Here is a 72,089-nt window from a genome sequence, read left to right as displayed (position 1 = left end):
GTGCCTTCATGAGCAGTTTTAAGAATTTGACATGCATCCTTAGCTACTTCACATGTATTCACCAATCTAAAGATGTTCTTGTCAATTCCGTTGAAGATAGCATTTAGGGCTTTAGAGTTTCCAATGGCAAGTTCATCATCTTCTTTGTCTCAGTGTTCCTCAGGCTTTAGCACATTCGTGGGTTGTTTATCTGCTCCCATAATAACAGAATGTTACCATTCTTCTAAAACGACCTTCCAAACCCGGCTATCTATGGAATTCAAGAAGGCCACCATGCGAGGTTTTCAGTAGTCGTAATTGCTTCCATCCAGAACAGGTGGTCTGTTTAGAAATCCGACTTCCTTGTCCATCGTACCGGAAAGTAACCTCCCTTGATATCACCCAGATGCAGAGCAGAGTGCCTGTAACACCCCTTTCTAATACCCCAAATATTTAAACATATAATCAGAGTAAATAAGTATGCATATAAACAAAGGGCGTCAAATCGATGTTTCCAAAAACTAAAAGCTTTCAAAAACCAACATAGTTCATCATCAAATATACAATTATACCTGGTCATCAAGGTAACACCTTTCACTTGTCATATATCATTAAGAATATGCATTCACAGCAGAAATAATAAATACTCATGTATTTCATAAATGATCATGTCCCATACCATAATCATATCTCAATAATAACCCACAAGATAATATAACGTCATATCCAAGATATTCGACACTATGACCTCTCATCAACAAATAACAAAACATACATGTTCACAAGATAATATCATAATACATATCCAAAACAAAACATAAGTTCAATATTACTAATACCAACCCAGTGTTACATGACCAGAGCATTGATTCACTACCTAATCACCCAACAAACGCGGACGCCCTCCAGCTAAACCTCGCACGAGCTACCAAGCGTTTGAACCTGCACGTTACCAACAAAGGGCAACATTCAAACAGAAGGGTTTGAATTTAAATCATTATGAAGGAAGTATAATAAAGTATAATGATTTAATTAACAATCATAGGAATTTATCACACTTCGCATAATCATTTAAATAGCATTATCCAATATATTTCACATGTTCAAGTATGCCACAAACGCAACGGTTTGATATTCAAAAGAATCCAATACTATTATTCCAAATATACACATAAACCATAATTATCACATATTCACATTTATCACCATATCATGTATCAAACATCACCAAATTAAATTATCACATCTCATACACACATACCAATCACATAAATGCATGTATTCAAACATCACATAACACCAATATGGCTCAATGCAAGACGTGTGACTATATGCATGTGGTACCAAATATGAACCCAACATTTCACCGCTTTCCGATTCAATATCTATAATTCAAGCCACGCTTCCGACCCGGACAAGTTCAAACCCAATACGCTTATCTACAATTAAGGATCACGTCTTCTACTCCTATTTCCATTCAAGGATCAACATCTCTTACCATATGAACCCACAGTTTCACCGCTTCCACCATAAAGTCGACCATGCTATGAATGTATGTACAAATACCAATAATATATGCAATTAAGATTATCTCATCAACATTAACTTACCGTATATCACGATAATCCAACTTTATGAATTATCCTCCAATTGTACACAACATTTACAACACATATATATCATTCACATATAAAGGCCAATAATCAATTACGGTCCACTAAATCTAAACAATGTTATTCCCATTAATCACCAATTTTCAACATACATATACACACAATTATAAGTCATTTACATTATCACGCCATTATTAAATCACTTATTTTCAACAAGACCACTTTTATTTAAAAGAATATCGTGCTAGTTTTCTAATACTTCAAACGGGGACTCAAACGGAGTTACGGTTTAAGAGATATGAATTGTTAAAGTTCCAACGAAAAAGCAAACACCGACATTATACACTGATAACTCTAAACATGTCAGAATTACTTAAAACAAACAAAAGTGTGACTCTTAATAATTCAAACAACCTTGACAACTTTACTGACAATTATAACAACTCTATTACAACTCTAACAACTCTATTGACAACTCTAACAGAATAGAAAACAACTAAAGTTAACTAAATGATCCCAATATTTATCTCTAACTCAAAACTTTTACAAATATTCTTATTAAATTAATTATACTAATGAAATTACTAAATATTAGTTATACTAATAAAATTATTGTATATTAGTAAAATTGGAAACATAATTAACGATACTCATTATGCAAGCCACAGTAGACAACAAATCTAATATCTATACACACATTCATAATTCAATATGGTACCTTTATTAATAACTATACTAATGAAATATATAAATATATATATATATATTTATATGCAAAATTAGTGATACCATGAAGTATATGTATGTAAACATAGCAATACAGTAACATGTTGCAAACATAGCGATATAGTGATATAGGAATCAACTATCAGATTATAATGGTTTCATTGTTTTCTAATCATAGGCCGATACAGTAACATGAGAATGAATTGACGCTACAATATTAAACCAAATTGCATTCTCAATTTAACTCATTGTAGTGACGCTATAGTATGCAATATACTAATTGTTTCTCAAGATGTCGCTATAGTATGCATTTTCAATCTCTCAGTTTCACAAATATATCAATTCCAAACACAATCAATCATCATATATTAAGGATTACCCATCAAAACCTAACAATTTCAAAACCATAAAATTAAGGATTTTAACCTAAACATGTTTCTACCCATTGACTCAATCATACTAACCCATAATAATAAGGATTCTCCCACTTACCTTGAATCAATCTCCTTCTATCTTTTAGTTTCTCCCCAAATCCTCTTCTCTTCTCCTCTTTCTCCTCTAGCCTCTTTTTTCTTCTTTTTCCCCCAAATGAGTTATAACCTCTAAAACCCTATTTTCCTTATTATCTCCATTTTTAATGGGCTTAACCCACAAATCAATTTCATATTTTATTTCTACTACTTAGGCCCAATTAGTTATATCTCTCTAATAGCTTAATTAACCCATTAAACCCAATAAACACAATTATACACAAAATTAATTAATTAGATTAATTATTATATCTCATAACAATTAAATAAATAATAAACACACAAATGGACCTAATAAAATATACCCCTTATTACTCAATGTCTCATATTTCCGGTCTAATCTTAATTACTCGAAAAATTCCCAAAACGCTAAATATTAACTCATTAACATTTCTAATACTAAAAATATTAAAATTTTCGATTAAGTATCGATCCGCTATCCCGAACTAATATCGACTAAATCGTCCTTAAACGCGAAAATTTCAATAAATATCACCAATGACTAAATTAAGGAAATAATTATTTTTTCGGGCATTACAACTCTCCCCCATTTAAAAGATTTTCGGCCTCAAAAATTACCTCATACAAACAACTCCGGATACAATTCCTTCATCTTATCCTCGAGTTCCACAGTGATATTTTCATCGGCAACTCCACTCCATATCACTTGCACTAAAGAAATCTCCTTACCACGAAGCTTTTTCACCTCTCGATCTTCAATTCGCATAGGTGATATTTCAACCGTGAAATTATCTCTTACTGGAACATCATCTAATTGAACAACATGTGATGGATCCGCAATGTACCTCCTCAATTGAGACACATGGAATACATCATGAAGATTAGAAAGTGACGGTGGCAGTATAATCCGATATGCCACTTCACATACCTTCTCCGAAATCTGATAAGGACCAATGAAACCCAGCGTCAACTTACGCGACATCAAAACTCTACCAACACCCGTTATTGGCGTAACTCGAAGAAACACATGATCATCCTCCACAAACTCAAGAGCCTTCCTCAAGAATCCTTTTTCTCAAATCCGCAACATCCGGAACACAAACTCGATCACGACACCTCATGACACCATTCTCATCCATAATGCCACACGTAAGCTTCAACATACCAAGTTTAACACATGAAGACGTCGTCTTACAAACCAAACTCAAATCTCTAAATTGCTCCAACAATTCCAACTTTCGATTCATCAACATAGACATATGCAATGATTTCCTACTCAATGCATCGGCTACAACATTCACTTTTCCAGGATGGTAATTCAAACCAAAATCATAATCTTTCAAGAATTCCAACCTATTCTTTGCCTCATATTCAACTCTTTCTGATCGAATAAGTATTTTAAACTCTTGTGATCACTATACACATCAAATCTCGATCCAACAAATAATGCCTCTAAAGCTTCAACACAAACACAACGGCGACCAACTCTAAATAATGCGTCGGATAATTCCTCTCATAAACTTTAAGTTGCCTTGAAGCATAAGCTACCCCTTGTCGATTCTGCATCAACACACCTCAGCTCGAAATTACATATCCAAAGAAACTCACTTCCTTCACTAAACTCACACTAAGAAAACTTAGCAAATAAATTATTCTCTTTCAACACCGATAACACGATCCTTAAATGCTCATCATGATCATCTTCATTCTTAGAATCAAGATATCCCCAAGAAACGTTACTTCATAGAACCTTCTTTCTTCTTAATCGGCAAAATAGACGCACCCTACGGCTAAACACTCCGACGAATGAACCTCTTCTCAAACAACTCCTCAAATTGACTCTTCAACTCCTCCCTAGCCGCTTTACACACTACCAAGTTAGTAAGACAAGTCTATCTCGTCCAATACAATCCCTTCTCCTATCTACAATAGATTAAGGGTGATCAGTTCCTTAATTTGTTAATAGTAGCCGACAACCATGATGAAACATAAACCTCCATTACTAAACTATAATAGTGTTCCTTCATAACTTGTACTCGAAATCACCTAAAGCATTAAGGCCCAAAATCTCTCTTAAGGTTACAGTTACTTGATTTAACTCCAAACAGTTCATACCAAGATTCTCATCAAATTGATCTAATGGAAAGCAAACTAAATCAATCCCAAAATCTCTACCAAAGATACTCAACAGACAATTCAGACACACATAAAAAGTAGAAACAGAACCCATAGCAGGTGTATCAATAACCATACTTCTACGCATATCATATAATACAAGATCCAATCTTATAGCGCAATCTAAAGAAATGAAAGGATGTGTTGCGCCGGTATCAATAATAGAAATCAAAGGTGTACCATTAATAAACCATGTACCTTGGATTAACCTATCATCGGTGGTGGCCTCCACACCAGACAATGCAAACACTTTTCCCTTTGCTTGCTCCTTCTTCGGCTTATCACACTTGGTACTAATGTGACCTTGCTCACCACAATTGTAACAAGTCACACTCGAACTAACTCCACACTTGTTTGCCTTGTGACCAACATTGCCACACTTGAAACATGACACAAAATTCTTACCATAATCAATAACACGATGACCTTCAATGCCACATTTGAAGCACTTAAGTGGAGTAGAAGTTCCTCCCCCACTTGGCTTCTTGCCGAAACCAGATTGTTTCCTCTTGTCATCATACGGTTTCCCACGATCTTGACTTTTTCCCTTCAAACTCTTGTAGAAAGAAGCACCCTCCCTACTATCCTCATCATAGATCCTACTCTTGTTAACCAACTCAGAGAAACAAGTAATCTATTGGTAGCCAATGGACTTCTTGATATCATGTCTCAAGCCATTAACAAACTTTAAGCATTTAGATCTCTCAGCATTAGCAGTATTGTAATAGGGACAATACTTGATAAGCTCTTGAAATCTAGCAGCATATTCAGCAACAATACCATTTCCTTGCTTCAATTCAAGGAACTCCACCTTTTTTTTCCCACGACAATCTTCCGGAAAATAGTTCTCCAAGAAGACATCACGGAAAAGGGCCCGAGTAACCTGAATGCCATCTTCTTCAAACCTCTGAAGAGTGTTATTGCACCAATCTTCAGCTTCCTTCTCAAGCATATGAGTACCAAATTCTACTCTCTGAGTATCCGTACAGTTCATGACTCTGAAGATCTTCTCAATCGCCTTCAACCAAGATTGAGCTTTATCAGGTTCATGCTCACCCTCAAAGACAGGAGGATTGTTCCTCTGGAACTTCCCCAAAGCACATAACTCATCATCATCACCATTCTGGTTACCAGCATTCAATTGAGGAGTCTAACCAATGGAGCCAGCCAACATCCTCCATGCCTTAGCAATGGCATCATCATTCCTGCCTGCGACCATCGTCCTAAACAGCCAAACAACCATACAAACAGTATCGATCATGTCAGATACACAATCAAATATAACAAGATTAGAAAACATTAACGACTATTGACCCACTTGTCGACCATGCTCTGCTACCACTAATGTAACACCCTTTCTAATACCCCAAATATTTAAACATATAATCAGAGTAAATAAGTATGCATATAAACAAAGGGCGTCACATCGACGTTTCTAAAACCTAAAAGCTTTCAAAAACCAACATCATTCATCATCAAATATACAATTACACCTGGTCATCAAGGTAACACCTTTCATTTGTTATAATTCATTAAGAATATGCATTCACAGCGGAAATAATAAATACTCATGTATTTCATAAATAATCATGTCGCATATCATAATCATATCTCAATAATAATCCACAAGACAATATAACGTCATATCCAAGATATTCAGCACTATGGCCTCTCAAAAACAAATAACAAAACATACATGTTCACAAGATAATATCATAATACATATCCAAAACAAAACATAAGTTCAATACTACTAATCCCAACCCAGTGTTACATGACCAGAGCATTGACTCACTACCTAATCACCCAACAAACGCGGACGCTCTCCGGCTAAACCTTGCAAGAGTTACTAAGCGTCTGAACCTGCACGTTACCAACAAAGGGCAACATTCAAACAGAAGGGTGAGAATTCAAATCATTATGAAGGACGTATAATAAAGTATAATGATTTAATTAACAATCATAGGAATTCATCACACTTTGCATAATCATGTAAATAACAATATCCAATATATTTCACATTTTCAAGTATATTACAAACTCAATGGTTTGATATTCAAAAGAATCCAATACTATTATTCCAATATCTATAATCCAAGCCACGCTTCCGATCCGGACAAGATCAAAGCCAATACGCCTATTTCCAATTAAGGATCACGTCTTCTACGCCTATTTCCATTCAAGGATCAACGTCTCTTACCATATGAACCCACAGTTTCACCGCTTCCACCATAAAGCCGACCATGCTATGAATGTATGTACAAATACCAATAATATATGCAATTAAGATTATCTCATCAACCTTAACTTACCGCATATCACGATAATCCAACTTTATGAATTATCCTCCAATTGTACACAACATTCACAACACATATATATCATTCACATATAAAGGCCAATAATCAATTATGATCCACTAAATCCAAACAATGTTATTCCCATTAATCACCAATTCTGAACATACATATACACACAATTACAAGTCATTTACATAATCACGCCATTATTAAATCACTTATTTTCAACAAGGCCACTTTTATTGAAAAGAATATTGCGCTAGTTTTCTAATACTTCAAACGGGGACTCAAACGGGGTTACAGTTTAAGAGATATGAATTGTTAAAGTTCCAACGAAAAAGCAAACACCGACATCATACACTGACAACTCTAAACATGTCAGAATTACTCAAAACAAACAAAAGTATGACTCTTAATAATTGAAACAACCTTGACAACTTTATTGACAATTCTAACAACTCTATTACAACTCTAACAACTCTATTGACAACTCTAACGGAAAAGAAAACAACTAAAGTTAACTAAATGATCCAAATATTTATCTCTAACTCAAAACTTTTACAAAAGTTCTTATTAAATTAATTATACTAATGAAATTATTAAATATTAGTTATACTAATAAAATTATTGTATGTTAGTAAAATTGGAAACATAGTTAACAATACTCTTTATGCAAGCCACAGTAGACAACAACTCTAATATCTATACACACATACATAATTCAATATGGTGCCTATTATTAATAACTATACTAATGAAATATTTAAATATATATTTATATGAAAAATTAATGATACCATGAAGTATATGTATGTAAACATAGCTGTCATACCCCAAAATTTGCCCATACATTTCCTCCTATTCAAAATCAGATCAATGCGCAAAACCCATAAGACACATTCTCCTATACAAAGGCTCTGAACTAGGGTTTGATTCTTTCAAAGGAAAATCACTGAATCAATGGCTCCATGGCATCTCATATGGCTCAATATATCTCACATCATCTCCATGACAAGTATCAAGTCTCATCCCAAAGAATTAGTCACTCAATTGTTCAGAAAATCAACAGTCGACTAGTTGACTTAAAAAGTCAACTGTGGTCAAAGTCAAAACTTCTGATTTTTTGTCAAGATCCTCATATTGAAGTATCATTCACCATTTGATCAAGAATTGATCATGGTTCATCAAGGAAAGATCAAAAAATCAACAAATCAAAAAGTTTCTAAATTAGGGTTTTGCATAGGAAAAGTCAACTGAACTTTGACCAGCCATAACTCTCACATGGAACATCAGAAATTTTCCATCTAAAGCTCATTTTAAAGGAAATTTGATTCTCTACAATATTGTGTCTCACATGCCAAGTCTAAAAATGCTTCATTTGAGAGATATGGACCAAAACATTATAGGTCCTTTTCAAAAAGTCAACAAAAAGACACTTTTTTCAAAAAGGCATAAAATGAGCATGGAAAATAATTTTGATATGAGACAAAAGACACTGGTTAGAGGACTCTTTAAGGTTTCTAAAAAGTCTTGGAACACTTCCATACCTCAAAAAATGAGAGAGATAGACCTTGCCAAAGTTGAGTTATTTTAGAGGAAAAAATGTGAAAGACTTTGAATATTTTTGCAAATAGGCCTAAGTTATTTTGATTCAATCTTGATCCATAAGTCATCTAAAGCCTCAAACCTAATTCCCACGAAATTTTGGCTTTTATTTGATTTTATATGAATTTTTTATCATTTAAATATGATAATTAACTTATATAAATCATGGAAAATCAAATATTCAATTAAAAATTTCAATTCCAATCAAATCCAATCACAATTATATCTCAATATCACCTCCAAATTCGTGCAAATCAAATTGATCACAAAAAATTGAAATTGAACCTAAATATGGAAACTTCCATGAATCAAATTTTTGAGATTGCCAATTAGTGATTCTTGAAGATTCAAGTCAGAATAACAACCCTAATCCTTTCTCTTATATAAGCACATTATTCTCAGATGATAAGGGTTACAAAATTTCTGCAGCAAGAGCTTAAAATCGAGTCCCAAAATTCGAAGAAAACTCAATTTCGAATTCTGAATTAGAGGACAATTCAAGTGATTTTGTTGATTGCAACGTGTTCCAAGATCCTTAAGGAAGCTTTCCCAATCGTTTTCGAGTCACAAAGCCATACGAATCGAGCACTGTAAGTCACTCTTAACTGATTCTTAAATTGCTTCGATTCTACAAATTCATGCATTCATTCTCGAATCCAATTGTATATTTGTGTTTCTTATATTGTGCTGATTAATTCTGGAAAGTTTTGGACATTATGATGTTGTTATATGCGTGTTGCCATGTTAGGGTTCGCAACTCCAATTTGGGGGTTTTTGCTCAAGGTAAAATTAGGGTATGTGATTGCTATGGTTAGATTCGTGAGGTCAAGACGAGTTCAACCCTGCTATCGCGAAAAATTTCTAGATGTGTTTGGGCCTGTTCGCTATTTTTTGCAGGTACGAAAAGTTGGCATTTTACAGCGCTTCTGAGATAAGCGCTGTTAAAGGCTAGGGCAAGAGGTTGAAGAAGAAGCGTGTCGTCCTCCCATTGGTCGGTTTCGCGCGCGTGTTTTATTTTCAAACAGAAGTGTTAGAACAAGATTTGTTCTTATCAATTATCTTAGTTTTGATGATAACAATAATATGAATTTTGCTTAAGATAATATGGTACTCTAATCCAATGCAATTTCCCTTTCAGGAAATATATAAAGAGTACGCATAATTCAGCGCTCAGAAGATGTGTCTCAAATGGTTCAGCATGCAACATCAGAACATGGTCTGGCAAGACATCAGAAGATGGTCGAAGCAGAATCAGAACATGGGTCTATGGAAGCATCAGAAGAACATGAGATCAGAAGCACTGAAGATCAGAAGATGGTATCACGCTCAGAAGCACTTCAAGGTCAGAAGATCAGAAGATGCTGTGCACCAAGCTGTTTGACTCTGATGATATTCAAACGTAGTATTCACAAACATCAGATCAGAAGGAAGTACACGTGGCAGACTACGCTGACTGACAAAAGGAACGTTAAAGCTACTAAAGGCTACGTCAGTAGACACAGCGTGAACAAGGCTCGAGGTAGTTGACAAAAGCGTATAACATTAAATGCAAAGCTGTACGGAACACGCAAAGCATTAAATGCATTCAACGGTCATCTTCTCAACGCCTATAAATATGAAGTTCTGATGAGAAGCAAGGTTAACGATTCTGCACCAAAACAACTCATATCAAACTTGCTGAAACGCTGTTCAAATCTAAACTCAGAATCTTCATCTTCATCGAAGCTCACTACATTGCTGTTGTAATATCTTAGTGAGATTAAGCTTAAATTGTAAGAGAAATATCACAGTTGTGATTATCGCTTTTAAGAAGCATTTGTAAACTCTTGAATAGATTACATTAAGTTGTAAGGAACTAGAGTGATCAGTTGATCAGTATACTCTAGGAAGTCTTGGCAGTTGGCTGAGCAGGAAGTCTTGGCAGTTGGCTGAGCAGGAAGTCTTGGCAGTTGGCTGAGCAGAAAGTCTTAGGAGTGAACTAAGCCTAGAGTGATCGTGTTGATCAGTAGACTCTAGAAAAGTCTTAGGAGTGAACTAAGCAGTTGTTCCTGGAGTGATCAGGTTGTGATCAGAAGACTCTGGAAGACTTAGTTGCGGCTAAGTGGAAAACCATTGTAATCCGTGCGATTAGTGGATTAAATCCTCAGTTGAGGTAAATCATCTCTGCGGGGGTGGACTGGAGTAGCTTCGTTAACAGCGAACCAGGATAAAAATAATTGTGCATTTTATTTTTATCGCTCAAGATTTTAAGTTACACTTATTCAATCCCCCCCCTTTCTAAGTGTTTTTCTATCCTTCAATTGGCATCAGAGCGCCGGTTCTAAGGTGCAAGCACTTAACCGTGTTTAGAAAAAGATTCAGGAAGAGAAAAACGCTTCATTTAAAAGATGGTTGATGAAAGTGAAAGGACTATACCTACACCTGCATCTACATCTGGCTCTGCTGAGCAATACAACGGTAACAATGGTTATACTAGACCGCCGGTATTTGATGGTGAAAACTTTGAATACTGGAAAGATAAACTGGAAAGTTACTTTCTGGGTCTAGATGGTGATCTATGGGATCTTCTGATGGATGGTTACAAACATCCAGTAAATGCCAGAGGCGTGAAGCTGTCAAGGCAAGAAATGAATGATGACCAAAAGAAGCTTTTCAGGAATCATCATAAATGTAGAACTGTTTTGCTGAATGCTATCTCTCATGCTGAGTATGAGAAGATATCTAACAGGGAAACGGCCTATGACATATATGAGTCCTTGAAAATGACTCATGAAGGAAATGCTCAAGTCAAGGAGACAAAAGCTCTTGCCTTAATCCAGAAGTATGAAGCCTTCAAGATGGAGGATGATGAAGACATTGAAAAGATGTTTTCGAGATTTCAAACTCTTACTGCTGGATTGAGAGTTCTTGACAAAGGATACACCAAGGCTGATCATGTAAAGAAGATCATCAGAAGCTTACCCAGAAGATGGGGTCCTATGGTGACTGCATTCAAGATTGCAAAGAATCTGAATGAAGTTTCTCTGGAAGAGCTTATCAGCGCCTTGAGAAGTCATGAAATAGAGCTGGACGCAAATGAGCCTCAAAAGAAAGGTAAGTCTATTGCATTAAAATCAAATATCAAGAAATGCACTAACGCTTTTCAGGCCAGAGAAGAAGATCCTGAAGAATCAGAATCTGAAGAAGAAGATGAACTGTCCATGATTTCCAGAAGGCTAAATCAACTCTGGAAGACCAAGCAAAGGAAGTTCAGAGGCTTCAGAAGCTCAAGGAAATTTGAACGTGGAGAATCTTCTGATGAAAGAAGATTTGACAAGAAGAAGGTCATGTGCTATGAATGCAATGAGCCTGGACACTACAAGAATGAATGTCCAAATCTTCAGAAGGAAAGTCCCAAGAAAAAGTTTCATAAGAAGAAAGGTCTTATGGCAACCTAGGATGAGTCAGAAGATGATTCAGAAGATGAGCAGGCCAACTGTGCGCTGATGGCGACAGAAGATGACGGATCAGAATCTACATCAGAATCAGATTCTGAAGAGGTATTTTCTGAACTTACTAGAGATGAGTTAGTTTCCGGATTAACTGAACTTCTGGAATCCAAGTCTCAGATTTGTATTAAATACAAAAAGCTGAAAAAGCTATTTGAATTTGAAACAAAGAGGCTTGAATTGGAAAATTCTGAATTGAAAGATAAATTTTTAAAACTATCCAATAATGTTGGATCTCCTTCTGATTCAGAAAAATCCACTCCCAGTCTAAACCATATTCTGAAGGAATATGATTTAAGTTTCAGGAAGTTCCTATCTAGAAGTATTGGCAGAAGTCAACTAGCTTCTATGATATATGCTGTATCTGGAAACAAAAGAGTTGGCATTGGTTATGAGGGTGAAACCCCATACAAACTTGAACCTGTTGATGAAATGAAAATTACATACAAGCCATTGTATGATCAGTTCAAGTATGGCCACTCTCATGATATTAGGCACACCTCACATGCACAAAGTTTTCACATAACACACACTAAGAAGCATGTGACACAACCTAGGAAATATCATGAAACTCACATTAAGAATTATCATGCTGTTCCTCCTATTGCTTATAATGTTAAACCCAAGTTCAATCAGAACTTGAGAAAATCTAACAAGAAAGGACCCAAAAAGATGTGGGTACCTAAGGATAAGATTATTCCTATTGCAGATATCCTTGGCTGCAAGAAGGACAAAGCACAACATGTCATGGTACTTGGACTCTGGATGCTCGCGACACATGACAGGAAGAAGGTCTATGTTCCAAGACCTGGTGCTTAAGTCTGGAGGAGAAGTCAAGTTCGGAGGAGATCAGAAGGGCAAGATAATTGGCTCTGGAACTATAAAATCTGGTAACTCTCCTTCCATCTCTAATGTACTTCTTGTAGAAGGATTAACACATAACCTTTTATCTATCAGTCAATTAAGTGACAATGGTTATGATATAATCTTTAATCAAGAGTCTTGCAAGGCTGTAAATCAGAAGGATGGCTCAATCCTATTTACAGGCAAGAGGAAGAACAACATTTATAAGACAGATCTGCAAGATCTTATGAGTCAGAAGGTGACTTGTCTTATGTCTGTTTCTGAAGAGCAGTGGGTCTGGCACAGGAGGTTAGGTCATGCTAGTTTGAGAAAGATCTCTCAGATTAACAAACTGAATCTTGTCAGAGGACTCCCTAATCTGAAATTCCAATCAGATGCTCTTTGTGAAGCATGTCAGAAGGGTAAGTACTCCAAACCTGCATTCAAGTCTAAGAATGTTGTTTCTACCTCAAGGCCATTAGAACTCTTGCACATTGATCTGTTTGGACCAGTCAAAACAGCATCTGTCAGAGGAAAGAAATATGGATTAGTCATCGTAGATGATTATAGCCGCTGGACATGGGTAAAATTCTTAAAACACAAGGATGAGACTCATTCAGTGTTCTTTGATTTCTGCATTCAGATTCAATCTGAAAAAGAGTGTAAAATCATAAAGGTCAGAAGTGATCATGGTGGTGAATTTGAGAACAGATCCTTTGAAGAATTCTTCAAAGAAAATGGTATTGCCCATGATTTCTCTTGTCCTAGAACTCCACAGCAAAATGGGGTTGTAGAACGAAAGAATAGGACTCTTCAAGAAATGGCCAGAACCATGATCAATGAAACCAATATGGCTAAGCATTTCTGGGCAGAAGCAATAAACACTGCATGCTATATTCAGAATAGAATCTCTATCAGACCTATTCTAAATAAGACTCCCTATGAATTGTGGAAGAATAGAAAGCCTAACATTTCATATTTCCATCCTTTTGGATGTGTATGCTTTATTCTGAACACTAAAGATCATCTTGGTAAGTTTGATTCCAAAGCTCAAAAATGTTTTCTTCTTGGATATTCTGAACGCTCAAAAGGCTACAGAGTATACAATACTGAAACATTGGTTGTAGAAGAATCAATCAATATCAGGTTTGATGATAAGCTTGGTTCTGAAAAACCAAAGCAAGTTGATAATTTTGCAGGTTGTGATATTGACATATCAGAAGTTGTTGAGCCAAGAAGCAACGCATCAGAAGCAGAGCTCCTCATAAGCAAAGAACCAGAAGATCAAGTATCAGCTTCTCTGGAGGATCTAAGTATTTCTGAAGAACCATCTGTCAGAAGATCATCCAGACTCATCTCTGGTCATTCAGAAGATGTCATTCTTGGAAAGAAGGATGATCCAATCAGAACAAGAGCATTCCTTAGAAACAATGCAGACTGTCAATTAGGTCTTGTATCTTTGATCGAGCCAACTTCTGTTGATCATGCTCTAGAAGATCCAGACTGGATAATTGCTATGCAAGAAGAACTAAATCAGTTTACAAGGAATGATGTTTGGGATCTTGTTCCTAGACCAGATGGATTCAATATAATCGGCACAAAATGGGTCTTCAGAAACAAGCTCAGTGAGAAAGGTGAAGTGGTAAGGAACAAAGCCAGACTGGTGGCTCAGGGTTATAGTCAGCAAGAAGGGATTGACTACACAGAAACCTTTGCACCAGTGGCCAGGTTAGAGTCTATTCGTCTATTAATTTCTTTTGCCACTCAACATAACATCACTCTCTATCAGATGGATGTTAAGAGTGCCTTCTTAAATGGTTATATAGATGAAGAAGTTTATGTCCATCAACCTCCTGGTTTTGAAGACTCTATGTCTCCTAATCATGTTTTTAAACTAAAGAAATCATTGTATGGATTGAAACAGGCTCCCAGAGCTTGGTACGAACGCTTAAGTTCTTTCCTTCTAGATAATGGTTTCACTAGAGGAAAAGTGGACACTACTCTCTTCTGTAAAACCTTTGAAAAGGATATTTTAATTTGTCAAATATATGTGGATGATATTATTTTTGGAACATCTAATGCTACACTTGGAAAGGAGTTTGCTAAGTCTATGCAGGCTGAGTTTGAAATGAGCATGATGGGAGAACTCAAGTATTTCCTTGGAATACAAATAAATCAAACATCAGAAGGAACATATGTTCACCAAACCAAGTATGTGAAGGAACTTCTGAAGAAGTTTAATCTTCTGGACTGCAAAAAAGCCAAAACCCCTATGCATCCAACATGCATCCTAGGTAAGGATGAGGTAAGTAAGAAGGTAGATCAGAAGTTATACAGAGGTATGATTGGATCTCTTCTATATCTGACTGCTTCTAGACCTGACATTCTGTTCAGTGTTTGTTTGTGTGCTAGATTCCAATCAGATCCTAGAGAATCTCATTTAACTGCTGTTAAGAGGATTCTAAGGTATCTGAAAGGTACTACTAATGTTGGTTTAGTTTACAGAAAATCTAAAGAATACAACTTAGTAGGATTCTGCGATGCTGATTATGCTGGAGACAGAATTGAAAGAAAAAGTACTTCAGGAAGTTGCCAATTTCTTGGAAGTCACTTAATCTCCTGGTACAGCAAGAAGCAAGCAACCATTGCTCTATCAACCACAGAAGCAGAATATGTCGCAGCTGCTGGTTGTAGTACACAGATGCTCTGGATGAAAAGTCAGTTAGAAGATTATCAGATATTTGAGAGTAACATTCCTATATTCTGTGATAATACTTCTGCTATATGTTTATCTAAGAATCCTATTCTTCATTCAAAAGCTAAACATATTGAGATAAAACATCATTTCATAAGGGACTATGTTCAGAAGGGTGTTATTTCTTTAAACTTTGTTGATACAGACCATCAATGGGCTGATATCTTTACAAAACCCCTAGCTGAAGATAGGTTTAAGTTCATTCTGAAGAACATCAGTATGGATTTATGCCCAGAATGAGAAGATGAGAAGTTCTCATGTATGAGTATCTTCTGAAATGAATGTGGAACATTTTTTTTAATCAGAAGTTCTGATTGAATTCTTTTAGAAATTATGATTCGGTTATTACTAACGTTTCATTGTCTAAGTTGATTCAGAACCTCTTTTAAAGCAAAACAGCTGTTACGCTTTATCTCGGGATGGTAAACCTGTCGTTACTATTCATGGATATGCGCGCGTGCAGTTGAAGGGACACCGACCATAGGTAACTGTGCTAGTCACCTCATTCGTCTTTATTATCTCTCCTCGCGTCACGTAACATTAAATGCTTTTCATCATTCGTTTCATTTTATTTTCCTTTAAATACTCTTCAAAATGGTTTTTGGTTTCCTATCTCCTTGTTCTTCATCTTAAAATTTTTTTTCTCTCTCTCTCTCTCTCGGTTTTCCTTTCTTCTCTCAAAACCTAGCGTTCACCTCAAGCCTGTTGAAGCTCCATGACTCAAAGGCGACAGATCTCTGTGCATCTCGGGATGGCTCTTCTAATACCGCTCAAGTCAGACTCTTCTTTGATGTTGTTATCAACTTTCATCCAAAGACAGAAGACTTTCTTGAGTTGTGGGAAGATAGGCTCAACGTCTATGTTGAGGGAAAGCCCGTTTGCAACATTAGCTCTCTGTCTGTGAACTGTCCCTCACTTCCTCCTTGGTTCTGGGATCTCTCCTACAGTGGAGGTTTCAGTCTGGAAGACAAGAAGTCCTCCGGGATTCTTGATGGGTTGACACAGAGCGTGTCCAGCTAGGGCTCTGTTTTTAATTTTTGTAGTGATTTCCTTTTTGGAAATCCTTTTTTGTATTTGCTAGGAATGTTTCTCATCTTGTTAAACATAGGAACCTTTTGTAATATCTTTTGATTATCAATGAAAAGTTTCCTTGTGTTTTACATTCCAGTAAATGTTTTCTTTTGTCGTTTTATACATCTGGATTTTTTTTTTTTTTTTTTTTTTAAATATTCTTTTTGATGTTATGACAAAAAGGGGGAGAAAGATAAATGATAAATGATTTGATTAAATCTATCAGTTGCTGGGTAAAGGCTCCCACACATTCACTAACAAGAACTGCAAGTTCTATATGGTTTAAGTGTTTTGCAGGTACAGAGAAGTGAAGTGAATCTTCAAAGCAAACACCAGAAGCAAAACCATGGAAACTGAAGCAAGCTGAGTGCTGTCAAGCTTCAGAGATCAGAAGCAAGAAAGAAGAATGAATCAGAAGCACTGATAATAGAATTTGAATATCATTGTCTATCCTGTTATGACAAAATTCTATTTGATCTGATACACATAATGTTATGGCTCTGATACATTATTTGCTCTGATACATGTTTTTAGCCTAAATGCTCTGATATATTTGGCTCTGATACATATCATGTATTTGAATATACATTTTATGTTCTAACTCGTTCATGCTGACTTTTGTCGTTTAGTTTTTGTTCTGTAACATTTCAGGATGTAGAGATGCTCAGATGATGCTCTGGTACATTCAACAATGTTCTGATACAAATCTAGCATGAAGTGATGTTGGTAGACATTCAAAGTTCTGAAGCTATCCGAGGGAAGCAAAAATCAGAAGATGTGAATGTTCTAAAAGATCCAGAAATTCAAGTTCTGAAGCTGTCCTGAATGGAAGCAGAAGTTAGAAGCTGTGAATGTTCTGAAGATCAAAGAAATTCAAGATCTGAAGCTGTCCTGAATGGAAGCAGAAGTCAGAAGCTGTGAATGTTCTGAGGATCTAAAGAAATTCAAGTTCTGAAGCTGTCCAATGGAAGCAGAAGTCAGAAGCTATGAATTCTCTGAAGGCAGAAGCTTATATGATCGTCTCTACCGAAATAATCAGGGAAGTCTTTTATCAAAGTTCTTCGAGTATTTATTTCAGGGGGAGATTATTTATCTCAGGGGGAGATTGTTAATCTCAGGGGGAGACATATTCATATGCTTATGCTATAGCTGTGTAATTTGTCTTTTGCCGTCTACTCTTTCTGATCGCAAATTCATATCATTTATATATGTTTTTGTCATCATCAAAAAGGGGGAGATTGTTAGAACAAGATTTGTTCTTATCAATTATCTTAGTTTTGATGATAACAATAATATGAATTTTGCTTAAGATAATATGGTACTCTAATCCAATGCAATTTCCCTTTCAGGAAATATATAAAGAGTACGCATAATTCAGCGCTCAGAAGATGTGTCTCAAATGGTTCAGCATGCAACATCAGAACATGGTCTGGCAAGACATCAGAAGATGGTCGAAGCAGAATCAGAACATGGGTCTATGGAAGCATCAGAAGAACATGAGATCAGAAGCACTGAAGATCAGAAGATGGTATCACGCTCAGAAGCACTTCAAGGTCAGAAGATCAGAAGATGCTGTGCACCAAGCTGTTTGACTCTGATGATATTCAAACGTAGTATTCACAAACATCAGATCAGAAGGAAGTACACGTGGCAGACTACGCTGACTGACAAAAGGAACGTTAAAGCTACTAAAGGCTACGTCAGTAGACACAGCGTGAACAAGGCTCGAGGTAGTTGACAAAAGCGTATAACATTAAATGCAAAGCTGTACGGAACACGCAAAGCATTAAATGCATTCAACGGTCATCTTCTCAACGCCTATAAATATGAAGTTCTGATGAGAAGCAAGGTTAACGATTCTGCACCAAAACAACTCATATCAAACTTGCTGAAACGCTGTTCAAATCTAAACTCAGAATCTTCATCTTCATCGAAGCTCACTACATTGCTGTTGTAATATCTTAGTGAGATTAAGCTTAAATTGTAAGAGAAATATCACAGTTGTGATTATCGCTTTTAAGAAGCATTTGTAAACTCTTGAATAGATTACATTAAGTTGTAAGGAACTAGAGTGATCAGTTGATCAGTATACTCTAGGAAGTCTTGGCAGTTGGCTGAGCAGGAAGTCTTGGCAGTTGGCTGAGCAGGAAGTCTTGGCAGTTGGCTGAGCAGAAAGTCTTAGGAGTGAACTAAGCCTAGAGTGATCGTGTTGATCAGTAGACTCTAGAAAAGTCTTAGGAGTGAACTAAGCAGTTGTTCCTGGAGTGATCAGGTTGTGATCAGAAGACTCTGGAAGACTTAGTTGCGGCTAAGTGGAAAACCATTGTAATCCGTGCGATTAGTGGATTAAATCCTCAGTTGAGGTAAATCATCTCTGCGGGGGTGGACTGGAGTAGCTTCGTTAACAGCGAACCAGGATAAAAATAATTGTGCATTTTATTTTTATCGCTCAAGATTTTAAGTTACACTTATTCAATCCCCCCCTTTCTAAGTGTTTTTCTATCCTTCAAGAAGGATCCGGTGCGTTAAGACATACGCGTTGCCATGGTCCTTCACCATCTCAACCATCAGTTCCATCCGCGCGCAGATCCAACGAGCTATAGCTGCAGGTGCGCCATGAACAGCCATACATGCGCCACACCGGATCGACCTGCTAAGTTTCTAATTTTTTTTTATTTTTAATTGCATAACTCTTTATTTATATTTATATATATATATATATATTTTGTTTTGTTTTGTTTTTATTTATTAATAAAACTTTATTTAGTTTTCTAAAAACCATTTTTTTCTTTTTTATCATAATAATAATAATAATAATAATAAATATTTTATTTTAAAGTTATTTCATTTAGATTATTTTTAATTTACATTTAAATTACTTAATTACTTTAAAAATCCATATTTATTTTATTTTAATCCCAAAATTATGAAAATTATTTTTACACTCGATTTTATTTTTCTATCCTGATTTAATTAATTAGGTCGCGAGACCAATAATTAATTAAAATCATATTCCCTTCGAATCCTGATTAGGGTTCACAAGAAATAACCCTACACTGAGTATTTTTGTTTTGTGTCTTCTTTTCAGGGTTATCAACATGGTTCACTCCGATAACGCGCCCGATCAAAAACCCAAAGCTAAGTACCTTATCTTTAAAGCATATTTTATTTTCTTTTAAAATCAGGGGTTTGTCTTGCCTTCACTGTTTCTGCCTTGCCTTTTTCAGGGTTACCCCGAGGCTTCCCGCCAACCATATCAGATCAAATTCGAAGCTAAGTGTCCTTTCTCTATTTTACTTTTAATTTCATTATTCTTTTTACTTTTATGGTTAATAAAGTTCGCCTTCGAACCGATAATGCACTCACTCTCTGTTTTCTGTCTCTTCTTTTTCCTTTTCAGGGTTTGTCAAATGCCAAAGTTACGTCGTTGGTAACCCTAAACCCTATTTTATTTTATGGCTTTTAATTATTACTTATGTCAAACCCTATTAAGGGATCCGCTGGTTACAATTTCCCTCCCCCATATCTGTTTTGGTTATATTATTTAAATGCGTGGTTAGTAATCCTAGGGAGTGCAACCTTTGAATTGAACATAGAATCACTAATTTTACAAGATAATATATTCGAATATGATCACGTGATTGATGCACACACGCACACTTTTGGGTAACCTCTCTATTTCCTTGTTGCCTGTTGCCTTGTTGCCTTGTATTTTGTGCAGAATAGCCATTCCCTCGAATACGAGGATACCTCAGCCATGTTGCCTCGATTAAAGGTCATGGTCCCTAATGATGCTGCCTTCGATACACTAACATGACCTCGACCCTCGGAAGTTGCCTACGGAAAAGGCTGAGGTATCTTCTGGTTGCCTACGAAAGGCTATTCTGATCCTTCCCCTTAGACTACCTGCCTCTCTATGGCATGGGTCAGTCTTTGAGCGAATGATAATTCGATGACCCTTCTACCTCCAAACGAAAGGCTTCCTGCCCTCTTATGGCAAGGACTGACCCTTTCATTCTGAAAGGCTAAAAAGAGACCTATCATCTGAGTTTAAGGTAATTGCCCCTAATTGCCTTGCCATGCTCTATTTTCTATATTCTTTCTCAAAATTCTTCAAAAAACTGGCTACGCTCATTTTACGAGCTAAAGTCCATTTTTTCCTCTTTCATCTACATTTTCTGAAAACGAGCAAGCAAAGCAATTAAGAGCCCATGGAAAACCATGGATGCAAAGGGTGCCTTACACCTTCCCTTTGCATAAATTACCCCCCGAACTTAGATTTCTTTAAAAGGTTTTTTTCTGTTTCTTTTAGCCTTTCTGAATTTGTTTGGATAAAATAAAAGTCGGTGGCGACTCATGCTTAACCGCGACATTTCGATCGATAAAAAGTCAGTTCACCGTATTACAATAGCAATACAGTAACATGTTGCAAACATAGCGATATAATGATATAGGAATCAACTATCATATTATAATGGTTTCATTGTTTTCTAATCATAGGCCGATACAGTAACATGAGAATGAATTGACGCTACAGTATTAAACCAAATTGCATTCTCAATTTAACTCATTGTAGTGACGCTATAGTATGCAATATAATAATTGTTTCTCAAGATGTCGCTATAGTATGCATTTTCAATCTCTCAATTTCACAAATATATCAATTCCAAACACAATCAATCATCATATATTAAGGATTACCCATCAAAACCTAACAATTTCAAAACCATAAAATTAAGGATTTTAACCTAAACATGTTTCTACCCATTGACTCAATCATACTAACCCATAATAATAAGGATTCTCCCACTTACCTTGAATCAATCTCCTTCTATCTTCTAGTTTCTCCCCAAATCCTCTTCTCTTCTCCTCTAGCCACTTTTTTCTTCTTTTTCCCCCAAATGAGTTATAACCTCTGAAACCCTATTTTCCTTATTATCTCCATTTTTAATGGGCTTAACCCACAAATCAATTTGATATTTTATTTCTACTACTTAGGCCCAATTAGTTATATCTCTCTAATAGCTTAATTAACCCATTAAACCCAATAAACACAATTATACACAAAATTAATTAATTCGATTAATTATTATATCTCATAACAATTAAATAAATAATAAACACACAAATGGACCTAATAAAATATACCCCTTATTACTCAATGTCTCATATTTCCGGTCTAATCTTAATTACTCGGAAAATTCCCAAAACGCTAAATATTAACTCATTAACATTTCTAATACTAAAAATATTAAAATTTTCGATTAAGTATCGATCCGCTATCCCGAACTAATATCGACTAAATCGTCCCAAAACGCAAAAATTTCAATAAATATCACCAATGATTAAATTAAGCAAATAATTATTTTTCGGGCATTACAACTCTCCCCCATTTAAAAGATTTTCGGCCTCGAAAATTACCTCATACAAACAACTCTGGATACAATTCCTTCATCTTATCCTCGAGTTCCACAGTGATATTTTCATCGGAAACTCCACTCCATATCACTTGCACTAAAGCAATCTCCTTACAACGAAGCTTTTTCACCTCTCGATCTTCAATTCGCATAGGTGATATTTCAACCGTCAAATTATCTCTTACTGGAACATCATCTAATTGAACAACATGTGATGGATCCGCAATGTACCTCCTCAATTGAGACACATGGAATACATCATGAATATTAGAAAGTGACGGTGGCAATATAATCCGATATGCCACTTCACCTACCCTCTCCGAAATCTGATAAAGACCAATGAAACCCAGCGTCAACTTACGCGACATCAAAACTCTACCAACACCCGTTATTGGCGTAACTCGAAGAAACACGTGATCATCCTCCACAAACTCAAGAGCCTTCCTCAAGAATCCTTTTTCTCAAATCCGCAACATCTAGAACACAAACTCGATCACGACACCTCATGACACCATTCTCATCCATAATGCCACACGTAAGCTTCAAAATACCAAGTTTAACACATGAAGACGTCGTCTTACAAACCAAACTCAAATCTCTAAATTGCTCCAACAATTCCAACTTTCGATTCATCAACATAGACATATGCAATGATTTCCTACTCAATGCATCGGCTACAACATTCACTTTTCCAGGATGGTAATTCAAACCAAAATCATAATCTTTCAAGAATTCCAACCTATTCTTTGCCTCATATTCAACTCTTTCTGATCGAACAAGTATTTTAAACTCTTGTGATCACTATACACATCAAATCTCGATCCAACAAATAATGCCTCTAAAGCTTCAACACAAACACAACGGCGACCAACTCTAAATCATGCGTCGGATAATTCCTCTCATAAACTTTAAGTTGCCTTGAAGCATAAGCTACCCCTTGTCGGTTCTGCATCAAGACACCTCAGCTCGAAATTACATATCCAAGGAAACTCACTTCCTTCACTAAACTCACACTTAGAACACTTAGCAAATAACTTCTTCTCTTTCAACACCGATAACACGATCCTTAAATGCTCATCATGATCATCTTCACTCTTAGAATCAAGATATCCCCAAGAAATGTTACTTCATAGAACCTTCTTTCTTCTTCATCGGCAAAATAGACGCACCCTACGGCTAAACACTCCGACGAATGAACCTCTTCTCAAACAACTCCTCAAATTGACTCTTCAACTCCTCCCTAGCCGCTTTACACACTACCAAGTTAGTAAGACAAGTCTATCTCGTCCAATACAATCCCTTCTCCTATCTACAATAGATTAAGGGTGATCAGTTCCTTAATTTGTTAATAGTAGCCGACAACCATGATGAAACATAAACCTCCATTACTAAACTATAATAGTGTTCCTTCATAACTTGTACTCGAAATCACCTAAAGCATTAAGGCCCAAAATCTCTCTTAAGGTTACAGTTACTTGATTTAACTCCAAACAGTTCATACTAAGATTCTCATCAAATTGATCTAATGGAAAGCAAACTAAATCAATCCCAAAATCTCTACCAAAGATACTCAACGGACAATTTAGACACACATAAGAAGTAGAAACAAAACCCATAGCAGGTGTATCAATAACCATACTTCTACGCATATCAGATAATACAAGATCCAATCTTATAGCGCAATCTAAAGAAATGAAAGAATGTGTTGCGCCGGTATCAATAATAGAAATCAAAGGTGTACCATTAATAAACCACGTACCTTGGATTAACCTATCATCGGTGGTGGCCTCCACACCAGACAATGCAAACACTTTTCCCTTTGCTTGCTCCTTCTTCGGCTTATCACATTTGGTACTAATGTGACCTTGCTCACCATAATTGTAACAAGTCACACTCGAACTAACTCCACACTTGTTTGCCTTGTGACCAATATTGCCACACTTGAAACATGTCACAAAATTCTTACCATAATCAACAGCACGATGACCTTCAACGCCACATTTGAAGCACTTAAGTGGAGTAGAAGTTCCTCCCCCACTTGGCTTCTTGCCAAAACCAGATTGTTTCCTCTTGTCATCATACGGTTTCCCACGATCTTGACTTTTTCCCTTCAAACTCTTGTAGAAAGAAGCACCCCCCTACTATCCTCATCATAGATCCTACTCTTGTTAACCAACTCAGAGAAACAGGTAATCTATTGGTAGCCAATGGACTTCTTGATATCATGTCTCAAGCCATTAACAAACTTTAAGCATTTAGATCTCTCAGCATTAGCAGTATTGTAATAGGGACAATACTTGATAAGCTCTTGAAATCTAGCAGCATATTCAGCAACAATACCATTTCCTTGCTTCAATTCAAGGAACTCCACCTTTTTTTTTCCCACGACAATCTTCCGGAAAATAGTTCTCCAAGAAGACATCACGGAAAAGGGCCCGAGTAACCTGAATGCCATCTTCTTCATATCTCATGTATTTCATAATAATAAATACTCATGTATTTCATAAATGATCATGTCGCATATCATAATCATATCTCAATAATAATCCACAAGACAATATAACGTCATATCCAAGATATTCAGCACTATGGCCTCTCAAAAACAAATAACAAAACATACATGTTCACAAGATAATATCATAATACATATCCAAAACAAAACATAAGTTCAACAAACGCGAACGCTCTCCGGCTAAACCTTGCAAGAGTTACTAAGCGTCTGAACCTGGACGTTACCAACAAAGGGCAACATTCAAACAGAAGGGTGAGAATTCAAATCATTATGAAGGACGTATAATAAAGTATAATGATTTAATTAACAATCATAGGAATTCATCATACTTTGCATAATCATGTAAATAACATTATCCAATATATTTCACATTTTCAAGTATATTACAAACTCAATGGTTTGATATTCAAAAGAATCCAATACTATTATTCCAATATCTATAATCCAAGCCACGCTTCCGATCCGGACAAGATCAAAGCCAATACGCCTATTTCCAATTAAGGATCACGTCTTCTACGCCTATTTCCATTCAAGGATCAACGTCTCTTACTATATGAACCCACAGTTTCACCGCTTCCACCATAAAGCCGACCATGCTATGAATGTATGTACAAATACCAATAATATATGCAATTAAGATTATCTCATCAACCTTAACTTACCGCATATCACGATAATCCAACTTTATGAATTATCCTCCAATTGTACACAACATTCACAACACATATATATTATTCACATATAAAGGCCAATAATCAATTACGATCCACTAAATCCAAACAATGTTATTCCCATTAATCACCAATTCTGAACATACATATACTCACAATTGCAAGTCATTTACATAATCACGCCATTATTAAATCACTTATTTTCAACAAGGCCACTTTTATTGAAAAGAATATTGCGCTAGTTTTCTAATACTTCAAACGGGGACTCAAACGGGGTTACAATTTAAGAGATATGAATTGTTAAAGTTCCAACGAAAAAGTAAACACCGACATCATACACTGACAACTCTAAACATGTCAGAATTACTCAAAACAAACAAAAGTATGACTCTTAATAATTCAAACAACCATGACAACTTTATTGACAATTCTAATAACTCTATTACAACTCTAACAACTCTATTGACAACTCTAACGGAAAAGAAAACAACTAAAGTTAACTAAATGATCCAAATATTTATCTCTAACTCAAAACTTTTACAAAAGTTCTTATTAAATTAATTATACTAATGAAATTATTAAATATTAGTTATACTAATAAAATTATTGTATGTTAGTAAAATTGGAAACATAATTAACGATACTCTTTATGCAAGCCACAGTAGACAACAACTCTAATATCTATACACACATACATAAATCAATATGGTGCCTATTATTAATAACTATACTAATGAAATATTTAAATATATATTTATATGAAAAATTAATGATACCATGAAGTATATGTATGTAAACATAGCAATACAGTAACATGTTGCAAACATAGCGATATAGTGATATAGGAATCAACTATCAGATTATAATGGTTTCATTGTTTTCTAATCATAGGCCGATACAGTAACATGAGAATGAATTGACGCTACAGTATTAAACCAAATTGCATTCTCAATTTAACTCATTGTAGTGACGCTATAGTATGCAATATACTAATTGTTTCTCAAGATGTCGCTATAGTATGCATTTTCAATCTCTCAATTTCACAAATATATCAATTCCAAACACAATCAATCATCATATATTAAGGATTAGCCATCAAAACCTAACAATTTCAAAACCATAAAATTAAGGATTTTAACCTAAACATGTTTCTACCCATTGACTCAATCATACTAACCCATAATAATAAGGATTCTCCCACTTACCTTGAATCAATCTCCTTCTATCTTCTAGTTTCTCCCCAAATCCTCTTCTCTTCTCCTCCTTCTCCTCTAGCCTCTTTTTTCTTCTTTTTCCCCCAAATGAGTTATAACCTCTAAAAACCCTATTTTCCTTACTATCTCCATTTTTAATGGGCTTAACCCACAAATCAATTTCATATTTTATTTCTACTACTTAGACCCAATTAGTTATATCTCTCTAATAACTTAATTAACCCATTAAACCAAAAAACACAATTATACACAAAATTAATTAATTCGATTAATTATTATATTACATAACAATTAAATAAATAATTAACACACAAATGGGCCTAATAAAGTATATTCCTTATTACTCAATGTCTCATATTTCCGGTCTAATCTTAATTACTTGGAAAATTACCAAAATGCTAAATATTAACTCATTAATATTTCTAATACAAATAATATTAAAAATTTCTATTAAATATCGATCCGCTATCCCGAACTAATACCGACTAAATCGTCCCAAAACGCAAAAATTTCAATAAACATTACAAATACTAAATTAAGCAAATAATTATTTTTCCGGGCGTTACAGTGCTTGCTCTGATACTAATTGAAATTCTGGTTTTAGATATGTGATGTCGAATAAGATGTCACAACACAATATCTGAGCACTTTCACAGTTACAAACAAGTTGATATCAGCGACAATAATAATGCAAAAAGTAAAGTACACATCGATATGTTTACCCAGTTCGGAATAATCCTTCCTACTCTAAGGGCTACCAAGCCAGGGATGAAACTAATATACGATAGTATCGATTCGAAGCTAAACATTCCTAGTTTACACTACTTACTTAATCACTACCCTTCCTAAGACTTCTACCTAAGACTCACCTAGGTATGAGGCCCTCCTCAAATCCCCTCAATCACAACGCCCTATGACAAAATAATAGAAATAAGAAAATCAGAAGACACTCTTCCAAGACACACATTCCTCGATGCTTAAAAGCTTACGAGGATGAAATACTCTCCTCGCTTAACAGCTTCGGAGATCACACAACATTCAACACCTACAGGTTTGTGAATGTACACATATGGACCTTACAGAGAAAGAAGGCTTCCTTAGTTACACGCCGCGCACCATGATTAGGATTAGCCGAACTCTTATAGATCAGTAAACGCCATCAGGAATGGGCTTGGGTCAATGTTCTAGAACATTCAATAAAACTATCAGGTAAAGATTACAATCCATCAGGCACATGAAAAAAACAAAACCCTAAAATAGAAATGGTCACTCTGTTTAGTTTCAGAAAGTGATGTTAAGGCATCTGCTTAGACATCTAAGCAAGAGAAATATGTTTTACCAAAATTATTGCCAACACAAACCAACATACATTTTCGATTTCTAGTTTTATATATTATGAATTTGTACTAAGTTAATTATAATATGAGGTATCAATTCTATTTATATATTATAAATTTGTAATAAGTTAATTATAAGATGAAGTATCAGATTTATTTATATATTATGAATTTGTAATAAATAAGTTATAAGATGTTCTATTTACTACTAAAATATTGTTGCTTATAAAATAATAGTTTAAAACTACATTTTTAATATTGATTTGAATTTTTTATGAGAAGATATTATTTTAAAATTTTTTCATATAACTATTGTTTAAATATTTTATAAATAAAATAAATTTAAAAGAAATGTGTAATCGAACACCATCAATTAAAAAATTTGATGTGTAAATAAAAATTCAAAATAAAATAGAATACACATAAATTAATATAATTTATTCGAGATTAAAAAATAACTCAAAAATTAGTTATTATGTAAAAAACAAGATAATTAATTACAAATTTACTAAAAAAATTTATTCTAATTCTTTTAATAATTTTAAATGTTTACAATCAATATACATATTATAGATTTAATTTTACAACGACCATGCCCTTCGAGGGGGTTTTGACACAGATATTGACTGTGTCTGAGTTCCATTTCTTTGAAAAGATTTTGGCCTATCTGATCAATAATAAAATGAAGACGGCTTTAGAGGCCGGAGTAAAAGACATGGCTGTCAAAGCCATAAGTGAATAATTACATACAAAAGGGCCTGGGGCACATTTCAAACCAAAGCCCCCTGACACTATTTATGATGATGAGCTTCTGGGATTCAAAAAGGATCCAATCACATCAAATTCAAAGATGTTGGCATAGGACCCCTAACTTTGAGTATTTCGTCCTATATTATTCATACTAGAGCCAGACCCTTGTATTGGCGAAAAAGTTGTCATTGTAGGCTGCGTATATGTGGAAGGTTGGGCTTGGGTTACTACATATGACAAAATAGGCCCAGTTTGTGCATTTGACGGTATGTCCACTATGCTCGAGGAATGGGGCACGGTCGTTGAACTGTTCGTGGCCATAGAACCTGTAGATGCATGTATGGCCTGTGAACTAGGGATTGTAATTGTTGCATCAGTCAAACGTGCAACAACCGTGCCTGATCCCCGTCTGTGGGGAGTTTTGTTCCCCACCATGGCTAGTTGTGTTAACCATCCTTCTTGTGTATTTTATTTTGGGTATTGGTTGGTTACTGTTAGCTATTTTACCACTTCTAAGTTTCATACAACAGTAACAAAGGTACACTCAAAAGATTCACGACGAAAGATAGTTATTCACACAAAAAATGTAAGTTGAAAACTTTAACACAGTCCCACTAGACGTGCCAATTTGTTTACCCTAATATCTGGTAAACAACCGCTAGTCTTCCAAATTAAATATTTTGATAATTTACACGATCGACTAGATTGATCCTAGGACATGTGTCTATGTTTTTATAATTATGCTTACAATGAAACTCATGTTTTGACAAAATACTTCTTTAATGAAGATATTAAAGCTTTTCTTGAAGACAATAACTTAAAGCCAATAAATAACAAAAATACAAAGGTAAAGTAATTCGATTAAAGAAAGTAAATGACTGGAATATCAAAGACTTCGACTAGAATGTACAAGAAATATAAGGGATATGTAAAAGATTTGTATTACTAAAATAAATGACTTTGAAATAAAAGACTTGGTGTTTCTATACGTACATTCTCTACAACTCTTTTCTCTAACACTGGTACTTTGAGTATTTTGATTAATTTGTACAAAATGAACACCCTGAATCCTAACGCTAAGATTCTAATTTATACTAATTTAACCCTAACGATCTTTCTTCAGAAACATGCCACGTTCGACATTTGCATGACTCCTTCGAATATCATACTTCCATGTGTCTTTATGGATAAGACCATCCATTTCGAATTCAAATCCTTCCTTATTCGCAAGCGCCAAGTCATCGATGTATTTTAATCAAACGACTTTGAATTTTAAATCTGTTAATGAATATAGCTTTATTCGAATCTTTTGATCTTAAAATGTTTTGCCAATTTATAACCTTACTTAATTGAAGCCCAAAGCATAAAAATACTTCGTTCACTTCGACCCCAACTCATGTCGAAATTACCAGTTAATAGAGTGCGTCCCAAAAATGCATTTTTAATTTTTAGAGGTATTTTTGAAATTTTGTGTAGTACTCTAAAAAAATATGGGCTGGGTTAAAAAATCTCCATATTTTTTCAGTTTCAACATACACCCATCAAACTTTTCCCGAATCTTCTTTTGTTGTTGTTATGGGCTTGTTTCTTTATCTCTTGTTTACTAAACTTTATTCCTAATTTTTTCTACACGCACCTCTCTTTGTAACATGTTTTTTCTCCTTTTCAAAATGGTTTTAGATAGACTTAGAGGATAGAGATAGGTTCTATATTAGATGGTAGATGATATAGTATGTAATTTATTATATCTAAGTAAATAAATTAGAAATTTAAATTTGATGTAAATTCAATTTTTGTTAAACTCTTACTTTCTATGTTATTAATTGTACTTTATTAACTTTTAGACATTTTAATTTATTATGTAATATTAATACTATATAGTCTTTTTAAGAAATTTGAAATAAGCCTATCAATAAAAAAATGTTTATTTTTTCATATTAGTTAATTATTCTCTTCTTTTTCTTAAATTTTTATAATTTAACAAAATAGTTCATATCAATTAGAATTTTCATTAAAACTTAGGTCACATAAAATGGTATCTACAGATTGTATATTAAGAAATTCTACTGAATAATGATAATAATGATAAAATACTCGAATTTCCTGCTGAAATTATTCTGCAGGTATACCTGCGGATTTTCCTGAGGCCTTATAAAATAAAATAAATTTCCTGCAGATTGAGCTTTTGCAGCAAATTCCGCAGGAATACCTGCGGATTTTGCTGCGAAATATATATTTTAAACAAAATACCTAACAAAAATATAAAATCCGCAGGTAATTTCGCAGGAAACTTTCCTGCGGATTTTCCTGCGAATACTTATTTTTAAAATACAAAATCCGCAGGTAATTCCGCAGGAAAATTTTCAGCAAAGTTACCCTCACATTTAACATATTTCAATATTGTAATTTATAAAAAAAAAATTACTCATTATTTTTTCTATTTTATTAATTATTTTTATCATATTTTTTATTTAGTTTAATTTTTAATCCTAATTTTTTCTATGTTATAAATTATTTTTATGATAAATTTTAATTAATTTTGACTTTTTATTTGAATCTTAGTTTTTAATAACATAAACATTTTGATATATATATATATATATATATATATATATATATATATATATATATATATATATATATATATTTAATTCTTCAACTTATATTTTAATAATAGATATGAAAGGTTTGAAAACTAAAATTAAATGACTATAAAAAATTGGAAAAAAAATCTACTAAAAATCAAAATTAAAATATGTATAAAAAGTTAAAATTAACTATAAAATATTTATGTTTGAATATGTTAATATAAAAATGTGTTTCACTAATTTTTTTTATCTAATTAAGTTTTAATGTTTATATAAAATTTGTTAATATAAAAAGGGTTAATGAACTTTTTAGTCCCTCTAAATATTGCTGATTTCGTTTTTAGTCCTTCAAAAATTTTCCTTTAAGAAATCGTCCCTTCAAAATTTTTCATCTAAATTATTGGTCCCTAACGTCAAATTCGCTAGAGATTAGCTACGACTTTAGCCACCGATTAGCTACGAAATTTGACGTTAGGGACCAATAGTTCGGAAGAAAAATTTTGAAGGGACGATTTCTTGAAGGAAAATTTTGGAGGGACTAAAAACGAAATTTGAAATATTTAAAGGGACGAAAAAGTTCATTAACCCATATAAAAATGAGGATAAAAAAAATATTATTTATTAAATGAAAAGCGATTAATTTTATGTGTTACTATTAAATTTTAACAAAGAAAAAGTAATCAAAGGACAACAACAATAACGCATAAGCGCTTTTCCCAAAAGCTCCAAGGGAAAGCTATTTTTTTCTCTCATCAACCTAACAACAACAACAACAACAATACGCTCAAACTCTTAATCTAATTTTTCAGAAAAATCGATAGAACAAACAACCAACAATCGGACTCAGTTCTGTTTTGGTTCTAGTTTGGAGGTTTCGACTCAATGCAGAGTTTGGATTCGAGCAGAGCTTTTTCACGGTTAAGATTTTGCATTCGAGCCAAGTTTTCGGTACAGGTTTGTTTCGATTTCGAATCGAGTTTTGTTTCATTTCAGAATTTGATTTACGTTGTTCTGTTCAGAATTGATTGCGTTTTGGAATTCTTGTATTTTACAACTCAATTACGGGTTCTACTACAGTTTGATTCTGATTCGATTTCGGTGCAGATTTTGATTTGAATTAAAATTAAAGCGAGTATGCAACATCATAAAGCTAAATTGGATGAGAGCTTAGCGGTTGAGATGAAGAAAAATGCAGATTTCGTCCTCACCCGCAAGGTGTTCGATGAAATGTCCCAACCGGATTCTTTATTCTTTTTGCTTCAGTTTTGATTTTTCTTATACTGTGATGTTGTGTTGTTGGTGATTATGTTCAAATCGCAGATTGTGAGTTTGTTATGATGTTGTTGTTATTGCCATCTTGGATTTCAAATAACAATGTATTTATCATTACATGTTTTTACATGTTGTTAGGAAATAATGATAGGAAAGATGAAGCAAAAACTTATTAGGTGGAGTTGTTTCATACGTAATGGTATATAGGTGAAAGTACTTAAGAAATTGAGGGAGTAATTTGATTTATTCATGAAGTACTTCTTGTTTCTTCATGGAGTTAAATAATAAGATAACTACGTTTTTGGTTGCAGGTATCTCCATCTAAAAAGTTTCAGCCTTCAAAGAATGTTATTGGCTTTTGTACTTTTTATATGCACTCACATTTAGTAATCTGAATTTTAAGGTTGCTGTCATTCTCATTCTATGAAAGCTCTGAATCTTTTTATGCAGACAGCATTTGAGGCGAATCTACACCGCGAGATTTCTCAAATTTTGGCGTCGTGATTGGAAATACTGGCGGCACAGCGGCGGGAGGTTTTTCAATTTTACTTTTAGATATAAACTCCATAATTTGTTTTTACGTTATCTATATACTTGTACTGAAAATTTGTTTTAGTTAACATTTGTTTTTCTACTTTACTCTTAGATATATTTTGATTCATGTTATGTTATAGTTAAAATAAAATATCAACATAAAATTTGATGGGATTATATAATTTGAAATATTAAGAGTAAATAAATGTCCGAGGAACCATATTATCATTTTTCATGTTCCTTTGATGCTATGAACTATGCACATTGAAACCGTTATACCGAAAATGATAGTGAAATGGATAACACATCATCCAAGAGTAGCTCATCTTTGCAAAAGCAGTTAATGGTGGGTTTACTACATCCCAAGGCATACAAGCCATCAGGGTATGTAAAAGTGAAGGGAGATATAACATTCTATTATAACTGCTGTTAAGAATTTGTAAATTCACTATTTCTGACAGTAGTTTCAGTGCCTCTTCACACACCGACACTGAGGTTTGTTAAATTGGATATTTAATTTTTTTTATTAATTTAATTAATTGTATTTGATGTTAATTAATTGATTAATGAGATTAGTTTAATTACGGTGCATAGGTTAATTAGTGAACAATATAGCGGAAATATTGAGTTACAACAACCGAGTCCCGTATCAGTTCTTGAATTGTCGTTTTACAAAGACGACTCGCCGTGTTCACCATCTCCAGTAATGAAAAGATGCTTTGAATATAAAGGTCAGTAGTTTTGTTTTGTTCTTACTTCTTACATACATAAGTCGTAATCATTGCTTCCTCGACGTTAATACCATTTTTATTTAGCATTTAGTCTAATACATTTCACTCTTATTTCCAGCTACAAAGACTAATCCATTTAATGCTGGAAAGCCTATCATCATTATTTGAGTCCTCGGCCACGGGTGATCTGAATTTGCTTGAGTTCTCTGCAGAGTTTCTTGAAGATCTTATTCCATCTTTATGTAAAATCCGCAAACTATCAGACATGTTTTATCATCTTAATTATTTATGCAAGTACTGAGGTATCATTTATCAATGTAATGAGTGATCTTTATTGTATACTGATAACAGTGTTTTGGACTATGATGTGCTTAACTTGGAAATGCCAACACTTCCTGTTGTTGGAATAATGATAAAAGCTGGAATTAAGATCGTAATTTATAGGTACCTAAAAACTTATAACCTTATCTTGTATGTATCATATCCTCATAGCTTGTGTAGTTATGACCTTTAATTGATAATTTTGTAACTGCTATTCGCAGCACAATTCACAATGTTATTTCACGTTCTTCATGCTTTCCTTCTCTCAACCTAAATTCATATAAATTCGAACTAGGTTATGCTATTCGCTTACTCATTACTTTTCAAACTTGTTCAGTTCAATTATATTCACTTGTTTGAGATGGAAATGTCTGGTTCATTGGCTGCAGGTGGAGGTCAGGGAAGTCGTGGAGGAGTACCTGAACCCTTTTTGATTCCTCATTTGTTTATTTGGCCTCATGGAGGAACAGCTGTGTTTTTGTCTGGTTCTTTCACCGGGTAAAAACTTCAATTATTTCATCTTTGTGGTAGTTTTTTGTTATTATTTTTTGTTTATTGCATGCTTGAGTTAGCTTAATTATGTTATTTGTGTATCGCTAGTTATGTAGCACCAATACCTCTGAAAAAAGGCGTGTCCGTATCGATGTTGGACACTTGTCCCGACACTTGTGATTATGTTTAATTTATTCATTTTTTTTAATTATTACCGGTGTCACCGTGTAAGTACCTCACACTAATTGACACAGAACCAATCAATTGTATGCAGCCTGAGTTTGTTCGAAGCGGTGGCCACCGTACTCCTCTGCCGTAGAGTCCTCGAGTTCCTATGGAGTTTCTGTCAAGGCCATCGTGTGCTTCAGCTCTTGAAGTCACAAAGGCTATTGCACCAGCTCATTCTCAACCACCTATTTCATCATGCATGCCATCAAATGGTTCTATTCCTGAAGAAAACAGTATCTACTCTATCTCTGAGGAACTCTCAATTGTGTCTAAGAATCAGTTTTCCTTCGCTTCTTCTGCTACTTCACAGCTTGTCCTTGAACGCATTATGTCACACTCTGCTAGAGGTGTTCACTCTTTACTAATACTATCAACAAACACATACATATCTCAACCATGAATATTGTCTTGATTCATGTTTACTTGCTATAGCTTACTAAACTGTTTCTTCGCTTCTCAGGCGGTGTTGTTATGTTTACTAGAGCACTTCGTTTATACCAACGTCAAGGAAATCAATGTGCTTTGCCCTGAGTCAAAGGTGGATCCTAAGTTCCTTAATATGATGGGGGGCTTTATACCTATGGAAACAGTGGTGAAAGGTAAGTCTGCATATCTTTTTGTTATTTGGTGTGCCTTGGAAAAATAGTGCTAAGCGTTTGTACTTTCTAGACTCTTAAATCCCTGAGTTAATAATTTAGTGATTGGTCTATACTTCTTATCATGTATACATAAATTTTAATGTGAAAATATTTTAACCTCTCGAAGGGGATTTTGAGTTCATCATGGATGAAAGTAAAGCGGTGATTGCCTATGGATTATTATAGAAAGTACCTGCGGAATTTCCTGCGGAACTTCCTGCCGTGGGGACCTAAAACCGCAGGAAAAACCGTAGGAAATGTGTTTCATGCGGAAATTTAACTCAAATCTGCAGGAAAATAGAGTATTTCTAGTAGTGAGAGTAAAAAGTGAAAAGATATTATATCCAATCAAGATCAAATAGAGTGAAAATCGTTGTGGACGTGGACTCTTAATAAATGATTTTAATTAGATAAAAGCACTCAATTTAATATTTAAATCATAAACTTTTACCTTTGAAGAATCATACCATATATAAATAAACAAACACAAATACGTATCAAAATAAATAATTATGAACAAGTTTCTATAAGTTATCTTTATAAAATAAATTTTAAATGATTTTTATATATAGGTTAAAAATATAATAAGTGTGAGAAATAATCTTATAAGAACGTGGTTGCTTAAGCATTTATAAGTGAGAGAATCTACTCAACTATCACCTTAAAATTTTAGGTACAAAAATTATGTGTCTTCTACAAAGATATATTACTCAAAAGAAATTCACAAAAGTAATAATGCTTCTCGCTTTCTCGCTCGACTATCTCCAATTATTGTGTCAACAATATATACTAAGTTATTTTCAAAAATTATAAAAATAAATTCAAAAGTTTTAAAAAATATCATAAATTAGTTTGATAAGAACTATTAAACAGTATGACAAAATTTATGTTAGTAGATAAGTTTAATAAACCAATCAAAACATACCTTTAGTCTTTTGAGATGAGTTAATGTGATTAAATCCGAAAGATTGAATCGAACTATTTTCAATTTTTGTAAAGAAACGTCTAAACGAAGCTTGAATATTTTAATTATCTACAATATAAGAAAGTTAAATGCTCTGGAAAAGACCGAACTGCCCATTTGCTTTGTTATTAAGCCACATGGCTACCTTCTTTGCATTCCTTTGCTTCTTACATTTCCTATCTGTCTTCAACGTCTCAATCTCTGCTTTTTTGAAACTTTACTTTTTGGAACAAACCAAAATCTTTTCTCATTGCTATCTTTCTTGAAAACACAACTATGTTGTTTCCTTTACTCAACATGTCTAATCATTTCATTACCTAAAATCTCAAACAACTATCTTTCTCTATTATCTTCATCTTCCACCTTCCTCCCTCCTCCTTCCTCTAATATCTTCGCCTTCCACCTTCCTCCCTCCTCAATACGGTGTTGTCTTTCATTTTGAATATCTTCGTCTTCCACTTACCTCCCTCCTGCTTCCTCTAATATCTTCGCCTTCCACCTTCCTCACTCCTCAATACGTTGTTGTCTTTCGTTTTGAACGCACCTGCTATACATGGCTCGACCGATGGAGAAAGTTATGGACATCAACGACACCAAGAATCTTTGGAAAGTGGCTATCAGAGTTATCCATAAATGGAAGGTAGTCTCCAACAACAAGGAGCACTTTGAGATGATCTTTCAAGACAAAGAGGTAAATGAAAATTTCTGTTAACCCTTTCCATTTGTGTTTCAAAATAGCTTTACATCTAGCCTTTTTGTTGTTTTGTTGTGTTATATATTTTGGTTATAAGTTTTTTTATTTGGGTTTTTAAGTTTGTCAGTTGTTGTGTTGTTGTTCGTATGGTTTGTCATCTCCGTTGAATGCTCTTTGTTTAACCCACGTTCCTTTTTTATTACATTGAGCCTAATATGTTGTTTCAGGTGTTCCTTTATTTACGTTCCTGAAGTGATCCTGTTTTTGGGTTATTGAATCATGTCTTTCTAAAATGTTGTCCTCGTGTTTCATTATTTGTGATATGAATGTTTAACATGTTTTGGTGCTAACCATCACTTTTGTATTTGTGATATGTATGTTCAGGGGTGTAATATTCATGTAGTTGTACCAACTACGTGCATGGCCGCGTACAATGAGAAGTTTGAGGTGGACCACACATACACTGTCTCCAACTTTTCAGTGCAGCCAAATAACTTGGTTGTTAAACCAAGCACTCACAAGTTCTTGGTGAAATTCACTGGAGGAACTTCTGTGAATGATGACAACAAACACGACATACCCCCCATACAACGCAACTTCACCAGTTTCTCTGATATTATGACCGACAACTTTAAGAAGGATGTCCTGATCGGTAAGACTACACGTCGTGTTGTTTATAGTTAGGCTTTTATGATGTTGTTCATTTTCTTATGTTTATCGTTTTCATTCTGCACTTAGACGTTATTGGCGTGATCGATGCTATTGGGTATCAACAAACTCAAAGTGGTGGAAAAAAATTGCAAGTCAATTTTGTACTCAGGGATGCAGCGTATGTCGTCTATAATTTTTCTTGATTTTTACACATTTCTAATTCGCGTCTTTTAACCATAATGTTGTCCGTTTATCAGCAACAACACAATGAACTACACCCTCTGGGAGGACTATGCCAAACAGTTTTTCAAGTTTAGCAAGGAAAATTCGTCAACATCTGGACCAACTGTTGTTTTGCTTAACTATGCAAAAGTTAAAGAAGAGGGTAAGATGTTTTGTTTATTTTTTTTTTGTATTTGCGATGTTTTGGCGATTTTTTGACACATTTCTTTTTTATGTAGGCAAATACCCGCTTTCAGTTACAAATACATTCCATGTTACCAAGCTCCACATCAATCCAAATTTGCCTTCAGTAAAAGACTTCATTAATAGGTATATTCCATGACGATTATGTTCTCCCATTCATTCAGTTTTTCTTGCCATGATATGATTGCTTATTTCATTTATCTTATCTCTTGATGCAGTTTCTCAAAGGAAGCTTTGCGTTCCGTTTCAAGCTAGCTCATCTCCCACTCTCAATAATACTCGCGCAACTCGACTTCTGACAATGGGAGACAGAGTGACACTTAAAAATTGCTTAAAGGGGCTGTTGCTCTGCCTATGAGTCAGATTAAACAACTGTGCAGGTTATTTTACTGATTTTGACAATGATTAATTTGAAGCAATTCAATGAAGCAGATGATTTGTTATAACCCATATTTATGCGTTGTTGCAGGATACTTTCTGTGCTACGGTTTCAAAGACAAGAAAGCTTATCGCTTCTTCCTATGGATGGTACTACCGGTGCTGCCATGCATGCACCAAAGCTGCGCGTGGTGATATACCTCCATATGAATGTGATAATCGCCATTTGATTGAAGCGGAAATCTATAAGTATGAATGTTTTAGTACGTTTATATTTGAACGATCCAACGTCATACTGATTTTATAGTTATTTAACAATTAATTGTTATCCAACAACAGGTATAAGATTGAAGTTGAAGCTTTCCATCTTGACACGTCTTGCAAATTGATTTTCTAGGACAGGGAATGCAACCAAATCTTAGGTATTTCAGCTGCTCAAATGTGCGACACAATGATACAGGTTTAAAGCTTATTCAACTTTTTTAATTACTGATAGTTACTGTCGCGCTATGAAATCCTTAACATAGTCTTTTTATTTTATAGGATGGTATCACAGATCCGTTGGAATTTCCATTAAATCTTGATGCAATGTTAGACTTGGATCTGGCTTTAAGAGTTAGATGGCAGCCCAGTTGGGACAGCTGCTCTGTTATTATGTTTGTAGATGACAAACCGTTTGTTAAACAGTTCGGCACTCCTTGGGAGCCTACATAAGTAACACTTGACCAACAACTCCAACTTCCTTACTATTTACATCCTCCTCCTCTTATGCTGAATGTATTTATCTCTAAAAGGCTAACGTCACGATTTCTGAACCCTCCGGAACAAAGCTGCCAGTCCAGGTCATCTCAGTTATAAATACATTATAGTTCAATAACGCTTTAAACTTCAGCTGGATTATTGGTCTGAATGATTATAATACGAGCACATGTGTTTATGTTTCGCAGATAAAAGAGAGCGTTGATGAAGCTAATACTGTTGCTGCTGATGATTGTGACATTATTACGGTACGAATCATCTAATACGCTCTTCATCTATTCAAAACACTCGCGACAGTTTCATAATTGTTGATTCTTTCTTTGGATTATGTGATTGCAGAATCTAGAGATAACATCCAGACATAACCCCGATCCGCAAACATCCACTGCAAAAAGGCAAAACCACGATGGCTCAAGCGAATCGACGACCGTGTGTGATGGAGAACTTTCTTCGACAAAACTTAAAAAGATCATTAAGTTGGAGAAGAACAAATAGTTGTATTCCTGTACTGACACATCTTTTTGTATTGGCATGTACTATTTTGATACCGTGTTATATGCTGCTATTTGCGAAGCCTATTTAGTATTAAATGATAGGATTATACTCACTGTGTAATTCGTATTTTGGGAAGCTTAAAACTCTATCTTAATTGCTAATCATCTTAAGTCATTTCTTTTACATTATATATTGGTCTGCTTATGTTTAGATTTCTTTGCTTATCATGTCTCTATATTCCAATCTACCCACATTATGTCACTTTCAGAAATGGAGGTTTATGATATCAGTTTGGTTAAATATTATATATCTTTAGGTATTATCTACCCAATCTACCCACAATTCTCTGCTTATCAAATATCTATATTACCATCTATATTCATAAGATTTAACATAACTATGACTGCTTATCATATCTCTATATTACCATCTATATTCATCATGTGGAACAGAACTATGAATAGTTATTTCACCAATAAGCATTCGCAACAGTAGATAACCTTGAATTATAATTTCATTTTCTTACTCAAAAACAAAATTCACAAAAATATCAAATAAATGCTTTTTTTTCTTTAACATGTATTTACTAAAATAATATCTTACTCAAGTGGATATATTAAACTACCGTACGATGCTGTCCCACACCTTCTCAACTCACTCTCCCAATACAGTTTTTAATTGAACCTTATGTAACCACTACAAGGCTTATCTTACATTATGACGTTTTGAAGGATATGATGTGTACAGTTTTTAATTGAACCTTATGTAACCACTACAAGGCTTATCTTACATTAAGACCTTTTGAAGGATATGATGTGTACATACAGTAATTCAAAGGAAATCTTTGGTGGAAAGGTGGTAGTATTCGGTGGCGATTTTAGACAGATTTTGCCCGTTGTTCCTAGAGGTAGTTGTTCTGATATCGTACACTCTGCGATAAATGCTTCTTACATATGGCGGTCGGTTGAAGTTTTGACTTTGAACACATAACATGCGACTACAATCCGACCCAAATAAACATGAAAAGAAGGAAATCGCAGACTTCTCAAAGTGGTTGTTGGAAATTGGTGAAGGTAAACTTTCTGAGCCAAATGATGGATTTGCCGACATTGAGTTGCCACCTGAACTTTTGATAATGGATTACAGCGATCCAATCGTTGCCATCGTCAATGGTACTTACCCAGATTTCATACAAAATTACCAATCTAACGACTATCTTAAAAGTCGCGCGATACTTGCTTCAACATTAGAAGTTGGTGATCAAATCAATCGTCACGTCCTTGATTTATTGCCAGGTGTTCATTTAATTTCCGCACCTTCTATGTCCATATTTTAATCATTAAACTCACTATATTTCACATTTTTTTCATTTAGGTGAGATCAAGGATTACTACAGCTCAAACACTGTCGACAGGTCCGAAATTCATGACACCAATGTAGTCGATATCCTCACACCAGAGTTTCTCAGTTCCCTAACTACTTCGGGGTTACCTACCCACCATATTAGCTTGAAGATAGGAACGCCTATTATGCTTATGCGTAACATAGATCAGTCGTAGGGTTTGTGTAATGGAACAAGGGTGATGATAACTAAGATGGCCAACCATGTTAAAGAGGCAAAAATCATGGCCGGAAAGGGTTGTGGAAACTTGGCATACATCCCAAGAATGGACATGTCTCCCTCTCAGTTCCCTTGGCCTTTCAAACTTAAACGACGTCAATTCCCAATAGTTGTTTCGTATGCAATGACGATCAAAAAATCTCAAGGACAATCCCTGGATACCGTCGGACTTTACTTTCCAAGGGACGTATTTACTCATGGACAAATCTACGTAGCACTATCAAGGGTCACAACGAAGCAAGGAATCAAAATATTGATATATGATCAAAATGACAAGTTAAAGTCAACTACTACCAACGTGGTGTATAAAGAGGTTTTCAACAATATATATAGATGGGTCTTATCTAAGGTATATACTTTCGTCACTTCAACTCTGAGGTAATATTTCTGCTTATGCTGAGATGATTTGCTAACTGTTATTAAATAAATGTCATGTGCAGCCTTGGAACTCTACATCGTAGCCTGTGTAAACATGCCTCAAGCAGCATATGAATAAAACTGCAACTCATGACAGTACACACTTCATTTTTTTGGTTTATGCACTCCAGCATTTTAGACTTTAGGCAACGAAAGTATAGGCAACGGTGGTAAATCCGTTGCCTGAAGGTTACTAGACAACGGTTTTTTACGCGTTGTCATGTTTGTAAAATTATATTGCTATAGCGAGGAAATCCGTCGCCTATTCTTCTTTGGCTACGGTTTTAAATGGTGGCCATAGAATAACCGTAGCCTATTCTCTATTGATGTATAAACCACATTTATAACCATACTCTTTGCATATTCAGATTTTAATACCATATTTATTTTTCCTTCCTACTTATTTGATCAATTAATATTTATTTATTGAGGGTTAATGGAAACAAACTTATTAATGTTTTTTAAAATAAAATTAAAAACGTTAGCTTAATATTTTAAACATGATTAAGTATGTGGATTTGTTTACTTTAATAAAATACTTTTTTTATGGCAATATACTATTCTTTTCTCTTATGAAAAGAATACTAATTTGATTGATTATTCTTTCAAAATGAAAAACTATATAGAGAAGGCCAAATATTTTTATTACTGATTTTAAAAAGATAAATTTTATTTTATCAAACAAGTGATACTCTTATATTATTTTAGAAAAAAAATGAAAAACATAACAAAATAATTTTAACAATGAGACAATGAAAAGTTCATTTAATCTCAAATTTTACAATTTAAATGCAACTGAATTAAAAATGATATTATTTTAATTAGTTTAATAACAAATTAACATTTAAACTCGTGTAAAATTATTTTGTTACATACTTTAATTATAGAATATATAGAATATAAATTTAAAATATATTTTTTTAATAAATTTAATTTATTTTATTAGTTGACGATAAGAGTATGAGTTTTTTAATAAATAAAATAACCATTAAATTCAAAATTTATTGCAAAGTAAAAAGTTGCTAAAGACTTGTTGTAATCTGCTAATTATTAAAGGAAATAATTTAAAATCAAAATATAAATAAACTAGTAAATAGTAAATACTACATGATTTTAAATGGGCCATAAACAAAACAAAAAAACCCTACTTTCTTATTGCAGAGGTGTTTAGCGCCTCCTCCCATTCTTTGTTTCAAGTTTATCTTCACTCATTTCCAATTACTTTAGGCCTCATATGAAAAAACAAAGACCAGATCTCAGCTCTTCTCACCACTCTCTTCTCTTTCACGTGATTAAAATTGCAAAATAAGTTGTTTGAAAAATGGGTCTGGTATAGGTTTTTCATTTTAGAGCTACATTGAGGTTTTAGTTGTTAAGGTTTGTTCTTTGTCTACATTGAGCTCATTTTTTGATATCAAAAAACCGTGGTTAGATATCAAAAAACCGTAGCGTATATCTAACTACGGTTTTTGATTGTTGCCTAAGCTCATTTTTGTTGTAGTGATGTATTCTAATATATTCATCATTGATATTCTAAGGCCTACGGGAGACAAAACTCTAACGCAGTAAGAGTTCTGAGTGCAATTCTTTTTGTTTTTCATTATATACCAATGACCATAATAACTTAATATATTTATATGGGTTAGAATATTATATATATATATATATATATATATATATATATATATATATATATATATATATATATATATATATATATATATATCATTTAGAAAACCTGTTAACATAAACTCTCCATTAAAAGTTAAATGATACCATTTTTTTTTGCGTAATTTCTTACACTTGTGAAAGTAAATACAAATAACATGTTTTGGCCAAAGAAGTAACATCTAACCTAAATCGAATTCTATCTCCGCATTTGAAGTTGTTGGACTTGCAGAAGTCGTCCCATCCATATCCTAATTTTGTGCGGCGGGGGTTTGAAAGGTTTAATGGCGACATGAATTTATGCTTTCCCTTGTCACCGCACAACACAATAAATTCATATCCATACTCTCTTAGAAAAGAAGCGAAATCCTCCTGCAATTTCTACAAAATAAGGAAATTTTAGTTTTTATTTTTTCATGTTGGTGACGCACAAATTGTAAAAAAGTGTATAATGAGCACTCAACTAATTTAGGAAGATCTACACTGAAAGGGAAGACATCCATATCAAAAAATAAAATCTTCGGCTTTAACAGGTATCTACTATGAAAAGGTGATAAATCTTCGGGTGTCACCACCTCCTTAAATGATAAAATTCCAAAATTGCTGTTGCCATAATACCCAACTGAAACAACTACATAAGTTATAATAGGATTCCATACAAGGCCATCCACTAATAACGAGAGGATGAATCTCTTTTTGGTTATATATTAGATCATGGTGGACACTTTGGTTGTTCATCACAATCCAACACTTGGAAAGTTCGTCTTTGTTTCTTTCAACAAAAGATGGTTGAATCTCTAGATAGGGCTGAAATAATGAATGATACATATTTTAGCATTTGAACAAAAATTTAACCCATAACATGAAGATAAACACCATGAATTTAACAATAAAATAAAAGTTAACCTGTGATGCTATCTTTGCGATGTCAAAATAATATATCAGCTCAGAGTGTTTTAGATCACCACAAAGCTCCATGTTGAAGGAACAGCCTGGGTTTGAAATAGTATTATTGGAGAAGTGATGAAAGTTCAACTTATGAAATATTTGTTTGCAATATGGAACTGAAGAATTGCATTCTATTTATTGCTCAAAAAGTGGAATGCATCACATGCTGGCTTCACGTTTTGCCACAGCTTATGCACAATTTCTGTCAAGAAAACTTTGTCATTATCTATGCAAACAAATATATTGCTCACATGGGTACAACTTTTTTCCTTGGCCCCAAACGTTACTTCTTCTACAATCACGTTGAAGGATAGAAAAACACTTAGAAAGGGGGGTTTGAATAAGTGTAGTCTAAAAACTTGAACGATAAAAACAAATTGCACAGTTATTTTTATCCTGGTTCGTTGTTAACTAAACTACTCCAGTCCACCCCCACAGAGTGATTTACCTCACCTGAGGATTTAATCCACTAATCGCAACAGATTACAATGGTTTTCCACTTAGCCCACGACTAAGTCTTCTAGAGTATCCTGATCACAACCTGATCACTCTAGTAACAAATGCTAAGACACAAGCTAAGACTTTCTAGAGTATCCTGACCACCACGTGATCACTCTAGTTACAACTGCTTAGACACAAGCTAAGACTTCCTAGAGTTTCCTGATCAAACCTGATCACTCTAGTTCTTTACAAATTAATGTAATCAAATAAGAGTATTACAAATGCTTTTGAAAAGCTATAATCACAACAGTGATATTTCTCTTAAATTTTAAGCTTAATCTCACTAATATATTACAACAGCAATGTAGTGAGCTTTGATGAAGATGGAGTTTCTGAGCTTTGAGTTGAACAGCGTTTCAGCAAGTTTTTCAGAATAAGTTCGTTCAGGATTCGTAGCCTTGCTTCTAATCAGAACTTCATATTTATAGGCACTTGAGAAGATGACCGTTGGGAGCATTTAATGCTTTGCGTATTCCGTACAACATTGCATTTAATGTTTCACTCTTTTGTCAACTACCTCGAGCCTTGTTTACGCTGTGTCTACTGACGTTGCCTTTAATAGCTTCTAACGTTCCTTTTGTCAGTCAGCGTAGCCTGCCATCTTGTACTTGCTTCTGATCTGATGTTTGTGTTTACAACGTTTGAATATCATCAGAGTCAAATAGCTTGGTGCATGGCATCTTCTTGTCTTCTGACCTTGAAGTGCTTCTGAGCGTGATACCATGAGGACCTCAGTGCTTCTGCTTCTGAACTCAAGTTCTTCTGATGCTTCCATAGACCCATGTTCTGATTCTGCCTTGACCATCTTCTGATGTCTTGCCAGACCATGTTCTGATGTTGCATGCTGAACCTTCTGAGTCAAAGCTTCTGAGCGCTGATTTGTGCATACTCTTTATATATTTCCTGAAAGGGAAATTGCAGTGTATTAGAGTACCACATTATCTCACACAAAATTCATATCCTTGTTATCATCAAAACTAAGAATATTGATCAGAACAAATCTTGTTCTAACAATCTCCACCTTTTTTATGATGACAAAAACATATATAAATGATATGAATTTGCGATCAGAAAGAGCAGACGGCTAAGGACAATTACACAGCTATAGCATAAGCATGTGAATATGTCTCCCCCTGAGATTAACAATCTCCCCCTGAGATGAATAATCTCCCCCTGAAATTAATACTAGAAGAATTTTATAAATAAAAGACTTCCTTGAGTATTTCAGTAGAGACGTTCACATATGCTTGATCTTCAAAACATTCATGACTTCTAATTTCTGCTTCCATAGGACAGCTTCAGAACTTGAATTTCTTTAGATCCTCAGAACATCCACAGCTTCTGATTCCTGCTTCCATCGGACAGCTTCAGAACTTGAATTTCTTTGATCTTTAGAACATTCACAGCTTCTGATTCCTGCTTCCATCGGACAGCTTCAGAGCTTGAATTTCTTCTTACATCACTTCATGCTAGATTGTATCAGAACATTGTTGAATGTACCAGAGCATCATCAGAGCATCTATACATCCTGAAATGTTACAGAACAAAACTAAACGACAAAAGTCAGCATGAATGAGTTAGAACATAGAAAATGTTTCAAAACACATAAAATGTATCAGAGCCACATAATATGTATCAGAACAAATAGGCATAATGTTTTAGAGCATATTCTATCATCAGAATATCTGAACATTCTTCCTTCTGATTCTGAAGCTTCATAGCACTCAGCTTGCTTCAAGAATCCAAGAGCTTAATTCTCTATAGGATTGCTTTTCCTCATCTTGTTGCTTCTTATGTTGATCTTTTAAAGAGGATCTTCAATCCCTGCAACAACACAACTTAAAGCATAGAACTTTGCAAGTTCTGTTAGTAAGTCAACTGATTAAATCAAATAATTTATCACATATTTCTCCCCCTTTTTGTCATAACATCAAAAACATAAAAGATTCAGATGAAAAACAAAAAGAAACACATGGAAGAAAAAGATAATTTTCATTGAAGTTCAAGCAGACAGAAGTACAGAAGTACAAGAAGATAAGGAAGAGAAGACGCACAAAACAGATGCAGCAAAGAAAAAAACAAAGCAACTAAGACTCAATCTAAGATGACCCTAGCTTCGACAAGATCTTGGTCAGCATCTCTTGAACCCCATTGTTGTGCTCATTCTGCTTATCCATGAAAGCTCTAAATTCAACATTGACTGAGCTTTGCTCATCCTGGTTCTTCTGAAGAACTTCCAGAGTCCTTGCAAGACGGGAAGGTTCATCAGAAGAAGCTTCACAGCTTCTATCCACAGGGATGGCATTGTGATCTGCAGCATCTATTGATAGATCATTTGCAGGGATTTCCTCAACAGGAACTATTTCAGCAACATGATCTTCTACATCTGCTTCTTGCATAGAAGTATCTTCATATTCTGCAGCCGGAATCTCAGAATCTCCATTCTCAAGTGCCTGAAGAATGGCAGCTAGATTCCTAGGGGCAGAAGGACCTTAAACTTCTGGTGGGTCAACAACTTCTGGAATGACCAAGCTTGGGTCTTAGAAGGGTTTTCCCTCAAAAAATCAAAGAGAGTCTTGAAATACCCGAGCAGAACAGGATATTGAGGTCTCCAAACCATAATTTTCCTGCAAGGGTTAGCTTCTAATGCAGCAGCCAGTCTTGCTTCTTCCAATTCATCCACAAAGGGCTTTTCTTCCAAGGTATATCTTCCTCCGAGACGAGCAAACCAGAAGTCTTCATAGCTTCTCAGAATTCCACGAGGCCGTGGAGCAGCTTCTACGTAGGCTTCCTGAAGTTCTAAAAAAGAGCATCTGATTCTCTGTGTAAGATTCTCCAGAACTTCCGCATAGCGACTTCATTCAAGCCAGAGCTTTCAGCAATTCTGAGGGTATCAAAGATGCTTCTGAGATTCCTCTTTACCTTTTCAAAAATTACACCAATAAGGCACAAACGGCGGGATTTTATTTTGATTTTAGAAAAGGCAGGGTTAGGGATAGAGTAAGGTTGAGGCTCTCTATCCAACTTATAAGAAGATTCTGCTTCAGTATCAGAATCTAACACTACCAATTCAGCTTCAGGACGAGGCTTGGGAGTGTAGTTGCAATCACGGAGCAATTGCTCATGTGATGTAGAATCTGGAAGATCAGAACCACTTTGGTTGTTTTGAGAGGTAGAGGGAATGGGTTCAAAGTTGGCATGGGGAGGAGGTTGAGAGATGGAGATATTTGTGTGAGGTGGAAAGAGAGTTTGAAGGGGTGGTATATCCAGAATAGGATTGATGGTGGGTGGAGAAGAAGGAATGGTTACAGGAGAAGATGGAGGTGTAAGAACATGGACAGTTATAGGTGATTCTGATGGGGCTTTTTCTGGTTTAGGGATAGGGGCAACCGCTATTGGTGCAACTTCTGAAATACCAGCAGGAGTAGAATCAGGTTCAGATATACGTATACCTTTGGATGCTTTCTAAATAGCTTTGACCACAACCTCAGTCTTCTTCTGCTTCTTACCCTTCGGTTCTTCATCAATCTTTGTTTTGCCGCTAGAGATCTCTCTCCTTCTGACGGTCGCCAGAACTTCCTGTTGATTCACAGCCTCTTGAACAACATTTTCTTCATCGGAGTCTTGAATTATTAGCTTCCTTTTTCTGGTTTTCTCTTTCTCAACAACATTAACAATCTCAACATTGTTAGTTGACTTCTTCTTCTTCTTCTTCTTCTCAGCCTCCTTCTTATTCTTCTCAAATTCAACTGAGACGGCCTTAACAACCTTTGCAATTACTTCTTCTGGAACCACTTCTTTCTCAGTAGTAGAAGCAACTTTCTGAACTACCTTCGCCTGATTAACAGAAGGATGATCAAATTTTCTTTTGGTCCTTCCTTCCTTCTTGCGATTTACTTTAATAGGAGCACCTTTCTCTTGACCTTTAAGACTTTTATCCTCTTTTTGTGACTTCAGATACCTAGTTTTGACTTCTGGTACCTCACTATTGAAGAAGGTTTCAAATTATGCTAGAACAGGTTCTCTTCTGATTCTTGATCCAGCAAGAGGTTGAGGATTTTGATGATTGTATCAATCACCTTCATCTTCTTTAAAGTGAAAGCATTCAGGCAACTCCCAGAGGTGACAGCAAGGTCTTTGATAATACCTTCAGTTTCCAGATTCTCAACAATCTTGGAATGAACCAGAAGATTTGTGATGATTCTACCAAAAGGAATAGTGGTACAACTTTTTTCTCTGAAGGCATTTCTGGAATCCTTCACAGCCTTCCACATATGGTTGAAGATAATGTAGATAGCATCAACCTTCTTCTTAGAAGCAATGCAATACATAATGTATTTTTGCTCATTGTTGACGAAGTCAGAAGCATGTGTTCCTTTCCTGTGATAGAAACACCCAAGAAGAATATTGGTCCAGATTTTGTAGAGGTGTCTCATGTCCTTGACATGCTTTGTTTCATTTACATCTGAGTACAGAGTAGATAACATAACATTCCAATCAGCCCTTTGATCGATTTCAAAAACCCCTTAAGGGTTTCTCAGATCAGACATCATTCTTAGGATGTTCTCAGTCACTACCACAAATTTTCCATGGACGAAAGACAAGATGGATTTAGGAGCAACAACTGCATGTACCCAGAATTCCTTGACAAGATCTGGATAGACGGGTCCACAGAACTCAGCGAACAGTGAGGTCCATCCTTGAAAGATGATATCTTCTTTAAGATGAAATTGGTGTTCTTCAATGTTATCAAAATCAACCATGAGTTCACATAGAACTTCCAATTCATTCTTAGGAATGGAGCACGCAACAACCGGAGTGAGTTGCTGATTTTCTTCATTTTGAAGATGGAGAGGAGCAGATGAACCAACATTTTGAGATGAAGAAGCAGCCATTGAAGCAAAATGAACAAATAAGAAGAACAAATTCTGGGTTTTCGTTTAGGGTTTTAGAAAAGACTAAGAAGTTTTCAAAAGAAAGTATGCAAGAAGAAAGAGAGAATGGGAGCGAAAAAGATAAACGATATGATTTGAAAAGAATATATAGAGACGGATTTGAGAAAAAGAATGCAATAAAATTTTGAGAATGAACAGTTACAGAATTAAAAGAAATCAATTGCATTAAATGATAAGTGACGTTAGGTGAGAGAACGTGGTAAATGAAATGATTTAACACAGTTACCTAGGTCAGCGTCTTTTCAACTGCACGCTTTGTACTAACCGTACATACACGTGTTCACCATCATAAAATAGATGACAACTGTATTTTTCTGAAAGGACTTTACACCTTCTGATTCTGATCACTGCTTCTGATTGTCATTCTTTAGAAATGATCTTGTTCTGATAGGATCATTTTTCTTCCCAAGGATCACATCTTCTGAATGAGCTGATGCAAGTCTGGGTGATCTTCTGACTGTTGGCTCTTCAGAAATCCTGAGATTCTCTAAAGATGCAGCAACTTGATCTTCTGATCCATTGCTTCTGAGACTTCCAACTTCTGCAGCTTTGCTTCTTGGTTCTACAGCTTCTGATATATCAATATCTATATCTGCAAAATTATCAAGCTACTTTGGTTTTCCAAGACCAAGCTTATCATCAAACCTGATATTGATTGATTCTTCTACAATCAATGTTTCAGTATTGTATACTCTGTAGCCTTTAGAGCGTTCAGAATATCCAAGAAGGAAACACTTTTGTGCTTTAGAATCAAACTTACCAAGATGATCTTTAGTATTCAGAATAAAACACACACATCCAAAAGGATGAAAATATGAAATGTTGGGCTTTCTGTTCATCCACAATTCATAAGGAGTCTTATTTAGAATAGGTCTTATAGAGATTCTATTATGAATATAACATGCAGTGTTTATTGCTTCTGCCCAGAAGTGCTTAGCCATATTGGTTTCATTGATCATGGTTCTGGCCATTTCTTATAGAGTCCTATTCTTTCGCTCTACAACTCCATTTTGCTGTGGAGTTCTAGGGCAAGAGAAATCATGGGCAATACCATTTTCTTTGAAGAACTCCTCAAAGAATCTGTTCTCAAATTCGCCACCATGATCACTTCTGACCTTTATGATCTTGCACTCCTTCTCAGATTGGATCTGAGTGCAGAATTCAAAGAACACTGAATGAGACTTATCCTTGTGTTTCAAGAACTTTATCCATGTCCAGCGGCTATAATCATCTACGACGACTAATCCATATTTCTCCCCTCTGACAGATGATGTTTTGACTGGGCCAAACAGATCAATGTGCAAGAGTTCTAACGGCCTTGAGGAAGAGACAACATTCTTAGACTTGAATGCAGGTTTGGAGAACTTGCCCTTCTGACATGCTTCACAAAGAGTATCTGATTTGTATTTCAGATTAGGGAGTCCTCTGACCAGATTTAGTTTGTTAATTTGAGAAATCTTTCTCAAACTAGCATGTCCTAATCTTCTTTGCCAAATCCATTGCTCTTCAGAAACAGACATAAGGCAAGTCACCTTCTGCTTCTCAAGATCTGAAAGATCAATCTTATAAATGTTATTCTTTCTCTTGCCTGTAAATAGGATTGAGCCATCCTTCTGACTTACATCCTTGCAAGACTTTTGATTGAAGATCATATCATAACCATTGTCACTTAATTGACTTATGGACAATAAGTTATGCGTTAATCCTTCTACAAGAAGTACATTAGTTATGGAAGGAGAGTTACCAAGACTTATGGTTCCAAAACCAATGATTTTGCCCTTTTGATCTCCTCCAAACTTGACTTCTCCACCTAGTTTAAGCACCAGGTCTTGGAATGTAGACCTTCTTCCCGTCATGTGTCGCGAGCACCCAGAGTCCAGGTACCATGACATTTTGCTTTTTGTCCTCTTTGCAGCCAAGGATATCAGCAACAAAAATTATCTTCTCCTTAGGTACCCACATTTTCTTGGGTCCTTTCTTGTTAGTTCTCCTCAAGTTCTGATTGAACTTGGGTTTAGCAAAATATTTAACAGGAGTAACAACATGATATTCTTTAGGTTTGTCAGCATGATATTTCTTAGGATGTGTCACATGCTTCTTGGTGTGAATAGTGTTAAACTTCTGTGCATGTGAAGTGAGCCTAATATCATGTGCATGGCCATATTTGAACTGATCATACAATGGCTTGTATGTGATCTTCAGATCATCAACAGGTTCAAATTTATGTGAGGTATCACCCTCGTAGCCAAAACCAAACCTTCTGTTTCCACAAACACCATATATCATAGAAGCAAGATGACTTTTGTCAATACTTCTAGATAAGAACTTTCTGAAGCTCGTGTCATATTCTTTCAGAATATGATTGAGACTTGGAATGGATTTTTCTGTTTCAGAAGGAGATCCACTATCTTTGGATAGATTTAAAATTTTTTCCTTCAATTCAGAATTTTCCACTTCCAGCTTCTTAGTTTCAAAATCAAACTGCTTCTTCAGCTTTTTGTATTTGATACTAAGATGAGCCTTAAGTTCCAGAAGTTCTGTTAAACTGGAAACTAACTCTTCTCTAGATAGTTCAGAAAATACCTCTTCAGAATCTGATTCTGATGTAGATTCTGATCCATCATCTTCTGTAGCCATCAGCGCGAAGTTGGATTTTTCTCCTTCAGAGTCTGATTCTGATTCTGATTCAGAATCATCCCATGTTGCCATAAGACCTTTCTTCTTATGAAACTTCTTCTTGGGATTCTCTTTCTGAAGTTTTGGACACTCATTCTTGTAGTGTCCAGGCTCATTGCACTCATAGCAGACAGCCTTCTTCTTGTCAGATCTTCTGTCACCAGAAGATTCTCTTCGTTCAAATCTCTTTGAACTTCTAAAGCCTCTGAACTTCCTTTGCTTGCTTTTCCAGAGTTGGTTTACCCTTCTGGAGATCATGGACAATTCATCTTCTTCTTCAGATTCAGATTCTTCAGGATCTTCTTCTCTAGCCTGAAAAGCGTTAGTACATTTTTTAACATTAGATTTTAATGCAATAGACTTACCTTTCTTTTGAGGCTCGTTTGCATCCAGCTCTATTTCATGGCTTCTCAAGGCACTTATAAGCTCTTCCAAAGAAGCTTCATTCAGATTCTTGGCAATCTTGAATGCAGTCACCATTGGACCCCATCTTCTGGGTAAGCTTCTGATGATCTTCTTTACATGATCAGCCTTGGTGTAGCCTTTATCCAGAACTCTCAATCCAGCAGTTAGAGTTTGAAATCTTGAGAACATCTTCTCAATATCTTCATCATCCTCCATCTTGAAGGCTTCATATTTCTGGATTAGAGCAAGAGATTTAGTCTCTTTGACTTGAGCATTTCCCTCATGGGTCATTTTCAATGACTCATATATGTCATAGGCAGTTTCCCTGTTAGATATCTTCTCATACTCAGCATGAGAGATAGCATTCAGCAAAACAGTCCTACATTTATGATGATTTCTGAAAAGCTTCTTCTCATCATCATCCATCTCTTGTCTGGTAAGCCTTACGCCACTAGCTTTCACTGGATGTTTGTAACCATCCATTAGAAGATCCCATAGTTCACCATCTAAACCAAGAAAGTAACTTTCCAGTTTATCTTTCTAGTATTCAAAGTTTTCACCATCAAATACTGGTGGTCTAGTATAACCATTGTTACCATTATATTGCTCAGCAGAGCCAGATGTAGATGCAGATGGATTTGTTGGAATTTCACCAGCCATCTTATACTGAAGCGTTTTTCTCTTCCTGAATCCTTTCTAAACACGGTTAAGTGCTTGCACCTTAGAACCGGCGCTCTGATACCAATTGAAGGATAGAAAAACACTTAGAAAGGGGGGGTTTGAATAAGTGTAGTCTAAAAACTTGAACGATAAAAACAAATTGCACAATTATTTTTATCCTGGTTCGTTGTTAACTAAACTACTCCAGTCCACCCCCACGGAGTGATTTACCTCACCTGAGGATTTAATCCACTAATCGCAACAGATTACAATGGTTTTCCACTTAGCCCACGACTAAGTCTTCTAGAGTATCCTGATCACAACCTGATCACTCTAGGAACAAATGCTTAGACACAAGCTAAGACTTTCTAGAGTATCCTGACCACCACGTGATCACTCTAGTTACAACTGCTTAGACACAAGCTAAGACTTCCTAGAGTTTCCTGATCAAACCTGATCACTCTAGTTCTTTACAAATTAATGTAATCAAATAAGAGTATTACAAATGCTTTTGAAAAGCTATAATCACAACAGTGATATTTCTCTTAAAGTTTACGCTTAATCTCACTAATATATTACAACAGCAATGTAGTGAGCTTTGATGAAGATGAAGTTTCTGAGCTTTGAGTTGAACAACATTTCAGCAAGTTTTTCAGAATAAGTTCGTTCAGGATTCGTAACCTTGCTTCTCATCAGAAATTCATATTTATAGGCACTTGAGAAGATGACCGTTGGGAGCATTTAATGCTTTGCGTATTCCGTACAGCATTGCATTTAATGTTTCACTCTTTTGTCAACTACCTCGAGCCTTGTTTACGCTGTGTCTACTAACGTTGCCTTTAATAGCTTCTAACATTCCTTTTGTCAGTCAGCGTAGCCTGCCATCTTGTACTTGCTTCTGATCTGATGTTTGTGTTTACAACGTTTGAATATCATCAGAGTCAAATAGCTTGGTGCAGAGCATCTTCTTGTCTTCTGACCTTGAAGTGCTTCTGAGCGTGATACCATGAGGACCTCAGTGCTTCTGCTTCTGAACTCAAGTTCTTCTGATGCTTCCATAGACCCATGTTCTGATTCTGCCTTGACCATCTTCTGATGTCTTTCCAGACCATGTTCTGATGTTGCATGCTGAACCTTCTGAGTCAAAGCTTCTGAGCGCTGATTTGTGCATACTCTTTATATATTTCCTGAAAGGGAAATTGCAGTGTATTAGAGTACCACATTATCTCACACAAAATTCATATCCTTGTTATCATTTAAACTAAGAATATTGATCAGAACAAATCTTGTTCTAACATACGTGACAAAAGTTGAGCATCTTATCTTTAACATATAGCTTTGTTGTGAAATAGTGTTGTATTATTGTAATACGGTGAGCTGACTTTATCGAAATGTCGCAAAAAGCAAGGTGTAAGGAACCCTTTGCATCCATGGTTTTCCATGGGCTCTTAATTTCTTTGCTCTTTAGTTTTGAAGCCAAAAGTTTTAGAAATGTAGAAGAAGAAGAAACAAGGACTTTAGCTCGTAAATGAGCGTAGCCTTGTGAGTTTTTAGAAAAGAGTAGAAAGAGAATTTTAAACTAGAGAAAAGCAATTAGGGGCAAATTACCTGGTTAGATGAAAAATGTTCTTTTAACCTTTCAGGGCTATCCATACCATAGGAGGGTAGGGAAGTCCTTTTATTTGGAGGTTGAAGGGTCGTCGAATTATCATTCGCCACAAGACTGTCCCATGCCATAGAGGGGCAGGTAGTCTAAGGGAAGGATCAGAATAGCCTTTTGTTTAGGCAACCAGAGGACACCTCAGCATTTCGTAGGCAACTTCGAGGGACGAGATCATATTAGCGAATCGAAGGCAGCATTATTGGGACTTATGATCTTAAGAATGAACCGAGGGCAACATTGCTGAGGTATCCTCGTATTCGAGGGACTTGGATATTCTGCACTGAAAAACACAAGGCAACAAGGTAACAGGAAATAGGAAGCAAGAGGGGTTACCATAAAAGGTGTGTGGGTGCACAATCACGTGATCAATTCAAATAATTTATCTTGTAAAAATTAATGTATACAGTTTTAAGTGCCTTCAAAGCCACACAATACAACCCAGGAGCAATTACATGATAAACCATGGGGATAGGGAAAAAGCAATAATAAGACCCCAACAGAGTAGTAGGCCTGACATAAGTAATAAAGAAGAAATTAAAATAAGTTAGGTTTTAGGGTTACTGACTAATCGAGCTTCGACCGGCTGGCTAACCCTGAACATTGGAAAAAAGAGAAATAAACAGAAGGGTGAGTGTAGTGATAGTTCAGTGGCATTTAAGAATAAACCCTAATTTAATAAAAAGATGCAAAATAACAAATATTTAAATAAATACAGAATCAGGACTTAGCTTTTGATCTGATATGGCGCGTAGGCGGATGAACCCTGATGATAACCCTGAAAAACTGGACAACAAAGAGAAAATTTTCAGTGTAGGCACGATCTTCGTAAACCTTGATGAGGGCACAAATTGACTAAGTTTAATAGAATGAATAAAACCAGATTAATTAATTATTGGTTTTCAACCTAGTTAATTAAATCAGTAAAAAAAAGGACCTTTCGATTAAATTGTCTAATCCTAATAAGTATTTTAATTAATAAAATATTGATATAATTAAATAATTAAGCAACTAAATTAAATTAATCATTAATTTATCAAATAAGAATTATTATTAATAATTAAATTAAATTAAATTAAATTTTAAATCATAAAATAAATATTACTAAAAATAAAGTTGTTGATTTACAAGATAAAAGTTTTAAGTTGAAAAGAAAATAAATAAAGAAAACGCAATTAAAATAAAATATAAAATAAAAAAGGAAGCTTAGCTTGGATTTAGTGTGGTAGGTCCTTGGTAGAACATCATAGACCTGCGTTTCATGGGCCTTAGATCCAGCTTTGGTGAAGATCCGATGGTGATGACTGAGGGCATACGGTAGACCCTCATCATTGGGACGCATGGAGCCTGTATGGTTGACTCTTTGAAAGAGAATAAAACAAAATGTCAGGGACGAGGATCGAACCCACGCCCCCTTGAGTGAACACATAAGCGTCTTTCCACTAATGCTGCGCTGGTTGATTGATATCAATGTGCATTGGATATAATATAATATAAAACAAGTTACGAAAATTTGAAAAAAATAACTCGCGCGCGGGCTCTTCGTCTTCCTCGTGAAGGCTTTCTAAGAACACATACCTTTGCCCACGGTTCTTGGAGCGTGGCCACAACCCTGTGAAAATCGAACTCAGCAATACACACACAATAAATCATAACCAAAGACCCAGATCAACTATAAATGGTGCCACAAATCCAATGATCCTATCTATTTTATCTGAAATCGCCCCTATATGAAACCCCCATTTGAGAAGCAAGGAACCCTAGCAATGGTGTTTTGTAATCCCTGCATCAAAACTCAAAGACAACGATCCAGAAAGTTCCTACATATCTATGCAAACACAAATATACAACTTACGAGTATTTATAATGCATAAATTAATGAGATCGAATTTAGGCAAAATAAGTGCAAACCGTGGCCCTGTTCTTGCGATTCCGGGTGCTTCAATCGATGGTGATTATCTTAATAGCTTCAGAAGACAACACTGAATCGTTTTGGACGTTCATAATGGCATGGATTTTGCTAAAAATCTGACTGCAATTTCCTCTCCCTTCACTTTTTTTTTGCTCTTGAACACGGTTCTGTTCACTGCCAAATCCCCCCCTTTTTTTCGATTAGAATTAGTTATTTATAGAGATGGATTTAGGTTACCCAAGATGAACCAAATTTGTTTGAATCCTTGTGATTAAAATCAATCAAAGATTTGATTTGGAAGAGATTTAAAACTTGCTGTTTTTGAACTCAATCAAGCTTCAAATATCTTCTTGAGCCCCAAGCTTGATTTTTGATTGATTATTGACCAGAAAAATAGATTCACGTACATCATAATTTCCATTTGATTTGTTTTGATTTATTTTGATTTAAATTTAGATAAAAAAACCAAAATCAAGATGATGCACAAATGGGCCTGGAAGTTTCTTGTTATGTCATATTCATATTTACACCCTACTAATTGGGCCTATTTAATCAAACATTCAAAATTGCTCCATTTAACTTTCACATTTTTTCCATAATAGCCTAACTTGTAACGACCATAGCGCCCTCGATTTTGACTCAGAAATGTATTTTCGGACTTTTTAGAAAGCTTAGGATTCCTTCTAAAAGATCCTTTTGGTCTCATCCCCATTTACAATTTTCATGTATGCTTCATTTAAAAAGGTGACTTTTGATCCATTTATTTTCTTCGGAACAACAAAAACCCTAGTTTCTTGAACCTTGTTTAATGAGGGGCGTCTTTGAGCAAAGTGCCTTGACTTGAGTTTGAACAAGAGAAATAATATGGGCAAATTTTGGGGTATGACAATTATCATATTGATTTATTATTACAACGACCCACCATCTATGGGTCACGCCTGAATTATTGTTTGAATCAGCATAACAATATATATTACAATCTTCACATATATATAAGTTAAAAACACAATGGACAATATAAAATGCACATATATATATATATATATATATATATATATATATATATATATATATATATATATATATATTATGAAGCAAAGTCATATATTACATCATTGCAAGTTACATCTCAAAATATTCAAATATTGTTCAGAAAGGTTATCAAAATATTCAACAAATCACGAAAAAACAGTGGACCCATTCACCAAGGTACTCAGCAAAATGGTTATCACAATGCTAACATAACAAACACCTTCCTAATTGGCATAAACCGGTATATACGTCGACCTAATTCCAACACACCCTACACATAGACATTCACTTTGACGGCTTCTTACGTTTCACTGTAACCAACAATCTATCAGCCAAAGGAATCCTCAAACTGAATCCGATTTTGTTGCCTGTTTTAATTTTCTGGTCCCTTACGAACGTGTATCACTCCTTGGCTATAAACCGCTCAGTACATGCTTTCCTTTTTGACAGGTGCAGCACACAGTTGTACTCCCGTCCGCAATCTGAGTCAAATAGCATAATTGACTCGTGCCCGTCTGTTAGATACTCTTGCACAGCCTTCTGAGGCATTTGCTGCATGATGGCAAAAGTAGTTCATACTAATAAGAGACAAAATTATAAGCAAATACACAAGTTGTTATGTTGTAGACTATAATTCTTAAAAGGACATTCAATATATATGAATCATTTGTCTACTATTCCCGTGATAATATAACAGCATTTAACGCCTGCGTTTCAAACCATGCATGCATATGCGTTATCCAATAACCATCGAAACTTAATATATATATATATATATAGCAAATGATTATCTATAACACGTTGACATAAACAATTGTGCAAACAATAGTGATAATATGTTTTGTTCTCCTTTATTTTATAGACAGTGGCAAAAAATTTATTGTGATTCATTAATACTTACAAGGACGTTCCTTGCCGCAACCCTACGAGACTTTACGGGACGCCTCCAAACAAGGACCCTACCTACTGGACCAAGGTCTTCTTCATTGACCTCTTTGTCATCCCATATATCCTCATCACAACTGCAACGTATATATTCACGTTAATTAGTACCTTATATGACAAACAACTTTACATGTACATATAACCAATACATGCAGTAAAATACAAAAAATTTGTCAAATAACCAATACATGCAGGAAACTACAAATTATATTCCTTGCACTTATATTTGTGAACATTTATCGTAGAGTGCAGTTAACCATCCTTTCTCATTTAGATTCAACCTCATTTGCATAACCCTATACATTATGAAATTTTGCTGCACCCTATACATTAGGAAATTTTGCATAACCCTATACATTAGGAACTTATTTCTTAAATATTGCACACTGAATTAGGGGCAACTCACACTGTGATTTAAGGGAAATAATGAAGTATCCAACACATTACTATGTCAATTTACAACTGGAAATAATGTCCATATTACACAATTCACAGTCTGTTGGGATTTAACGAAACAATGTGTTGTCTGACAAAATAGAGTCTTATATAAATCATATACTAACAAAAAACTATACATCACGACACAATTTCGTAATCAATACTAACACCAAACTACAAATCATTAAGGTTACTTCCAATGTCAATTTCATTCCACGGAGTTCACCAAACCCTAAACATGCTGTGTAAACACTTACCTTTCTCCATCAGATTCTGTCATGGTAGGATGAGACACGGACATTGCCAAACACCTCTCAGTTGCTGCCATCGACAATTTAACTGGGCCTTTGTGGACATTGAGCTGATGCATGTCGTTATCCAAGTCACCGGTGCCACAATCGGACACACCATCGCTTTTGTGACCTGATGCCGGGTTGCGGCGACCGCTTCTCACAGCAACCCTATTTCTTATCCGGTTTTCTGGTGCGCTGAGAAAATCATATACGTCGATTGGGATACAACCAAACCAAGGAGCCGAAATAACATTGTCTTCGCCGGAGGGCACGGTTTTTTTGGGTGGAAACGTATTGAATGCAATTGACCTTAATGAGGAATGTTGATGAATACTGATGTGTCTATACTCTTCTTGGATTTCGTCTGATAAACAACAGTAGAGAATCCCTTTTCACTTGCCTGTTTGTTATTTTGGGCCTAATGGGTCAACCTTTTAAAATGGACCAACTTCACTATTACAAAGGTGATAAAAACAGGCCCACTTAAATAATCTTTCCTTCTTCAATTTTTTTTATATTCTCCCACAAAGACAAAAAAATGTTTGTTAAATATAACTAAGTTTTTTCCTTTGCCTCATTAAAAATAATTGTTATGTATTAAAATCAAATTTAATAAAATATTGTTTATTCTTAATTATTAGATTTAACTAAATACACTTATGTAACATTAAATACATACCACAAAACAAATTTGAAATTAATTACATATCTAATTATTAATTTGTCATTTTTATAGATTATTTCCTAATTATTTTTACAAAGTAGTTGCATATAATTAATATTTTTTATAAAATAATCGTATTTTTAAGCGAATTCATCGTTCTACATACTATAAATAATTATTTTTTGTAAATTTTAATACATCGCTGTACATGTTAAAATGTATTTATATGCATTAATTTTTTGTACAAATTCTTGCTATTTTTTATATTAAGCCTCATCTTTAATTTATCCAAGAAAATGCAACATTTGGAACAACCCTCATATACTTCCAAATTGAGACTGCACATAGAATGAAGCCTCCTTTCATGTTTTGGAATACACTGAGTTTTTGAAACCATTAATATTTCATTATGCCATTGACATAATTTTAAATAAACCATGCAGCCCAGAATAATACAAACCATGCAGCCCAGAGTTAGCAAGTCAATACAACAAAATAATAGCAATTTGAACTTAAAAGGAATGCCCAACAAAATAAAGTTCCAAAACATGTTAAACCTCTGTCCAGAAACTTAAAAACAAACACATTAATAAATCCTACTATGTCTACGACAAACCACACTTCACATCCGTTAACACGTTAGTGACTCTGCTTATCCATGCTCTACGGACACCAAGATCGACTCCACCGGAGAATATCTAATGCAGAAACGCAGTGTGTCTCCCTTCTGAAGATTGCGGTCTTTGCAAAAGTCAGTCCATCCACCGCATAAATACCTATCCACAATGTCTTCCCTCTTGATCATCTCTCAGTAATACAGAACATCGTAGTCGCGATCAATCAGGGTTATTCTTGGAATCTTACCATATATGCATTCACGAATTACAACTCTTGGAATAAACTGAAACAGAACAAATAAACACCAACTTTACATTACTACTTACTATGCGACATTGTTGAATTTGATTATAGTTGTCGCAGCGTAAATTACCAGAACATTGTTTCTCAACTTCTCTGGGTTGTCAACCACCCTGGTCCAGCTTTGTTCTTTCACAGCCACTGATCCCGGAGTGGATCTCCTACATATATTATACACAATAGGTTTATAAAACACAGTAATTTAGCGTCATAAACAACATATCGCACGCCTTCACCAGTTTATTCAACCACAAACAATTTATACCTTCCAGATTTAGCACGATTGACACCCCTGTGAGAAACTTCACCTTTGCCATTGTCTTCCTGCGACTTTGCTGACTTCTCCACACTGTTTCCAACAACTTGGCCCTTGCCTTTCACCTTTTCCAACAATCTTTTGGCTCCTCCATTCCTACACCGATGCAATAAGAAACGCGAGAGGATTAATGTCCTCATTTGTACCTTTGTACCTACTCATTCAGCGACGAATATATTCTTACACAGATATGTCTAATATATTTTACAACATATTTACCTTGCATCGTTGGTTGATATGTGATCCTTTTTTTTCCAGGAGCGCTGTTCACCAATGCCAGCCGTTCCAGGCATACAGGCTTTCCTCTTGCCTTCGCGCCGCAATCTTCCAGCATCATCGCTTATTGAAACTGCTACTGCATTTCCCTTTTGTTTTCCCGACCCCATATTACGTCCATTTCTGCCACACAAAGTCCCATCAAATACATCATGCTTAGTATCAGACTTGGTATATATAGGAAATTTTACTTTTATACTAAAATAGTTGGTTATAACAATTAAAAAACAAAACACAAATACCTTCGGGTTACAGATGGTTGAAAAGATGCGCGGTAGACAGCTGCATGATAGCTTTTTCTTCCATGCTCTACAACAATGCCTGGCCTTTGTTTCCTTTTCCCTTTGCTGCCTTCTGCAATTTCTTTATGATCCAAAACATCTTTTGCCAATACACACCGTTCTTCTTCATCAGACACAGGTTCTGTTTTCACCTTCGATGCCTCGATTTCTTCCGTCGCATCTTTACTTTCTTTTTTCACACGACGTATCTCCTCCAACATTTGTTTCAACACAAAACTCCTTGTTCGTTTGGGAGTCTGTTGAATTTCAACAGGACGTCCTTCATCTCTGCAGAATAACAGATTTTTTAATAAATAATAATGGCAACCTCATCTTTTATCATTACATGTCAAATTATTAAACCATGTAACTTTTCTAATGTCAACTCCGCCACTGAAAGTTCATTAATATACATGCATGAAAAGCGAACGCCAAACTATTAACCTAAATCTATGGCCACTACGACTACATGCAACACCAACTAAAACCCCAAATCGTCAGTTACTGTACTAACCCTCCGACTGAATAATGACAACAACTGCATAACATCTTACCTTGAAATGGTGGTGTTCACCGTAGCTTGGGATCAGTTGACTGAGATTCCTTCCATTCTGTGCCACACTGTTGCTCCGATGACTTCCGATTATACCGTCTCCAACAAAGTCGCCTTTCGAATATGAATATAACACAGAGGATTCGGAGAGACAAAGCGATCATTATTTTCATAACTAATACACTTTAGGTTTCCCGAGTCGTTTTAATATTGTAGATATATACGTCCTTTCCATTACTCTCATTTACTTCCAATTTTTTTTCTTTATATCATTTATCATTTATTAAATTATAACGAGTTATGTGTATTTAAAAATATTTTTAATGAAATACTTATTACTTAATAATTTACTACTCTCTATTATTTTTTTATTTAAAATGGTTATGGTAATGGTAATTTTCAAAGACCACTAACCAATCCAACCACATTATTTGTTTGTTTTTATTATAATTTTGTATTCATTTTTAATATAATTCCACTGTTTAAGATGTATTACCTTTTATTGACAAGGAAAAAAGTAAAATTTTTACGTTATAGTCTCCCTCTACATCTTTAGATTAATCTAATAATAACATTTATACAACTGCGCCATAATATTGGTATGCACAATTCTTCTTTAGACTTTTCATTGTAATCAACAATGCTTTCTATTACTTGATATTTACTCTTACAAATTATATTTCATAACTGCTTCTAAAAAATATATATCTTATAATATATACTTTTTGATTTTACTAAATTTGGTATCTTATACTAACAAATATAAACCCTGAATAATTTTGAAAAATATATATCTTATAATACCAATTATTGAAATGAATGAATACACGTCCCATACCAGAATCCGTGTGAAGACGGGATTAGTTACTAGTTGGATCTTAAGAAATTTGTAAGATTCTCTTATTGAGGTTATAACCCGTGGAGACCGAGAGAATCCAGTAACCCTGTCTAGAGAGAAACTATATTTGCAAAGTCAACTATACATTAACAATTTGTTTTTGGCAGAAAACAATTAACATTATTATAAAAAGATAACCTATCAAAAGCATAAGTACATCATGAATCTAATCAAAAAACTAATGAACGTATATAATCATCCAAATTATTTTTGAAATATATATGATATTTATAGGTTAAAATTTAAATATAAATACAAACTTTAAGATGATATCAAAATTTATTCAATATTATCCACCTCTATTTTTATTTTCATCCCTAAACCAATATCATGGCTCCGCATGTCACACTAAGTGTTCTCTGAGCTCTCAATCAGAGCACTCATAAACTTTAATGTAGATTTTAAAATTAAAATTGTTATAAAACTGATTGGTAAGATTAATATATGGACACGTATGTTTTAAATATTTTTAAAAATAATTTTTATAGTATTTTATACTGTTACTGAAAAAACAATACACATAATTCTTTTTAATAAAAATATCAAATAAAAATTTACTTTAAATAATTGTTTTTAAAATATTCCTGTTTTATAGAGTTAAATATATTTTTAGTCTCTACAAATATCTCAAATTTAATTTTTAGTGCTTATAAAAAATATCATGTTGTAGTCCGTATAAAATTATTTTTACACGACGTTTTAGTCAATCTATACTGACTAAAACTATGTGCATAAATAATTTTGTAGGAACTGAAATATGACTTTATTTTTATAAAAATTAAATTTTTTAAGGACCAAAAACATATTTAATCATATTTTATAAAATTTTATAAATATTTTGTTCGATATTATAATTTTAAAAAGTTAGAGTTATTTTTGAAATTTAAAAAAAATTATAATTATAACGATGTTTTAATTATTAATAATGTATCTTTATATTACATAATGTCAAAGTAAATTTAATTGTTTTAATATTTAAAAAAGTATCTAAAATTTACTTTTTAACAGTAATTTTTTTCAAAAATTGTATAAATTTTGAATTAATAATATCAGGAGTATTTTGAGAATATTGTAAATTGGAGGATGGCAGGTTTAAAAAGTGGGTGGCAAGTATAATTCTTAAAAGTTTAGGTTTTAAAAAGTGGGTGGCAAGTATAATTCTTAAAAGTTTAGAATCTTAAAATCACGGTTTAGCTCAAATAAATGCAAAAGTAAAGAGATGAAGAAACTAGATATAAAGAGTATATTCTAGTTTACCATTATAATTTGTAGCTATGTCCCGTCCTTGTCCAACTATAATAAGTTATATCATTATCCGACTGTAAAAATAATAGTTGAAAAAATAATTCAATTAAAAAAGTATATTGATAAATTGACATAATTTTAATAATATATGGTACATGTTTGAATCAAAATAAAATATAGTACTACATAATTTTTTATATTTTTAGATAAACAAATTAAGAACCCTGCATTATGAGGGGACCAAACATTTCACTATATATATTGGACACTTGAAGCAGTCCTTCAACCTCATAGACACACCAATAACTTGTACAATTGCCAGAATAGCTTTAATGGAGTTCAAACAACTATCTTGTTTAGTTCTAATATTTGTAAGTTATTTTCTACTTTGCTCCATTGGTTTATGTGATTTGTGGTATTAATTTGAGTGATTGTTACACAGTTGACTTTTGTGGAAATTGAAGCATTGCAATCTGGAGAAGAATATTGGAAATCTGTTTGGCCAAACACTCCTATACCGAATATTCTCTCGGATATATTCATCCCTGGTCAGACTCTCTCTTTGAGATATTTGTGTAAGATTGTTATATACTCTCTCTTTGATCTATTAATCAGATCTATATTATTTGTTGAATTGTGCAGATCATAGAGGTAACGATGAGGACCAAGATTGGACAGCTTTTTTCCAACATGATCTTTACCCTGGAAAGAAAATGAGCTTAGGCTTCCACAAGCATTCAAATAGGCAACCCTTACTATCAAAGGCAGGTCAACCTTTGGGAACATGGATATGGAGTGAAACTCATAGTCTTAGTAGCTATTGTACAAATCCAGCAGCTATAGGAGAAGAGAAGTATTGTGCTTCGTCTTTAAAACCCATGATAGATTTTGCCATTTCAAAGCTTGGAAAAAATATTAAGGTGATTTCGAGCTCCTTTGCTCAAAATCAAGACCAATATGTGATAGAAGAAGTAAAGAAAATCGGAGACAATACGGTGATGTGTCATAGGTTAAATTTAGAAAGAGTTGTATTTTATTGCCACCAAGTCAATGCGACAACGGCTTATATGGTTTCATTGGCGGCCTCTGATGGAACTAAAGCGAAAGCATTGACAATCTGTCACCATGACACAAGAGGTATGGATCCTAAGGTGCTTGATGAAGTTCTTCATGTTAAGCCCGGAACGATTCTATATGTCATTTTGTTAGCAATAAGGCTATTGCTTGGGTGCCTAATCATGATGGAAGTGAGCATGATAATAACCATCCTTGTGTCATATAGGATCTTTCCATATGAAGATCCATAATCTTAAAATTGGGTTTGTGTTCAAGAAGTGAATAGGGAAATAATATGATATGAAAATAACATATTTTATGTTTAAAGTATCGCCCATGTGGTATGTCTTGTAATCGTTGATATCATCCTATCACAATATATTATGTATGTTTGAATTTAATAATATGAAAAATGTAGTGTTTTATTTGATGTCTTCTAGATTTTTTAAAATAAAATATATTCACAACGGAAAATTGTTAGGATTTAGTAAAATTTAAGAAATGTTACTAAATAATTTAAGGTTGATCAATAAATTTTCTGAGTCGTTCCAAAAAAATGGAATATAAATCTAGGGCACTTGAAGCTGTTCACTTGCTGCAACTATTTTAATCAGTGTTTTAAAAACCGGACCGGACCGGCTGGTCGGACCGATCGAACCGGGAACCGGCCAGGTAATCGGTCTGGTTCAATAGTCAGATCGGGTATGCCATCAAACCGGTGGGAACCGGTGAAAACCGGAAAAACCGGGAAAATTGGGAAAACCGGAAAACCGGCGGTTTAATTGCTTTTTTTTTTTTGTTTTTTTTTAAACTTTTTTTTAAACTTTTTTTTTTTAATTTTTTTTTAACATTTCTTTTAAACTTTTTTTTTAACTTTTTTTTTTAATATATTTAGTAGTGTATTACTTAAATAACATTCTCACATAGTTTTTTAGTGACAAATTAAAAACTTTATTGTCTATTTGTTATCTTTGCTAATAAATTTTCTTAAATAGCATAAACATATTAAATTTTATTTGATTTTCTTTTTAGGAGGATCCTATTTTTAATTAAATTTGGTACACATTGGAGTTATTTTGTTATAAACTATTCAATTAGATTATGTTGTAATTAGACTTTGTTTAGATTATGTTGTATTTAGACTTTGTTTGCAATTAGACTTTGTAATTTTTTACTATTTTGTTATGTGAGATACCTTTGTTTAAAATTTGAATTTAAGTTATGAAATTGTGAATTTATGATAATGATATTTTTTTAAAAATTTAAAAGCTAGTTATATTTTTTTAGAGACTGAATCATCCGATTCGACCGGTTTTATACCTATATAATGACAGGTCTATTCAACCGAGTTATCCGGTTTAATCCGATTTGGTCGTGCGGTTCGACCAGTGACCCAGTGGTTCGACCGATAAACCAGTGACCCAACACCCTCACCGGTTCGATGACCGGTCCGGTTTTTAAAACATTGATTTTAATCCTGATTTTCTGTAACAAACACTTGGAAAAGTTTGGGTTAGAAATTAGGAGTGGCTCAAAAATATTGAATGCCGAAATATCTTTGGAAGTCTAGGTTCACAAATTTGCTTAGATAACAACACCGATAAGCCTTTCACTGATAGAAATTTTGGTAGAATGTTAGTAAAATTCCAGACACATACTCAGATACCGCCCCTTTGAATAGACCTAATTAGGAGAAGGCAATTTATTTTTACACCCGCGTATTTTCTTACAAATCCGTCGTAAAAAATCCAAAATATCCCTATATTTTAAAAATGTTTATCCGAAGACACCTAAAAGGGTGATTTCAGACCCAAACAACCACTCCCTTCTGTTTAGGCATGGCAACGGGGCGGGTCGGGGACGGTTTTTACCTCCCCCAAACCCAAACCCAAATCCCCAATCAATCCCCGTTACCCGCCCCAAACCCAAACGGGGATGGGGAATTAAAACTCAAACCCGTCCTTAACGGGTTCGGGTTGGGTTCGGGTATCCCCGCCCCGCCACCATGTATTTCGTAACATCAATTTTTTAATAAAAATATTTACTTTTTCAAAAATCAATTTACATTATAAATAACAAAATAAAACAATCTCAAAAAATTTCATACATATATTTCAAATATTTAAAATAATAAATACAAATCAAATTATTAAAACATTAGCCACATATTTAATAATATAAATTATGAAATATAAATAATAATGTACATATTGAAATAAACGGGGCGGGTTCGGGGACGGGTTCGGGGACGGGTTCGGGGTGGGTATTAGTGTCTCCATTACCCGACCCATCCCCATGTTTTCTAATCGGGGAAAACCCAAACCCAGTCAAAGCGGGTTTTCCCCGTCAACTTTTGGGCGGGTTCGGGTGGGTACCCATTGGTCTGGGTTTTATTGCCATGTCTACTTCTGTTCATTCTGTTCATTCTATTCAAAACAAAAACTTTTTCATTTCAAACTCATTTCTGCCAAGTTGTATTCAAAGCATTGTTATTTTACAACTCTTTCCAAGCATTGATAAAGGGTTCAAAACCCCATTCAACATCTACTCAATGCTTCAAAAAATTGTAAATTTTCACAACTTTACATTGTAGCTTGAAAATATTATTAGGGCTGTTACATATTAGAATAATGTTGTAGGTTGAAGTTATTGTGGGTCATTAATGACAGTGTTTAGATGGTAAAAATTAGATTTTGAATAAGTTAGGACAAGAAATGGTAGTCTGCAAAAAAGGTTGTTCGCATGTATTTTCGGACGTGCATTTCTGAAATTACATCTGACCAGTTTCAGATATGCACTTCTAAAATTAGGTCTGAGTTGTTTTTTTTTTTAAGTTTCAATTTTGTTTTCTTCGTACTCTTACCAGTGGCATTTTTTTAAGGAAAATGACAGATAATCAGGTACCGACCGCACGACTTAGACAGGGGAGGCAGACACTGACAGCCACAGCTCGGCGCGAGAGAGCCGCACAGTAAAGAGTGACTCGGGGATGGGGCCGAGTCCTAGTCCAAGTCCAAATGGATGACGCGCTTGCAGGATTTTCAAATTATTTCAAATTTAATTGTTGAATTTGTAGAGTGTTGAGAATTGTTGGCATGGGTTGTTATGATTAATTAGACAATTAATTAATTGATTAAGTTGTAGAAATAATATTGAAGAAATATTAGATTTATTATATAGACTTAATTAAGTGATGGTGGTAGTAAAATGTGGGGTGAGATTGTTAGGCTCAATAGGTTTAATGAAATTAGGTTAAGATATGAATTAGGCTAAGATATGGATTAGGTTAATTAGAAGGGAAAAAGTCTTGGGGAATTGATCATGGGAAGTTGCAAAGAAGAGAGAAAATAGGAGAGAAACTAATTCCCGTTTTTCTTGCAGCAGTCTCACTAAATCGAAGATCCCCGATTCGTTAAGTGTTGGATCGTGGCCAAATTTTGAGGGTAGGTTCGCAACACCTATATCTAACTTTTGACCGTTGGGATATTTAAAATAAGGTCTGAGTTGCGAGATATCATCATCGCACTGTAGCTGCATATTTGGAAAAAAATTCAGCTTTTGATTCTGATTAAGAGAGGCAGGGGTTAGAAGCTAAGGCTAGAAGGGTTTGATCGTTAGAATTATAGAGTAATCTTCAATCCAAGGTAAGGGTGGGGTTCTGAATCTATAATGGAATTTATGATGAATTGTATGTGAGATTGGGTTTGTACAATCGCCTCTGTTTGTGGTTGTGTAAAATTGTTGCGGTGTGTGGTTGTTTGTGGTGGTTGTTTCTCATATTGCTGAAATTGTTCTACTGTCAATGAATCTATTGTTGAAAATTGTTCTATGTTGATGTTGGTAGAGTTGTTATGTTGTTGTAATAATACATTGTTGATATTGTGATGTTGATGATGTGATTATGATTATATTATCATTATGATTATGCTGTTGATACGATGATGATGTTGTAGGCCTACGGCCATTGTTGTAGTGACGATATAGGCTTATGCCTTTTGTGATGATGATTACCTCTAATAATTGGTAATAACAGTGATATAGGCGTATGTCTCATGATGAGATTTTTGTTATGTTGTATGTGATTGTTGCATTCATTGAGTCGCATCCATTGCATAATGCATGCCTGAAAATTATGGCAAACACGACGACCTGAAAATTATGGCAAACAAGATGGCCTGAAAATTATGGAAAACACGACGACCTGAAAATTATGGCAAACACGACGGCCTGAAAATGGCAAATGCTTAAGTTGGCCTAAAAATGGAAAAAGTGACGATGGCCTGAATGGAAAATGTTTAAGTTGGGAGTTTTCTTCCAAATGGTACCACATGCATATGCATTGTTATAAGTCGCATTTTGAATTGATTAGTTGTTGTTGATGATGTTGTTGTGATGATGGATAAGTGTTGTATTAAATTGATGATTTTGTTGTAATATGTTGTTGATGACTTAGTGTGAAATTATGTTAACGATTTGTTGTGACAGGTATTGTTGGAAAGATGTGTAATGGTTATTATAACTATTATTATAACTGTTGTTGCTAATTGCTATTATAGCTATTGTTATAATTTTCGTTGCTATTTGTTATTATATTTGTTGTTATAATTGTTTTTTGAAAGTTGTGAAGTGGTAAATTATACGATCTGATTTCTATTATATTATTTATCATGCATCGTATTATATTGTTAGATATCTCACCCCTTCTACTGATGTTTCCCCTACCACGGGAAATGGGCAGGTACTCAAGTATAACTTGTTAGACGATAGGTATGGTCTAGAGGGAGGTGAATAGACCACCTTTTTCCGACTTAAGAAAATTCTAGCTTTTGAAACGTGACTTCCTGGGATCAACTTTATCATCTTTGAACGATCTAGTTATTGGGGACCGGATATGTGCACTAACCAAATTGGATGAAAAACGGCAAAATATGAATTACGTTTTAAAGAATTTATCAAATAATTCGAATACACACTTAATAGAGTATTACTCATAATGAACCGTTTTACCAAAATTCGAGTACGTCTGCCCCTAATTTCAAATGAAATTAGGAAAGTTTTATTTGATTGCAAAATGTTTAACAAGGATAGAATTTACCAATCACCAACTACACACATGCAGTTAAATTGAATAGGATTCTTTCCTCCGCTTGATTCAAGTAGAACCAAGTCAATGTCAATGATCTTCACCGATCAAGACCCCGATCCTTCCTTTTCAATCCTCCGATTGTAGCAAATTTGTTGAGCGAATCTACAATCCCTCAATTCCTTATGCTCGGCTGAATTGATTCCTAAACGAAGCGATCGTCAAAAACCTTCAAATCAAACCTTTGATGTAGAAGAAAAAACCCTAAGGTTATATACAAGAAACATCCTCAATAATCTTCACTCGAACAAGAGCAATGTCTACCGTCGAACCTTATCAACGCACGTTCCTTACTTCGATCGAAAAAAGATTATTATGTGTGATTTTCGATCAATAAGAGAAAGGTTGGAGATGAGAAAAAGCTTGAGTATATCTTTCACGTTTCTTGTTAATTTGTTTGAGAAAGATCAATTTGATATATATACCACACCCCTTGCATTAGCCAATTAAACACAGCAAAAAACCAGTAAAAGTAGCGATAGGTCGACCT

At 34.6% G+C, this 72,089-nt stretch overlaps 2 protein-coding genes, 2 long non-coding RNA genes and 1 pseudogene across 24 annotated transcripts; 4 read left to right on the top strand and 1 right to left on the bottom strand.

Moving 5' to 3' along the window:
• Window positions 1-5,618: 5,618 nt before the first annotated feature.
• On the bottom strand, window positions 5,619-5,978 carry LOC131616879 (uncharacterized). Its single transcript, XM_058888333.1, has one exon. It carries the CDS (start codon window positions 5,976-5,978, stop codon window positions 5,619-5,621), a length of 360 nt encoding a protein of 119 aa, XP_058744316.1.
• Window positions 5,979-32,219: 26,241 nt separating this feature from the next.
• Window positions 32,220-37,933, top strand: LOC131620261 (uncharacterized). 21 transcript variants are annotated; one of them, XR_009289023.1, is made up of 9 exons: window positions 32,220-32,489; window positions 32,640-32,750; window positions 33,258-33,341; window positions 33,936-34,072; window positions 34,191-34,314; window positions 34,424-34,516; window positions 34,783-34,891; window positions 35,160-35,460; window positions 35,574-35,893. XR_009289023.1 is itself a non-coding variant. In XM_058891267.1 (9 exons), exons 4-9 carry the CDS (start codon window positions 34,455-34,457, stop codon window positions 37,799-37,801), a joined length of 693 nt encoding a protein of 230 aa, XP_058747250.1. In that variant the 5' UTR covers window positions 32,220-32,489; window positions 32,640-34,072; window positions 34,191-34,314; window positions 34,424-34,454; the 3' UTR covers window positions 37,802-37,933. The 21 variants fall into 21 exon arrangements, 2 of the variants coding, with proteins under 2 accessions (XP_058747250.1, XP_058747249.1); XR_009289026.1 differs by adding an exon at window positions 32,946-33,006 and having other exon boundaries at window positions 33,258-34,072; XR_009289025.1 differs by adding an exon at window positions 32,946-33,014 and having other exon boundaries at window positions 33,258-34,072.
• LOC131620263 (uncharacterized) lies at window positions 37,923-38,412 on the top strand. Its single transcript, XR_009289028.1, has 3 exons — window positions 37,923-38,061; window positions 38,194-38,238; window positions 38,318-38,412. It is a non-coding gene; the product is annotated as an uncharacterized LOC131620263 (long non-coding RNA).
• Window positions 38,413-38,956: 544 nt separating this feature from the next.
• Window positions 38,957-40,306, top strand: LOC131620262 (uncharacterized). Its single transcript, XR_009289027.1, has 5 exons — window positions 38,957-39,113; window positions 39,204-39,324; window positions 39,408-39,706; window positions 39,812-39,871; window positions 39,963-40,306. It is a non-coding gene; the product is annotated as an uncharacterized LOC131620262 (long non-coding RNA).
• Window positions 40,307-65,639: 25,333 nt separating this feature from the next.
• On the top strand, window positions 65,640-66,682 carry LOC131616880 (unknown seed protein USP-like; annotated as a pseudogene).
• Window positions 66,683-72,089: the final 5,407 nt, after the last annotated feature.

Source organism: Vicia villosa, linkage group LG7 (assembly GCF_029867415.1).
Source record: "Vicia villosa cultivar HV-30 ecotype Madison, WI linkage group LG7, Vvil1.0, whole genome shotgun sequence".
Lineage (NCBI taxonomy): Eukaryota > Viridiplantae > Streptophyta > Magnoliopsida > Fabales > Fabaceae > Vicia > Vicia villosa.
The sequence above is the reverse complement of the archived record's forward strand: the minus strand, read 5'-3'. Positions and strand labels throughout refer to the sequence as shown.

Excerpts from the sequence above, each read along its gene's own strand:
- LOC131616879 (XM_058888333.1), bottom strand. The coding sequence starts at position 5,978 with ATGAACTGTACGGATACTCAGAGAGTAGAATTTGGTACTCATATGCTT.
- LOC131620261 (XM_058891266.1), top strand. The coding sequence starts at position 34,455 with ATGCCAACACTTCCTGTTGTTGGAATAATGATAAAAGCTGGAATTAAG. Across the intron at positions 34,517-34,614 it reads ATTAAGATCGTAATTTATAG|CACAATTCACAATGTTATTT; the intron begins GTACCTAAAAAC and ends TGCTATTCGCAG. Across the intron at positions 34,892-35,159 it reads TTGTCTGGTTCTTTCACCGG|CCTGAGTTTGTTCGAAGCGG; the intron begins GTAAAAACTTCA and ends AATTGTATGCAG.